The 72089-nt window shown below is 40.5% G+C and overlaps 3 protein-coding genes and 1 non-coding gene across 4 annotated transcripts in view; 1 reads left to right on the forward strand and 3 right to left on the reverse strand.

Annotated features, from left to right (window-relative positions):
• The first annotated feature begins 4530 nt into the window (after window positions 1–4530).
• Window positions 4531–42085, forward strand: LOC103204103 (transmembrane domain-containing protein TMIGD3). Its single transcript, XM_007949247.1, is given in 7 exon segments — window positions 4531–4880; window positions 29394–29422; window positions 29425–29499; window positions 36600–36947; window positions 39003–39069; window positions 39968–40068; window positions 42015–42085. Coding segments are annotated over 7 exon segments (1041 nt in total).
• A 10067-nt stretch (window positions 42086–52152) lies between these two features.
• CUNH1orf162 (chromosome unknown C1orf162 homolog) lies at window positions 52153–60493 on the reverse strand. The gene is made up of 6 exons (XM_042782080.1): window positions 60331–60493; window positions 54883–54930; window positions 54020–54089; window positions 53078–53178; window positions 52491–52540; window positions 52153–52290 (listed from the first exon to the last, which is right to left on the reverse strand). The coding sequence occupies exons 1-6, from the start codon at window positions 60491–60493 to the stop codon at window positions 52153–52155; spliced, it is 570 nt and encodes a 189-aa protein (XP_042638014.1).
• Window positions 60494–66005: 5512 nt separating this feature from the next.
• On the reverse strand, window positions 66006–66112 carry LOC122150900. Its single transcript, XR_006163897.1, has one exon. It is a non-coding gene; the product is annotated as a U6 spliceosomal RNA (small nuclear RNA).
• Window positions 66113–67044: 932 nt separating this feature from the next.
• The window catches only part of ATP5PB (ATP synthase peripheral stalk-membrane subunit b), a 13736-nt gene continuing 8691 nt past the window's right edge, over window positions 67045–72089 (reverse strand). Inside the window, exons 6-7 of the mRNA XM_007949259.2 lie at window positions 68874–69053; window positions 67045–67122 (exon numbers count right to left, since the gene is read on the reverse strand). Coding sequence (XP_007947450.1) covers window positions 67045–67122; window positions 68874–69053 — 258 coding nt within the window. The remainder of the gene's footprint in view (window positions 67123–68873; window positions 69054–72089) is intronic.

The raw sequence follows: 72089 nt of genomic DNA on the forward strand, positions 1-72089 counted from the left end.
AAGGGTTTCCCCTGTTCACAGAAAAGGAACCCCAGCAGAAGAGGATTCTGGAAATAGAATTCCTGAGTGGGGAGAGATGCTAAGTTGGTGGCTTTAAGTGTGTTCCCTTTCTAGTGGGCCACTCCCTCACAGATTATTCTATCCTTATCGCCACTGAAGAAGAGTTGATGCTTTTGAGTTGTGATGTTGGAGAAAAATTCTAAGAGTACCATGGACTGCTAAAAGGACTAACAAATCTGTCCTGGAATAAGTGCAGCTGGAATGCTCCTTGGAAGCTAGAATGGCCAGACTTTGTCTAACCTACTTTGGTCATGTTGTCAGAAGGAACCATTCCCTGGAGAAGGATATCATGCTTGGTAAAGTGGAGGGTCAACAAAGAAGGGGAAGACCCTCAGTGAGATGGAATGACACAGTGGCTGCAATGATGGGCTCAGGTATAGCAAGGATCGTGAGGCTGGCACAAGATCAGGCAGTGTTTTGTTCTGCTGTACATAGGGTCTCTATGAGTCAGAGATGACTTGACAGCACCTAACAACAACATCTCCACCCCACTGCTTTCTGACTTGCCCTTGTACACAAACCCCCTATCCTAGTTTTCCTAACTCAGCTAAGACAGGCTGCTTCCAAAAGAGCCTCCTTATGTAGTAGAGGAGAACCATAGGGACAAGAATTTGAAAACACAAACTAGTCAGGTTTCCAAATATAGTTGTCAAATCCATCTCTAACAAAGTCAATCTCTTCCTGTGGGCTAGACACACTTCTCAGGCACTTTTTATGGCCTCTGCCCCCTTTTCCTACCTTCACCTTGTGGCTCATAGCCTCCCATGGGTTGATATCTTTTTCTCGATAAGTACATCCACTCCTCACTTACACAACATGGTTAGGTTCCAAAGATCAAGTTAATCAACATGCAAAAATCTGCATGATGTGAAAATAGAGGATGATCACATCATTACATAACTGCCAAAGAACTGAGAATCATGGCCCAGCCAAGTTGACACCTAACCTTAATTATCACAGACAGCATTACTCTCATCTTGGAACTTGGTGTTTGTTATTATCAGATATACATCATTCCTGTGCAAAATATTCAGATAGTAGATTTTTTACTATTGTCATAAATATGAAAAGTAGGCATTATGAATTGAATAGGAGCTCTGGTAGCATAGTGCCTAAGGCACTTGACTGCTAACCAGAAGGCTGGCGGTTCAAACCCACCAGCCACTCCTTGGAAGGAAGGTTGGGCAATCTACTTCCGTAGTGATACTGCCTTGGAAACCCAAGGAGGGGTTGCTATGAGTCGGGGGTGACTCGACGGCACATAACAACAACAAACAACATGAATTGAATAGTGTCCCCCAAAATTATGTGTCAACTTGGCTGGGCCATGATTCTCAGTGATTCAACTGCAACATAATGATGTAATTTGGCAGTCATGTAATAATGTAATCATCCCCCATGGTATGATCTGATGTGATCAACCAGTCAATTATAAGAGGATTAGGGTGGGTTCGACATCCTTACTCAGGTTACAACCCTGATCCAATGTAAGGGGATTTTCCCTGGCATATGGCCTACATTACCTTCTATCTTACAAGAGGTAAAAGGAGAAAAAAGCAAACAGAGAAGGAGAGACCTATTATCACTAAAAAAGAAGAGCTGGGAGTTGAGTGCATCCATTAGACCTAGGGTTCCTGTGCTGAGAACCTCCTACATCCAGGGGAATACTGATGCCAAACCACATGCAGATCGCCCACTTGCAGAAGCTAAAAGAGACCTTCTTCCAGAGCTGACACAGAGAGAAAGCTTTACTCTAGAACCAGCACCTGAATTTGGACTGATAGACTCCTAACTGTGAGAAAATAAATTTCTGTTTGTTAAAGCTATCCACTTGTGGTATTTCTGTTACAATAGCACCAGATAACTAAGACAGTCAGATAACGAGATAACCAATAGATGAGGAGTAGGCGTGGCGCTGCTTGATGGCCTGACCAGCTTTCTCAAACAGACAGCAAACATCTGTGCTACGAGTCTGCCACCAGGCCACTCTCTCCACCTTAGGCCACCACAGGTTAGACTATGACGATGCAACCAGAATTGCCAGACCCTCCAGGAAACTGCACCTAAGCATCATAATCACACAAAATACACTCAATATGACTTGTCCCTACACAAGAGAACCCTCTTTCTAGCACATAAGTTTACTTGGTGCTACCGGGTGTCTGGAGGGGTGAGGGGAGAAGGTAAGTTTTTTCTAATGAGTCACTAAGATTATAAAGACTGCTTTATAGTGGAAAGCCTTTATTCAGTAGCATGCAGCCTCCTAGAAATCAGGCTCTGTAACTCCCTCCTCCAAAGCATAGATAAAGAAAGAAGTTGCAGTAGAAAAATATGTGAGAGCTGTATTGGAGGCTGTAAACCTTCTTAAGTTGCAGTAGTGCATGGATGTGGGCTGCAGCTACAATGCCTGAAAAACACAAGAGCAGTGGTCATGCGGTGGGAGAGAACTGGCCCTTAGAGTTGGCACAATAACTAAGGGAGAAGTGACAAATCCAATAGGGAGGAGAATGGGGTTTGGTCAGATTTGGATCAGCATGATATATAACGTAGGGATCAATGGATGATGTAGGAACAGAACAACTAAAGAAGAGGACCCAGACAGGACCCATGCCAAGGCATCTTTCTAGTACCCTACAGAGAAGGGGTTGTTAGCAAACACCAGAACAACACTGTTGTTATCCTTGAATCTTATTTTTGACTGTACATATGTTGGTGTGTAAGGAAAATATTATAAACCCTTTAATCTGCAATAAGCGCTGAGATCCCAACTATTCCTTCTTGCTGTCTCTCTAACACACCTGGTTAAAATAAACCTTTGGGTTGTTTTGGAAAAGGATAGCAATTATGGTGGCACAGCATGAAAAGTGTCAATGTCCCTGGGCTGTTAATGTGGAAGTTGTTATGCTGGTGAATGTCTTGGTGTGTATGTTTTCACCACAATAAAAATAATTAAACATTTGGGAAATGCCCCCCCCCCAAAAAAAAAACACTTGAACTGGATGGTCCCCAAGTAACAATTGCATTATAGTATCTGGTGCCCCAAAAGTGCTGACTGGGGAACGCTATTCTTCATGGACACGGGTCTGATTCCCAGACAGAGGCCTTAGTTCCTGTAGGTGAAGGAAGTATGCTATGTGATTCTGTGCACTCATTGTCTTTTCCCTCCTTTCTGCATGACTGGTCATCCTGTTGTATTGTTGCTTCTCAGATAGATTTGACATATACTGTTTGCTAGAGTGAGGGCCAGAAGAATGTACAAATTAGTCAAATTAGTGCTTCTTAGAAACAAGGTTGGCAAGACCTCAGCTCACTTACTTTGGACATGTCATCAAGAAAGACCAGTCACTAGAAAAAGACACCACGGTTGGTAGAACGTCAATGAAAACAAGGGAAACCCTCCATGAGATAGATTGGCAGAGTGGCTGAAACAACAGACCCAAATATAGCAATGATTATGAAAATGGTGCAGGATTGGACAATGTTTGATTTTGTCATAAAAGAAAAAAATACTGCCATGAGTTGGGGCTGACTCAATAACAACTAACAAGTGAGAGGGCATGTACGACTTTGTTGGGAGCGTGAGCTGAGAAGGGGAGAGAGGTCAGCAGATGTGATGCATGTGGAAAGTGATGAGGTTTTTCTCTTCTGAGCAGGGACTCCTCATTTGTCTTTTTAGCAGAGAATCTTTGGTGCATTAGCCAGGTATCAGCTGTCCTCAGCAGAGTCTACTCATGCCACCAAAGTCTCAGTACTTGTTAGTATGTTAAGAAGGAATAACTTCTGGCTAAGTTTAGGGGGCTGAAACCTAAATTCCTTTCTTGTTCCTCCTCTTCTCACATTTGCATTGCTCTCATGGGATACTTCTGCTAAATTAGCAAAAGGCCAGAATATTCTGTGGTCAGTACTTCCAGCTCCTCTCCCACCCACTGCTGTACTTTCATCTTGTCCCTGAATGAATGATCTCGTGATAAGCCTTCTCCACCACACCACTCACACCACCCCCTGCCCTGCTCTTTCCATCTTGTTGAGCTTTCCTGGCTTTGAACTTCCTCTTGGCCCATCTCACTTCCTAAAACACCCCTGAAGAGGATTGCTTATCTTGATGAAGCTTGAGAAGCCCTCAGAGGCAGGGGAAGGCAGACGTTTTGAGCGTGTCTGTCTGGGGAACTAAGAACAGCAGCACTTTCAGATTCAACCTACACAAAACTGTCCTGCAGGCTTCCGTAAGCCTGGGGATGTGTGGCACCCAGTGGCACTGGAAGTGATTACCCTGTGGTGGGCATTATCTAAGAAGAGGAGGATCTCCAAAAGAGCACCCTACCAGAGAAGACAAGAAATGCATGAGCTGTGAGTTTTAGATAATTGCTGCACTTGACCTGTGGGAAGATGTCTGGCATGAGATAGGCTCATTGAACTACACAGGTCCTGCTGGCATAACTGTCACCTGGAAGGCTTCTCTGGGAAAGCAAGATGCTTGTCAACACTATGGACCTGACGTTGTCCAACATTACCTACATCATCGTGGAGATTCTCATTGGGCTCTGCGCCATAGTAGGCAATGTGCTGGTCATCTGGGTGGTTAAGCTGAACCCCAGCCTGCAGACCACCACTTTCTATTTCATTGTTTCCTTAGCCCTGGCTGACATTGCTGTTGGGGTGCTGGTTATGCCTTTGGCCATTGTCATCAGCCTGGGCATCAGAATCCACTTCTATAGCTGCCTTTTCATGACCTGCCTGGTGATGATCTTCACCCACGCCTCCATCATGTCCTTGCTGGCCATTGCTGTGGATCGATATCTACGGGTCAAGCTCACTGTCAGGTAACCTGTTTGAAGAGGGGTGGAGTGTGGACAGTGAGAAAGGTTCCTGGGAAATGGGGCTAAAAAATTCAGATCTCATACTTTTTGAGTGAAAAAGAACCAAAATTGGCCCCTGAGCTCAAAAGGGGGCGATATTTCTGCCCCTCCCGGAAACTGGTCTGTGAGGAGTTCGTGAATGTGAGGCAAAGCTTTGAAACCAGCAACAGAGGAATGCTCTAATCCATCTCCATTCGTTAATGGGAGGTCTGCTTGATTCCCTAGTATATCTAAAGATGATGAAAGCTTGATGCATCTTTGATTAGTAAAATGCTTTTGAGTTTTAAAAAAATGACAGAAAAGAAGAAGCAAACAAGTAAGTGATAGATGGTTCTGTTATTTCATAAATGTAGGTGGTTATTTTGACTGTGTTTCCTACTCCGTGCCCACCCCCATCTTGAGGAGGGGATCCTTAGAATGAATATCCTAAGAATATCTAGGAATCCTTAAAAGAGAAAGAGAATGACGAAGGAGCTACAAACAAGCTTTAGATGTAAACAAGTCTGAGTAGAAATTCCGGAATTTTGAGATCTGGTAGGCAAGTTATTTCATTTTCTCTGTCTCAGTTTTCTCATTAAGATGTGAACTCTGACTTACCTGGCTTCAATTTTACCTCCAACGCTTCTAGTTTATACAAGTTACTTGACTTGTCCATGTTTTGTTTTTTTCAACTCTAAAAAGGAAATGATCATTGCATCTTCTTCATAGAGTTAAATGAGTTAACACATGGAAAGCTCTTAGAAAAATGCTTCACACATAATCTATGCTCAATAAATGATAGCTATAACTACTGTTATTTTCGTCATCACCATCGAAAATGTAAATTATCATAAAAATATCTCCAGTTTGTTGTGAGATTTCACTGAGATAAAATCTACAAAGTGCATAGTAGGAACTCAGGAATATTAGTTTCTTTCCTGAAGTCTGTGTAGTATATTGTCAGGAAGAAGGATTTAAGGAGAAATGGCGACTCTCATTGAGTGAGCCTTTCAAGGTCCTTGACACACTTCAAAACAACCTTAGCATCTCCACTGATTTATCTAACTCAAACACCAAGTGTATATGCCACTTGCAGCAGAAGCAGGCACAGGTAGAGGAGAGTATGGAAAAGCATCTTATACTTTAACAGCATCAGCACAACAGCCAGACAGAACAATGCACAGCACAGCAGGAAACCATGCTTTGGGAAGACCATTTTTCACCAGGGAGACAACCTAGGAGACTTAGATAAATCTAAGAAAACGTTTACCTCCTAGGATCTGAAGAATCTTGGGCTGGAAATGGAGCCATGAGTAGGGTGTGCAAGCACCTGCCTCAAGGTAACATATTCCTAATCCATTCTAGATAGAACTTCTTTAGAAAAGTCCCCAGAGAAATTGACTGGATTTTTTTTTTTTTTTCCTAATCAGTGCCTGTTCTTCTTGTCCTCATATCCATTGGGGGTTAGCTGTAGTTACCATAGGATATCAATGTGATTTTCTTTTAACAGAAGATTTGGTAATCAAGAGAATGCATGCTTTATCTCTTCATCTTGCTTTATGCTAGCTCCATCTCCCCTAACCCTTTAGCAATTCCCACCATGAACTCATTGGCTCTTTTCCCTTCAAACAGATACAGGAGGGTCACCACTCATAGAAGAATATGGTTGGCCCTGGGTCTTTGCTGGCTGGTGTCATTCCTGGTGGGATTGACACCCATGTTTGGCTGGAACGTGAAACTGATCTCAGGGCACAACAAAAATGTCTCCAACATTGCATGCCAATTCCGTTCCGTTATGAGGATGGACTACATGGTCTACTTCAGCTTTTTCACCTGGATTTTGATTCCCTTGGTTATCATGTGTGGCATCTACGTTGACATCTTCTATGTCATCCGGAACAAACTTAATCAGAACTTTTCTGGCTCCAAAGAGACAGGTGCATTTTATGGACGGGAGTTCAAAACAGCTAAATCCCTGTTTCTGGTTCTCTTCTTATTTGCTTTATCTTGGCTGCCATTATCCATCATTAACTGTATAATCTATTTTGATGGTGAGGTACCAGAAATTGTTCTGTACTTGGGTATCCTGCTGTCCCATGCTAACTCCATGATGAACCCTATCATCTATGCTTGTAAAATAAAGAAGTTCAAGGAGACCTACCTCTTGATCTTCAAAGCTTGTGTGATTTGCCAGTCCTCTAATTCCCTGGACACAAGAAGTGAGCAGATTTCCAATTTAGTTGCCCTCGGAAGATGACCGTCACATTCAGATTGATCTTCAGATTCAGAATCAGCAAGCACTTGAGTGCCTGTTCATCCAGGCCACAGGCTTTCACATCCCTTGATTCCTTCCACTGAGATGGGGAGCATTTGATTGGGTGCCTCCAATTGTATCTCCTCCACCCTCTTCGTTTAACGCAATTTTCCGGAGGCCTGACTTGAGGACAACGTACTATTGTTGCTACTGCTTCCTGTGTTCCTCCTTCCTGTGCAGAAGGCGAAGTCATGGAGTCTGATGGACATGTATGTGATGGTGACGCAGTTCTACTCCACTGCAGCATCTGAGAACCCTGCTCTCAGTAGATGTCCAGGAGATGTTGGGAGCTCAGTATAAGGAGGACTTAAATTGCTAAATCACCTGTGAATGTTGTGTGAATAAAACATTACAGCTAACTGTTGCATGTAGCTGTTTGCTGGGAGTCAGGATCACTTGGGGCTCTGAGACCCGGTTGGCTGCTCCTGGCACTCACCATGCTTACAACCTAAAGTCACCACAGGTGTGAATTCTGGGCTTCTTGTCCCTTTCCCCAGAACACCCTACCAACTTTATAAGCCATTCATCTATTGTTAGAGAAAGAATGATCCTGTCTCCAGAGCTGAGTCTTAATCATTTGTCCTGGTAATTCATTTTAATAGTAGCTGTGAAAATAGGAATAATGGGAGCAGGGCAAAAAGAGACAATGGGTTGCTATTATTTACTATGAACTTTCAATGCACTCAGTACTCTGCATGCATTATCTCTCTTTGTCCTGATCATCTGGGAATTAGGTGTCACTATTATTTTCTTCTTCATTTTGCCGGAGACAAAAGCGAGGCACAGAGAAGTGAAGTAAATTGTTCATAGTCACACAGTTAATAAGTAATAGAACTTGGATTTAAACACAGTCCTGCCTTATGTGAGAAACCTTGCTTCTCACCATCTGTTTTCAGATGTGAAGAAGGGCTTATAATTATTCCAAAGTCCAAACTATCAAGCTCACCTTACATACAATTAGCAGATACCAAAAAAACAAAAACAAAAACAAAACAAAAAAAAACCTCACTGCCATCGAGCGATTCCAACTCATAGCAACCCCCACTTGGTTTCCGAGGCAATAAATTTTGCAGCAATAGATTTCCCCATCTTCCTTCCATGGAGCAGCTGGTGGCTTTGAACCGCCAACTTTCTGGTTAGCAGTCAAATGCCTTAGCACTGCACCACCAGAGCTTGTTTGTACACTTGGAGGCGACTGATTTTTCACCTCAGCTGTTGTCACCTCAGCTACTGTCTAATCAGGATACCAGAGACAGCGTGCCAATCACATTGTTTGAGCATCAAGTGTGGTCCCAGAGATTCAAGCTGGCATCTCAGGTTTGGAGTACCCAAATTTGCAATTGTAGATTCTCACGCCCAGGTTAAACTATTAACTTGGCAAAAACAACAAGGCGGAGATTTTAAACAAACAATGCCAAAGAGGACAGTGTATCTGAAAATATTTTTCATTAGTTTTTAGCCATTCCTGAAAATTTGTCCTAACTCTGATAACTCAGACCAGAGCCTGATAACCATATTAATCGTTTTAAAATTTTATTGCAGCAAAAGGTCTTTTTTCCTCTTGGCAGCCCAGAAGGAATCAACATTATCTGGGAAGTTTAAAGACTTTGCATTTACTTTCCTCCTAATGCCAAGGAAAGTTTGTCTCCTCCCACCATTAGTAACAGTATTCTTAAGAACAGATGATTGGGACACAACTCCACCATCTCTTCTGGTACCTGGAAGTGGGAAGTGACCCTACTCCTGATAGCTTTTCCTTCAGTATTTTAGAGTAGTGTTATTGCATTTTTAAAAATGATTTTTAAAGTAATAAATTTTTATTTTATTAATATATCTTTGAGAGCTCTGGTGGCATAGTCCTAAGACATTTGACTGCTCAGGCTGGCAGTTAAACCCACCAGCAACTCCTCAGAAGGAAGGTTGGGCAATCTACTTCCGTGGTGGTATCGCTTTAGAAACCCAAGGAGAGGTCACTATGAGTCAGAGCTGACTCGATGGCAGTGGGTTTGTTTTCTTTTGGTTTAATATATCTTTGTTAAATAAAAATAACATTTCATTAAAGATTTATTCATATATTTAAAAATATAAGCCAATTATTACTTTTTTCCTTAATGTTACATCCTTGTTTGATTTAAGACATTTTCCCAGCAGTTTCTTTTTTGAGTGAAAATGCCCCTGCAGGAAGACACACTGAGTTTATTCTGGGGCTTTGAGTGACTCTGGCACAAAGCTTTCTTTGGCCCAGGAGAGACCTTGCTACAGTTGAAGAACCGAGGAGGAAGTGCCAATCAGCTCTCATTCTTAGAATAACCTTCCTGAGGTTCTTCATATACTAACTATCTGTAACCAGTTTGTCTTAGCAACAGTTAGACCCTGCCCTTTCTGGAAACTTGATTTAAAGTGACCACTTCCTTCTGAAGAAAATAGCAGTCTATTCTGAGGGAACACATGTAATTGGTGCCATTAGACAAGCTATAATATCTGAGTTTCAGAAAAAAACTTTTTCTTCCCCCTTCCCTTCTCTCTTTTTCTTTTTCCTCCCCCTTTTTTATTGCCACTGTTTAGCAAATTCCCTGGTGGTTTGCAAGATATTTTGGTTTTCATTTTCCTGTCTCCTGAGATAATGTGTTCCACCAGCCCAGAAGAACCCTAAAAGTGAAAATGTCTTTTGGGTTGCAATAAAAAAGATGAACTAAGAATCACTGGTGAAGAGTTTGGCTAGAAGTGGTGAGATCTACCCTGGTTTCAAGTTTAGAGATTAGTGTTACAGGAATCTCCCCAAGATCCTCTCTCTTAGCGGACACCTTTTCAGCTAAACAGTAAAGGGTAAGAGTTTGGCTTTTATTCCAAAGGAATAAGGTATGAGACTACCCAGACAAAATCCAGGTTTGCTTCCTCTTCCTCCACAAAATTAACTGGAGCAAAAGTAGTTATTGAATGACCATATATAAGTTTGGCAGATGATGTTTATACATATGTATTTGTGTGTGCTATAAGAATGTCCATATATATAATAGAGCTAACAGGGGCAAAGTTATGATAACTTCTTAAACCAAACTCACTGCCATTGAGTTGATCCCAACTCATAGTGATCCCTTCTTGGGTTTCTGAGACAGTATCTCTATGGAAGTAGATTGCCCAATCTTCCTTTCCAGGAGTGGCTGGTGGGTTTGAACCACCAGCCTTCTGGTCAGCAGTCAAATGCCTTAGGCACTATGCCACCAGAACTCCTAACGTCTTAGCCACAGTCAATCACCCTTAGAGAGCTAATTGTTGGGCCCATGGGCTTGGGACCATGGTCACAGGGAACATCAAGCTCAACTGGCATAACATACTACACAAAAAACATTGTTCTAATCCTAATTTGGTGAGTAGCAACTGGGGATCTTAAAAGCTTGTAAGCAGCTATCTAAGATGCAACAATTGATCTCTCTTCGTGCAGAGCAAGGAAGAATGAAGAAAACCAAAGACACATGGATACAATTAGTCCAAGGGACTAGTGTACCTTGTGAACCTCAGCCTACATGACCCTGAGACCAGAAGGACTAGATGGTGCCAGGCTACCACTGTCAACCACTTAGAAAGGGATCAGTGTAGGAGATGTTGAACAGAGTGGGAGAAAAATGTGGAACAAAACTAAAAATCATAAAAAAGACCAGGCTTACTGGTCTGATAGACACTGGTGAAACCCCTGAGACTATGGCCCCTAGTCACCCTTTGGGCCTAGAATTGAACTCACTCCAGCCAAACAAAAGACAGGTGTATAAGAGGAACATTTACATCAGGTAGGTACACTTCTTAGAACAACCAATCATGGGAGAACAGAAAGGCAGTATTTGCACAGGGAGACAGCCCAGAGAGCAGGAATACATAAAAAAGGACACAGGGAAAAAGTAACAACAAGGAAGAAGTGGGAAGAGAGCTGTTACATTGTGAGGAATTGGAGTCAATGTCATGAAACACAATGTTTATAAACTGCTGTATGGAAAATGAATTTGCTCTGTAAACTTTCACCCAAATCACAATAAAAAAGCTTTCTAAAGAAGTAGATATTGAATCTAAGTGCCCATCAATGGATAAACAAATGATGGTACAACACCTACTAAGCATTGTTAATAACAATGAATCCGTGAAACACCTCATAATACGGATGAATCTTGAGGATGTTATGCTGAGTGAAATAAGTCAATCACTTAAGAGATCATTACTACAAAAAGTCAAGAAAAGGTTTACGCACAGAAAGAAACATTCTCTGATGGTTACCAGGGTTGGAAAGGGGAAAGATGGAAAATCACTAACTAGAGAGTACACATGTGTTAACTTGAGTGAAGGGATAGGCACCACACAATAAGGGAGAAGTCAGCACAACAAGACTAAGGCAAAGGAAGACAATGGGAAATACTCAAGAAAAAAGGCCACAATGGTAAATGCTATTACATCCACAATCCTGCAATAACAGTAGTAACAAACAATACTGTGAGAGTGGAAATACAAGCATATATGTAAACTGAACAGATAAGTTCAGCATATGGGAGTCAGTCACAAGCATATATAAGTTGAGCAGAGGATATGTCTACACATTTGTGAAATATGGATGAAAATACTTCAATCTCTTCTCCATTTATTGTGATGCTGGTCCCATCGTGAGGATTTCTGTTTTCTTTATATTGAGGTGTAATCCATACTGCAGACTGTAGTCTTCAATCTTCATCAGTAAGTGCTTCAAGTCACTTTCAGCAAGCAAAGTTGTCTCGTCTGCATATCACAGGTTGTTAATGACTCTTCCTCCAATCCTGATGCCACGTTCTTGTTCATATAGTCCAGCTTCTCAGATTATTCACTCAGCATACAGATTGAATGACTATGGTGAAAGGACACAACCCTGATGCACTCCCTTCCTGATTTTAAACCATGCAGCATTTCCTTGTTCTGTTCGAATGACAGCTTCCAGGTCTATGCACAGGTTCCTCATGAGTACAATTACGTGTTCTGGAATTCCCATTCTTCTTAATGTTATCCATAATTTGTTATGATCCACACAATTGAATGCTTTTACATAGTCAATAAAACACAAGTAAACATCTTTCTGGCATTCTTTGCTTTCAGCCAAGACCCATCTGACATCAGTTATGATATCCCTTGCTCCACGTTCCCTTCTGAATCCAGCTTGCCTTTCTGGAATTTCTCTGTCAATATACTGCTGCAGCCATTTTTGAATTATCTTCAGTAAGATTTTACTTAAGTGTGATATTAATGATATTGTTTGATAATTTCCACATCACCTTTCTTTGGGATGGGTATAAATATGGATCTCTTCCAGTCAGTTGGCCAGGTAGTTGTCTTGTAAATCTCTTGGTATAGCCAAGTCAGTGCCTCCAGCACAGCATCCATTTGTTGAAACATCTCAATGGGTATTCTGTCAATTCCTGGAGACTTGTTCTTTGCCAATTCCTTCAGTGCAGCTTCTTTCTTCAATACTTCAATTCCTACAATTCTTGATCATATGCCACCTCCTGAAATGGATGAACATCGACCACTTCTTTTTGGTACAATGACTCTGTGTATTCCTTCTACCTTCTATTGATGTTTGCTGCATCATTCAATATTTTGCCCATAGAATCTTCCAATATTGCAACTCGATGCTTAACTTTTTCTTCAGTTCTTTCAGCATAAGAATTGCTGAGTGTGTTCTTCTCTTTTGGTTTTCTAACTCCTGGTCTTTGCACATTTCTTTATAATAATTGGCATTTTCTTCTCAAGTTGCTCTTTGAAATCTTCTGTTCAGCTCTTTTATCTTGTCATTTCTTCAATTTGCTTTAGCTACTCTCCAAGGGCAAGTTTCAGAGTCTCTTCTGACAACCATTTTGGTCTTTTCTTCCTTTCTTGTCTTTTTAATGACCCCTTGCTTTCTTCATGGATGCTGTTCTTGATGTCATCCCACAATTCTGGTTTTTGGTCACTGTGTTCAATGGATCAAATCTATTCTTTAGATGGTCTCTAAATTCAGGAGGGATATATTCAAGATCATATTTTGGCTGTCATGGACTTCTTTAATTGTCTTCAAGTTCAATTTGAACTTTCACATGAGCAATTGATTGTTCCACAATCAGCTCCTGGCCTTGTTTTGGTTGAAGATATTGAGCTTCTCAATCGCCTCTTGCCACAGATGTAGTCAATATGATTCCTGTGTACTCCGTCTGGCGAAGTCCACGTGTATAGCCATCGTTTGTGTTGTTGAAAAAAGATATTTGCAATGAATAAGTCGTTGGTCTAGCAAAATTCTATCATGTGATCTCCAGTGTTACTTCTATCACCAAGGCCATATTTTCCAACTACCAGTGATTCTTCTTTGTTTTGCATTCCAATCACCAGTGGTAATCAACACATCTTGATTTCATGTTTGGTCAATTTCAGACTGCAGAAGTTGGTAAAAATCTTCAATTTCCTTGTCTTTGGCTTTGGTGGTTGGTGTGTATATTTGAATAACAGAGTATTAACTGGTTTTCGTTGAAGGTGTATGGATTTTATCCTATCACTGACAGCATTGTACTTCAGGTTAGATCTTGAAACTTTCTTTGTGATGATAAATGCCGTGCCATTCCTGTTCAATTTGTCATTTCCAGCATAGTAGATCGTATGGTTGTCTGATTCAAAACGGCCCAAACCAGCCCATTTCAGCCCACTAATGCCTAGGACGTTGATCTTTATGCATTCCATTTTATTTTTGGCAACTTCCAATTTTCTTAGATTCATACTTTGTACATTCCATGTTCTGATTATTAATGGATGTTTGCAGCTGTTTCTTCTCATGATGAGTCGTGCTACATCAGTAAATGGAAGTCCTGAAAGCTTTACTCCATCCACATCATTAAGGTCAGCTTTACCCTGAGTAGGCAACTCAGTAGTATTTGAGTGCCTTCTGACCTCAGGGGCTCATCTGCTGGCTCTATATCAGACAATATTTCAGAGCTATTCATAAAGTTTCCCAGTAATATATCAGACAGAGTTTCACTGCTATTCATAAGGTTTTCATTGACCAATTCTTTGGGAAGTGATGGCCTCTTCTTTCTTCTGAGTCTGTCTTAGTCTGAAAGCTCCGCTGAAAACTATCCACCATGTGTAACCCTGCTGGCATTTGTAACACCAGTGACATCGCCTCCAGCCTCATAGTAACAAGTAAGCCACCACAGGATGATAAACTGACAGACAAGTTCATCTCCCTTACCTATTCCAAACCACTCTGCTCACTTCCTGGCCTTTCTTAAAGCTGCTCCAAAAGCCCCCAGTGTCTGGCTCCCCCTCTGCACCACCCCTCAAAGCTGCTTCCAAAAGCCTCTGGGTGTGTCTCCCCCTCGGGGCTGGCCCTTAAAGCCACTTCCAAAAGCCCCTGGTGCCATAAATTCTTAGCCATTTCCTAACACCTTGAGGGATGAAATCACTGGGCTTGAGAGCTTAGGACCACAGTCTGGGGGGTGGGACATCTAGGTCAATTGGGATAACACAGTCTGGTGGTGTAGTGCGTAAGGCATTTGACTGCTAACCAGAACACTGGAAGTTCAAACCCACTAGCCACTCCACAGAAAGAAGACTGGTCAATTTACTTCTGGAAAGGTTTACAGAAAACTACCACTGCCAACCACTTGGACAGGGATCAAAATTGGAGATCCTGGATAGAGTGGGGTAAAAATGTGGAGCAAAACTTAAAATTGTAAAAAAGACCAAACTTATTGGTCTGACAGAGACTGGTGGAATTCCTGACACTATGGTCATTAGATATCCTTGAAATTTGAAACTGAACACATTCTTGGAGATTACCTTTTGACCAAACAACAGATAGATCTATAAAGTGAACAATAATACCCATGAGAAATGTGCCTCTCAGAACAATCAACCATATGAGACCAAAGGCACAGCATTTGCCCAAAAACAAAGCTCAGTAGGCAGGAAGGGGCATGAAAGATGGGCAAATGGAAACTGGGGCACTCGGAGATGAAGTGGGAAGAGTGCTGTGACATTGACGGAATTCCAACTTAGGTCATGAAGCAAAATGTATATAAATTGGTGAATGGGAAATTAATTTGCTCTGTAAATTTTCACCCAAACCACAATAAAATGTTAAAAAAAATTTAGTTGTTCTTTTTTTTAAAAAAAGTAGATGCTGAGTAATTGTGTTTATTTACCTTATTCTTTTTTTTCCCCATCAAGTCAACTGAATGTTCATTTTCTGCAGGAACTCTGTCCTTACATACCATAGTTACATATGATGACAATAAGAGGAATTAAGCAGCATGTTGTACCAGTTACTCAAAAGATGGTGGTGTATGTGAAGTCTTTTTGTAAACTCCAACATACTCTATAATTTTACAGTATTATTACTGTTGAGGAAGCAGCATAGTGTGATAAAGTGGCATTGCTAGCTATGTGAAGTTGGGCAAGTTACTTAAATTATTCTCCTTTGCAAAATGAGACTGCTAATACCTGTGTCAAAGTTGTTTCTGTTTGCTTTTTACTTTTTATTGTGGAAAATTTCAAATAAAACGTGGACAGACTAGAATAATGATCCCTCATATATCTTCCACAATCAACACCAATGGAAGCAGCAGTCAATATCTCAGACAACGTATTGCACTGCTGCAAAAGACCTCTTTAAAGTGCTGAAGGGCAAAGATGTCTCTTTGAAGATTAAGATGCACCTAACCCAAGCTATGGTGCTTTCACTCCCCTCATATATGTGAGATCTAGACAATGAACAAGGAAAACTGAAGAAGAGTTGATGCTTTGAGTTGTGTTGGAGAAGAAAACTAAAAGTACTATGGGCTGCCAAAAGAACTAACAAATTTGTCCTGGAAGAAGTGTAGCTGGAATGCTCCTTGGAAGCGAGAATGGCCAAATTTTGTCTGCCCTACATTGGTCATGTCAGAAGGAACCATTCTCTGGAGAAGGATATCATGCTTGGTAAAGTGGAGGGTCAACGAAAAAGAGGAAGGCCTTTAACAAGATGGATTGACACAGTGGCTACAATGATGGGTTCAGGTATAGCAAGAATTGGGAAGCTGGCACAGGACCAGGCAGTATTTTGTTCTGTTTTACATAGGGTCATTGTGAGTTGGATGGGAACTCTGGTAGCATAGTGCCTAAGGCACTTGACTGCTAGCCAAAAGGCTGGCGGTTCAAACCCACCAGCCACTCCTCGGAAGGAAGATGGGGCAATCTACTTCTGTAGTGATACTGCCTAGGAAACCCAAGGAGGGGTCACTATGAGTCAGGTGTGACTCGACAGCATATAACAACAGCAACATGAGTTGGAGCCAACTTGATGGCACCTAACAACAACGACAACATATCTTTCATCCTGTGCTGATAATTATCAACTTCTGGCCAATCTCGTTTCCTTTAAACCTCACCCACTTGCCCTACCCTGATTATTTTGAAATTCTGCACATCAAATTATTTCATTTGTGAACATTTCAGTATATATTTCTACAAATTTTTTAAATCACATTTTAAAAATTATTATTATTATCCATTTAAACTCTTAAGTAGACACTTAAATAGAGGGAAAATTAATTGTACTCTCAGGAGAAAGGAAGATAACTAATAACACCAAGTAATACTTGGAGTGCTGATAGGCACAGTCATTTATTCTCTGTAATTCTGGGCCTTTTGTTTGCTTTAGAACACCACTTTTCCATGTCTTGGGTTCTTTTACTTAAATCTACCTGTGCATAATCCATTTCTGTTTCTGATGGTATTTACTTTGGTTTCACGGTGCTGTGCCCAAGGAATTCTAAGAGTGTTTTGAATGTTTAATTCTCAGAGATGAGTGGTTTTTTTTTTTTTTTCAATAACTGTGATATTTTTACTGAGTTTCCAAGGCTGTAAATCTTTTTTTTTTTTTTTAGCACTAACTTTTTTTCTTTTTAAATTGTGCTTTGGGTGCAAATTTACATAGCAAACTTGTTTTACATTCAATAGTTCGTGAACATCTGGTTTCATGGCCCCCGTTACCATCCCCAACCAGAGGAAACTCTCCTCTCCTCTCTTCCCTGTGACCACCCCTTCCCTGTGCCCCTCTCATCCATCTATTCCTGTCTGTCCAGGCTTCCCTGTGTGTGAATGCTACCCCTCTGGTATCCCATGGCTGCTTGATCCAAGGGGTACATCTCCCTAGAGCAGGTGGGTGCATCACCCTGGGATAGTGTTCTGCATGTAGGTCTTCCTACTGTTGGGCTGAGAGTGATCCATGTAACCGAGTCCACTTCTAGGCTTGAAGGGTAACCCAGGGCCACAGTCTTAAGGGTTCCACCAGTCTCTATCTGAACAGTAATTCTGGTCATTTTTGTGTTTTTGTTCCACATTTCTCTTCCCACTGTATCCAGGATCTCCAGGTTTGATCCCTTTCCCAGCAGTTGGCATTGGTAGCTGGGCACCATCTAGTTTTTCTGGTCTTGGGCTATGAGACTGAGGTCCTCGTGGCATCCTATCTTTGGGCTAATTGTTTCCAGATGACTCTGATTTTTTTTCACTCTTCTTTCCTCCAGCCAAGGGGAGACCAATAATTGCATCTTAGATGGCTGCTTGAAAGCTTTTAAAACCCCAGTCACTACTCACCAAAGTAGGTTTTAGAGCAAAATGTTTATGAACTATGTGTGCCAATTGAGCATGATATCCCCCTAGACTAGGGTCCCAAGCCCCTGGGCCTGGTGATTCTCTCTCACAAGATATTTGGTTATCTCTGCAAAGTTCCTTCCATCCTGTCTTCTGTTGCTTCTGTAATGTATGTGGCTAATTTTGTAACACAAGTACATGTGTAAGATTATCTTCACCCAAATCTATCCTTGGTATAGGGTGTATTCCTGTTTGCCAACTGTCACCTGCACTTCTCACCTGTCTATGCATTAATCAATCCACAGCCTGGTATTGGTGCTAGTGATACTGCAGTGTTGTGCCTGTCATAGTGTTTGGCTCTGTTATCTATATCTTTTATGCACATTTTGGTGTCTTTCCTTTCCCCATTGTCACCATGCTGGTCACAGACTCTTTCCATACTGTTCCTCCGCTCACTCAAATCAACATGTGACCCCCACATAGTCTGAGATTTTCCTTCCCCCTCCCTCCCATCCCCAGTAACCAACGAAGTGAGTTTCCTTCCCTGAATAAACATTCCTTGACTTTTTACAATAGTGGACTCATACAATATTTGTCCTTCTGTGATTGACTTATTTCACTCAGCGTAATGTCCTTTAATTCATCCACGTTGTGAGATGATTCTTGTATTCTTCATTGTTTTTTAATGTAGCATAGTATTCCACTCTGTGCATGTACCATAGTTTGGTTATCTATTCATCTGTTGATGGGCATTAAGGTTGTTTCCACCTCTTTGCTATAGTGAATTGTGCTGCATTGAACATGGGCTGCATATTTCTGTTTGCATTCTGTCTCTCACCTCTTTATATTCCTAGTGATGGAAGTGCTGGATCAAATGGTATTTCTATTTTCAGTTTTTTAAGGAAATGCCATACTGTTTTCCACAATGGTTGCACCATTTTGCAATCCCACCAGCAGTGAATGAGAGTTCCAATCTCTCCGCAGCTTTTCCAGCATTTATTTTCTGTCTTGTTGAACTTTGCTATTATTGCTGGGGTGAGATGGTATCTCATTGTTGTCTTGATTTGCATCTCTCTAATGTCTAATGATCATGAGCATTTTCTCATGTGTTTGTTGGCCACCTGTATATCCTCTTTAGTGAAGTGTCTGTTCATGTCCCTTACTCATTTTTTAGTTGGGTTGTTTGTCTTTTTGGTGTTGAGGTGTTGAAGTTTTCTACAAATTTTGGAGATGAGTTTCTTCTCAGATATGTCATAGCCAAATATTTTTTTCCCAATCTGTAGGCTCTCTTTTTACCTTTTTGGAGAAGTCTTTAGATGCACATAAGAATTTAATTTTTAAAAGGTCCCAATCATCTAGTTTCTCTTCTGCTGCCTGTGCATTTTGGGTTATGCTTGATAGTCTATTTACGGCATAAATTAGGACCCCTAGATTTGCCCCTATTTTTTCTTTGATGAGCTTTATAGTTTTGGGCTTTACATTTAACTCTTTGATCCAACTTGAGTTCATTTTTGTGTATGGCGTGAGATATGGGTCTTGTTTAATTTTTCTACAAATGGATATCCAATTTTACCAGCACCATTTGTTAAAGAGGCTATTTCTCTCCCTTTTAATGGGTTTTGGGCCTTTGTCAAAGATCAGCTATCCATAGATGGTTGGGCCTATTTCTGAGTTTTCGATTCTGTTCCATTGGTCGGTCTATTTATCATTACACCAATACCACGCTGTTTTGATTACTGGGGCTGTATAGTAGATTTTGAAGTCTGGGAGTGTGAGGTATCCTCCTTTATTCTTCTTCGTCAGCAGTACTTTGTTTTTCCAAGGCCTCTTTCCATTCCATGTAAAATTAGTGATTGGTTTTTCCATGTCCTTAAAAAATGTTGGTGGGATTTGGATCGGGACTGCATTGAATATGTAGATTGCCTTGGGTAGTACTGACATTTTCACAATATTCAGTCTTCCTATCCATGAATAAGGCACGTTCTTCCATTTAAGTAGATCCTTTGTAGTTTCTTGTAGTAGTGTTCTGTTGTTTTCTTTGTATAGGTCTTTTGTGTCCCTAGTAAGATTTATTTATTTCTAAGTATTTTATCTTTTTAGTAGCTATTGTAAATGGTATTGTTTTCCTTATTTCCTTTTCAGAGGACTTTTTGTTGACGTAGAGGAATCCAACTGATTTTTGTATGTTGACCTTGTATCTTGCCACTTTGCTAAACCTTTTTATTAGTTCTAGTAATTTTTTTGCTGAGTCTCTTAGGTTTTCTATGTATAGGATCATGTCATCTGTGAATAGAGATAGCTTTACTTCTTCTTTGCTAATTTGGATGACTTTTATTCTCTTTCTTGTCTTATTGCCCTGGCTAGGACTTCACATACAATGTTGAATAGAAGTGGTGGTAGAGGACATCCTTGTCTGGTTCCCGTTCGCAAGGGGAATGCTTTGAGTCTCCGTTAACAATAAGGTTGGCTGTTGGTTTTGAGTACATGCCCTTTATTATATTGAGCATTTTCCCTTCCATCCCTATTTAGCTGACAGTTTTAAGCAGAAAGGAAGGTTGGGCAATCTACTTCCGAAGTGATACCACCTCAGAAACCCAAGAAGGGGTCATTATGAGTTGGATCTGGCTCGACGGCAGTGTGTGTGTGTGTGTGTGTGTGTGTGTTTGAACAGGAATAGGGGTTGGATTTTGTCAAATGCCTTTTCTGCATTGATTGATATGATCGTACATTTGTTTTGTTTTGTTTTGTTTATGTGATGGATTACATTGATTGTTTTTCTGATGTTCAATCATCCTTGCATACCTGGTATGAATCCCACTTAGTCATGATGTATTATTATTATTTTTTTGATATGTTGTTGGATTCTTTTGGCTTGGATTTTGTTGAAGTTTTTGCATCTATATTCATGAGAGATATAGGTCTTAGTTTTCCTTTTTAGTGGTGTCTTTCCCTGGTTTTGGTATCAGTGCTATGGTTGCTTCGTAGAATGAATTTGGTTTACTCCATCTTTTTCTATGTTCTGGAATAGTTTGAGTAGTATAAGCATCAACTCTTCCCTGAATGTTTGGTAGAATCCTCCAGTGAAGCCACCTGGGCCAGGACTTTTTTTGTGTGTGTGTGGGGGGGAGATTTTTTTATGACCTGTTCAATTTCTTCTTTTGTTATGGGTCTGTTCAAGTATTCTATCTTCAACTGGGATAGTTGAGTAGATCTTATGTTTCTAAAAATTTGTCCATCTCTTCTAAATTCTCAAATTGATTGGAGTACAGTTCTTCATGATATTCTGTTGTTATCTTTCTTATTTCACTTGGTTCTGTTGTGACGTCACTCTTTTCATTTATTATTTGTGTTATTTGTATCTCTCTTTCTTTTCCTTTGTTAAATTTTACCAGTGGTTTGTCAGTTTTCTTAATCTTTTCAAAGAACCAGCTTCTTTTTTTGTTGATTTGCTCTATTTTTTTTGTTTTGTTTTCTGCTTTGTTTATTTCTGCTTTAATCTTTATTATTTCCTTACTTCTAGGTAGTGTAGGTTTGTTTTGTTGCTCTTTCTCTAATTGTTGGAGTTGTTGAGTTAAAGTATTGATTTTGATTTTTTCCAATTTTTTTTGATGTGTGCATTTATTGCTATCAATTGACCTCTGAGTACTGCTTTTGTTGTGTCCCATAGGTTTTGGTAAGATGTATCTTCATTTTCATTTGTTTTCAGGAATTTTTTTTTAATTTCACCTTTTATTTCTTCTGTTACCCAGTAGTTTTTGAGCAGTGTATTATTCAGTTTCCACATACTTGATTTTTTTTTTTCACCTTGGTCTTCCTATTATTGATTTCTAATTTTATAGCATTGTGATCTGAGAAGATGCTTTGTAGTATTTCAATGTTTTTGGATTTATTGAGGCTTGTTTTGTGTCCTAACATATAGTCTATTCTGGAGAATGATCCATGTGCACTGGAGAAGAATGCATATTGTGTTTTTGTTGGGTGGAGTACTCGGTATATGTCTATGAAGTCAAGTTGGTTGATTATGGTGTTGAATTCATCTGTACCTTCATTGAGCTTTTTTTTTCCCCAGTTGTTCTGTCCCTCCTTGAAAGTGGTGTGTTAAAATCTCCTACTACTGTTGTAGAGTTGTCTGTTTTTCCTTTCAATTCAGTTAATATTTACTTTATGTATTTTGGAGCTTTTTCATTGGGTGCATAGATATTTATTATGGTAATGTCCTCTTGGTCAATTGAAACTTTTAGCATCATATAGTGTCCTTTTTTGTCCCTTATACTGTTTTTTACCTTGAAGTCTATTTTACCGAAAATTAATATTGCCATTCCTTCTATTTTTTGCTTGCCATTAGCTTGATATATTTTTTCCACCCTTTAATTTTTAATTTATTTTTATCTTTGTGTCTAAGGTGGGTCTCTTGTAGGGAGCATATAGATGGGTCTTCTTTTCTTATCCAATCTGCCACTCTCTTTCTCTTGACTGGTGCATTTAATCCATTCACATTGAATAGTGTGATTAGTGATAAATATGAATTTATTGATGTCATTATGTCGTGTTTTTTGTTGTGTTGTAGGTGAATTCCTTGTTTCAACTATTTTTCTGTGTTGAATTAACTTTGTTATCAAGTGTTTTTTTCTCTTTCCCTCATTATTGTTGGTTTTGTGCTTACTAAGCCCTTATGTTTTCCTTTTCTCTGAGTTTTCTTAGGAGAATTGTTAATTATCTTTGTGGTTACCCTGAAGTAAATTCTCATTTCCCAAAGTTTGGGACAGTTTGTTCTATAAAGACGTAGTCCTCCTGTCTTCCTCTCCATTTGGAACTTTTGTAATAAAAACTTTTATTTTCTCTATCTGCTTTGTTGCTGGTGCCATCAGCAGACTGACTCCTTTATTTCTCTATGTACATTTCTTATGAGCTTATTTTGAGAGTATTTTTCTGGTTTGGTTTGTAGGTGGTGATGTCTAGTATCTTGATTGTAATTTGTTGTTCTCTGTTGTGGGTTCTCTATTGGAAGTACTCCCTTTAGCATTTTTTGTAGGACTGGTCTGCTTTTCACAAACTCCCTTACTTTCTGTTTGTGTAAGAATGCCTTGATTTCACCCTCATATTTGAGGGACAATTTGGCTGGATATATGATTTTTGGGAGCTCTGGTAGTGTAGTGCCTAAGGCACTTGACTGCTAACCAGAAAGCTGGTGGTTCAAACCCACCAGCCACTCCTCAGAAGGAAGATGGGGCAATCTACTTCCATAGTGATACTGCCTCGGAAACCCAAGGAGGGATCACTATAAGTTGGATCCGACTCGACAGCACATAACAATAACAACATATGATTTTTGGTTGGAATTTATTTTCCTTCAAGTTTATATCTATATCTATATCTATCTATCTATATCTATCTATCTATCTATCTATCTATCTATCTATCTATCTATCTATCTATCTGTCATCCCTCTGCCCTCTTGCCTACATGGTTTCTGCTGAGAAATCAGAACTTAATCTTATTTGGTTTTGGAAAATTTGATTATGGTATGTCTTGATGACTTTCTCTTGGGATCTATCCAGTATAGGGTTCATTGAGCTTCTTGGATGAATACATTTTCTTTCTTCATGATATGTGGAAGATTTTCTGTTAGCAAGTCTTCAACAATTTTCTCAGTGTTTTTTTTTTTTTTCCCTCCTCTTTTTCTAGTATTCCAATCAGGTATATGTTGTTTCTTTTCATATCATTTCATGTAACTCTTAGGTTCTCTTCATTTCTTTTAAATCTTTGTTCCGATTTTTCTTCATATAGGCTGGCATCAAAGGATTTGTCTTCTAGCTGGAAATGCAGTCTTCAGCTAGTTCTAGTCTACTCTTTTGTCCTTCCACCACGTTATCTATTTCCATAATTTTAGTGTTCATCTTCTGTATTTCTAATTGCTGTTTTTGTATGAGTTCTAATTGAGTGTTTATGTTGTTATTTGGTTCTTGAATGGTTTTCCTAAATTCTTCCAAGGTACTGTCTGTCTTCTTGCTGTTTCAGTGTATGGTTTCCTTGAGCTCTTGGAGGGTTATATATATATTTATACCTTCTGAATTCTTTCTCAGATAGTTCTATTGCTTGTTCTTCCTTTAGGACATGTACCTCTTTACTCTGGACTTTGGCTTTTATTATCTTGTCCTGTTTTTTTTTTTTTTCTTTTTTAATTTGAGGTTGTCTGTTGTTTCCAGACATTTTGAAGTTGTTGTCTTTAACTGTTAGTTATGTATTGATTTGTTTCACCCTGATTTTATGTTTTACTGTATCTGGGGATGTGTAGCTGGTGTACTTCTTAGGTTATTAATTTGACTGTGCTGGATCACTCTCTAGTTCTCTCTCTGTTGGTCCAATCACTAGTGGGGATGCAGGTGCAGGTCTCTGTTCATTGTGAATAGGCTTTGATGTTATGATGAACAGGTGTTGTCTACCATTTGTAGTAGTTACAGTTGCCTAGTGGAAGTTAAATATGTTTCTCCTATTGCACAAGTCAGGGAGAAAGGGAAAAGAGAAAGGAAAAACACAAACAAAAGAAAAAACCAGAAAGGAACCCTGGGATAGAAAGGCCAAAAGGAGTTTTCTGCTTGGGATGAGGGAATTCAGTCAGCAATGTGGGCACAGGCAGGGCATCTCAGGTTGTTTTGGGGGCCTCTGCTGAGTGTGGTGCCCAGGTGTTTCAAATCCAGAAGTATTCCTAAAAGGAAGAGTGTTTCCTCTCTCTGGGTGGAGCAACAAGCCACAAAAACCCAATGTACAGATTCAATCTGCACCACAGGGGTTTCCAGGAGATGGGCCCAAACCCACTGCCTTGCACCCACTCTAGGGCTCTGCTAACTGGTAGGGCACTTCTCCACCCTTTCTCCCATTCTGCTCCAGACTCCATAGCAGCCCAAGACAAGGGGAGGGTAGTGTCCTGATCCATTTACCTATAAGATCTTTGCTCCCCTGCAAAGTCCCAGCTTACCTTGTAAAACTCCCAGTGAGACTATTTTGAGTCCCCAGTACCTGTGGGTTCGATGGTGTTTTCTTTTATTTTTTTTACCTTTTCCTTCCTCCTTGTCCTCTACCCTGCCTCCTGCTCTAGGTCTTTTTTCCCCATCTCTGCCAGCTGGGTGGGCCTGCCTTTTTTTCCCTGTCATTTAGCCTGCTCTCTTTCTTTGCCTTCACTGGATCTGATACTATATTTTCTCCTTAGCTATTCATAACTTTAGTATCTTTATTTGTACGTGCTTTACCTAGTTGTTCTGGGTTTCAGATGGACGAGGGAGTGATTGTGGATATTAGCTGCAGGATGCCATCTTCCGATCAGCACTCCCATATCTGTAAATCTTTATGGAAGCACATGGCCCCATCTTTCTTCCACAGAGCAGCTGGTGGGTTTGAACCTTTTGGTTAGCTGACAAATGCTTTAAACACTACACCACCAGAACTCCTAATTATCTGTTGGTATGAAACAAATTGCCCACAAACTTAGAGGCTTAAAACAATAATCATTCATTATCTCTTGTGGGTCTTCTAGATCAGGATTTCAAGAGCATCTTGATTGGGTGGTTCTCACTTTGAGTCTCTTTTGAGGTAGCTGGTTCTGCAGTCATCTGAAGGCTTGTTTGGGGCTGAATGGCCCATTCTCAAGATGGTACTCTCATATATCTGACAAGTTGATGCTGGCAAACTCCTTCCTTTCCACAGTAAGCTTCTCCATTGACTTGCTTGAGAATCCTCACAACATGGGGGTTGACCTCCTCAGGAGGGAGCAATTGCAAAATACTAAGAACTCTGGTAGCATAGTGCCTAAGGCACTTGATTGCTAACCAGAGGGCTGGCGGTTCAAACCCACCAGACACTCCTTGGAAGGAAGGTGGGGAAGTCTACTTTCGTAGTGATACTGCCTCAGAAACCCAAGGAGGAGTTGCTATGAGTTGGGTCTGACTCGACGGGACATAACAACAACAACAACAAAGTGAAGTGAAGGCAAACAATGATATACAGGCAGATAGATGGGTGGATAGGCCATGTAGGGGGGAGTGTGCCCAAGACCATGTATAGGGTTGGCAGACAATGTTTCTATAAGTGTATTTGTATATTCTGTAAGAATTCCCTGGTATATAGTAGAGCTGACAAGGGACAAGGTTGTAGTCACTTCTTGGCCACAGCTGGCTACCCAGAGGGAGTGAGTAGTTGCACCTGTGGGCTCAGGACCATAGTCACAGGGGGCATCAAGCTCAATTGGCATAACATACTACACAAAAATATTGTTTCATATCCATGGGAGGTACAGACAACAAATATGAACCCTTTTGCACATATAGTACTGTGTTGTCAGTGAAGGCAAACATGGGTATATGGATGGATAGATGGGTGGACAGGCTGAAAGATTAGATATGTCTATGAAATGGGGAGGGTATCCAAGAACATATATAGGGTTGGCAGACAATGGTCCTATAAGTTTATGTGAATGATCAGAATTCCCAGGTGTATAGCAGAGCTGACAAGGGGCAAGGTTGTGGTCGCTGCTTGATCACAGCCAGCTACCCAGAGAGACCAAGTAGTTGAACCTGTGGGCTTGGGACCATAGTTGCAGGGGACATCAATTGGCATAACATACTATACAAAACATTGTTCCACCTCCTACTTTGGCGAGTAGTGACTGGGATCTTAAAAGCTAGCAAGCTGCCATCTAGATGCAACGATGGGTTTCTCCTTGTCCAGAGCAAAGAAGAATGAAGAAAACCAAAATTCATGGAAACAATTAGTCCTAGTGACTGGTACACCATTCGATCTGCAGTGTATACAATTATGAGACCAGAAGAAGTAGGCCTGGCTACCACTGTCATCCACTTGGAAGGAAACCCTTGATAGAGAGGGAGAACAATGTGGAACAAAACTCACAATCATTTGGAGAAAAAAAAAAGTGGGAACCAGGTTTGCTGGTCTGGTAGAGCCTGGTGGAACCACTGAGACTATGGCCCCTAGCTGCCCTTCAGGTCTGGAATTGAAGCCACACCTGTGGTTTCCAGCCAAACAGAATGCAGGCATATGAGTTGAACATTTACCTCAGGTAGATACACTCCTTGGAGAGAACAGTCATAGGAGAAAGAAGGGCTGCTTATGCACAGGGAGACAGCTCAGGGGTCAGGAGTGTATGGAGGGATGGACACTGGGAAGAGGTAACTATGGGGAGGAAGTGGGAGGGGAGCTGTTGCATTGTGTTAAACTGTGGTCAATGACATGAGATAAAGTATATGTGAACTGCTGTATGGAAAGTGATTTTGCTCGGTAAATCTTCACCCAAATCACAATAAAAATAAATTATATATATATACTGTTCCACATCCTACTTTGGTGAGTAGTGACTGGGATCTTAAAAGCTTGCAAGCAGCCCTCTAGATGCAACAATGGGTCTCTCCTTGTCCAGAGCAAAGAAGAGTGAAGAAAACCAAAGACCCATGGAAACAATTAGTCCAAGTGACTGGTACACCATGCGATCCTCAGCCTATACAACTATGAAACCAGAAGAACTAGATGGTGCCTGGTTACTACAGTCAACCACTCAGAAGGGGAATCTCTGTAGGAGATCCTGGATAGAGTGGGAAAACAATATGAAACAAAACTCAAAATCATAAAAAAAGGACCAAGTTTGGTGGTCTGATAGAGCCTGGTAAAACCACTGAGACTATGGTCTCTAGTTGCCCTTTAGGTCTGGAACTGAACCCACTGCTGTGGCTTCCAGCCAAACAAAAGACAAACATATGAGCTGAACATTTACACTAGGTAGATACACTCCTTAGAGACATCAATCATGGGAGACGGGAAGGGCTGTGTATGCACAGGGAGACAGCTTGGGGTGCAGGAGTGCATGGAGGGAAGGACACAGGGAAGAGTTAACTATGGGGAGGAAGTGGGTAGGGAGCTGTTGCATTGTGGTAAATTGTAGTCAATGTCATGAGACAAAGTGTATGTGAACTCCTGTATGGAAAGTGAATTTGCTCTGTAAACTTTTACCCAAATCACAATAAAAATTAAAAAAAAATAAGTACTAAAGTGAAAACTGCAGATCTTTTATGACCTAGCCACAGAAGTCATACCCACCACTTCTTCTATATGATATTGGCCACATAGGCTAGCCCTGGTTCAGTTTGGAAAGGGACTATTCAAATGCATGACTATCAGGATCCACCTTTGAAGTTTGCTGCCATAATACCACCATCACACCTAAAACTAAAACTTCACAATAATTTTCTAATATTTTTAATATTGTTGGTTTCCAAATTTTCCCAATTATTTCTTGAATCAGGATCCAAATAAGTTCCACATATTGCAGTTTTCAATATCTTTCTTAAGTTCCCAAATCTATAGGTTCCTCTTTCTTTTCTTCTTCTTCTTTTTTTTTTTTCTTTCTTGCAATTTATTTCTTTGACTCTTTGAGTTTTTGGTGAGGATTAAATGAGGTAACATTGGTAAAAAACCTACCACAAGGTAGGCTTGCCCTTAGGCCTACTGCTCGCTTATATGCTGACTTTGTGTGACTTAGAGGAAGGCATTCCTCTCTCAAGTGAGGCCATTATTGCACCACCTGGACAATCATCCAGTCCTGGCTCCTGGTGGAAAGTACTAGCTCTGAGGTGTGAGAGTTAGTTCCATTATTCAAACTTTGAAAATCAGTAGTCAGAGCATGTGGGTTCCATTAAGTATCAGGAGAAGCTGTTGCTGCTGCTTGGACCCGTCTCCCTGATTCGGCCTAGCTCTGACCAGGAAAGCTTTCAAGAGGTCTAGAGACCATAGACTTAGCTGCTGACACCCATACCTGCCCTTTCATGTGCTCCAGATGAAAGATACATATGCTACCAATGGTGTGCACACTCTACTCCTTAACGCCCACTCCCCACATGAGGCTTCACTTAGGCATCAGATTAGTTAGGAACTTCCTTACTGAATTTCCTATCAGGAAAATGGGAATTAGGTCTGCACAATGGTAGATGGAGAAGAGGAGCGGCCACTGTTAATACCTGAGCCACTGGGGGGACAGAGTATAGATACACACACGCAAATGTGCATGTGATGGTGTGCATACATGTACTCTTCTGAGTGTGTAAAAGGCCTTACTGGTGTGGATTTATATAGGAGGAAGACCTTCACTGCTGTTTTGAGCTTGATCAGGAAGTCCAGGAGTTTCTCGGTTTTCCCATGTTTTTATATGTTGTTGTTGTTATGTGCCGTCAAGTCGGATCCGACTCATAGCGACCTCTCCTTGGGTTTTTGAGGCAGTATCACTATGGAAGTAGATTGCTTAATCTACCTTCAGAGGAGTGACTGGTAGGTTTGAACCGCCAGCCTTCTGGTTAGCAGTCAAGAGCCTTAGGCACTATGCTACCAGACTCCCATGATTTTATATAAGTATATTTAAGTCCACAGATGGCAGGAAAGGTACCCTTGTGCAGTATACAACCTGGATAACTATATGTGGGACTCTTGCCTGCATTCACTGGTTGTTCCATCTTTCAGCTGATCTCTCCAAATAGAATAAAACCACCTTAAGCTCAAACATATCTATTTCCCTCAAACAGATTCAGGATTCCTGAGATCTCTGAATACATTGAACATTCCTGCTGAAGGTTTGCTTCTTTCAAGTCATGATGCTCTTCCTTCTACTCTCCTTGGCTCTCTTTTCAGGTAAGAGTTAGGGTAGGATCATATCTAGCCCTCCAGTCTGTGGTCTATTTTGTTGTTATTGTTGTTAATCACCGTCAAGTGGATTCTGACTCATGACAACCCCATGTGTGCAGAGCAGAATTGTGCTTCATAGAATGCTTTTTTTTTTTCTTGTATTTTTTTCCTTTATTATTGTGATTTGGGTGAAAGTTTACAGAGCAAATTCATTTTCCATACAGCAGTTCTTACACACTATGTTTCATGGCATTGGTTACAATCGCCATAATGTAACAGCTCTCTTCCCACTTCCTCCTGTCATTACATTTTGCTTGTGTCCTTCTCTCCCACTCATTCCTGCCCTCTGAGATATCTCCCTGTACAAATACTGTCCTTCTGATTTTCCATAGTTTATTGTTCTAAAGAGTGTACCTACCTGGTGTAAATATTCATCTTACGTGCCTGTCTATTGTTTAGCTGGAAGCCACAGGAATGAGTTCAATTCCAGGCCCAAAGGTGATTAGGAACCGTAGTGTCTATCAGACCAGTAAGCCTGGTATTTTTTATGATTTTGAGTTTTGTTCCACATTTTTCTCCTACTCTACCCAGGATCTCCAATTTTGATCCCTTTCTGAGTGGTTGGGAGAGTTAGATGGGCACCATCTAGTTCTTTTGGTCTCAGGGTCACATAGCCTGAGATAAGATAGAAAAACTTGCAACAAGACTACTACTACTGCAATAACTAGAAAAAAAACTGGACAAATTAAAAAATCATAGCTGTCTCCCTATGCATAAGGAGCCCTTCTTTCTCCCATGATTGTTCTCTCCAAGGAGTATATCTACCTGAGGTAAATGTTCAACTCATATGCCTATCTTTTGTTTGGCTGGAAACCACGGTGTGGGTTCAATTCCAGACCTGAAGGGCAGCTAGGGGCCATAGTCTCAGTGGTTCCACCAGGCTCTATCGGACCAGCAAACCTGGTCCCCCCCCTTCTTTTTTTTTTTCTCCAAGTGATTTTGAGTTTTGTTCCACATTGTTCTCCCTCTCTATCAAGGATCTCCTACATCCCTTCCAAGTAGATGGCAGTGGTAGCCAGGCACCATCTAGTTCTTCTGGTCTCATAGTCATATAGGCTGCAGATCAGATGGTGTAGCAGTCACTAGGAGTAACTGTTTCCATGAATTTTGGTTTTCTTCATTCTTCTTTGCTCTGGATGAGGAGAGACCTATCATTGCATCTAGATGGAAGCTTGCTAGCTTTTAAGATCCCAGTTGCTACTCGCCAAAGTAGGAGGTGGAACAATGTTTTGTGTAGTATGTGATGCCGATTGAGCTTAATGTTCCCTGCAACTATGGTCCCAAGCCCACAGGTTCAACTACTCAGTCCCTCTGGGTAGCTGGCTATGACCAAACAGTGACCACAACCTTGCCCCTTGTCAGTTCTACTATACACCTGGGAATTCTGATCATTCACATAACCTTATAGGACCATTGTCTGCCAACCCTATACATGTTCTTGGATACACTCCCCACTTCATAGACATACCTAGTAGTTCAGCCTGTCCACCCATCTATCCATGTTTGCCCTTACTGACAATGCTGTACTGTATGTGCAAAAGGGTTCATCTTTGTTTTCTGTACCTCCCATGTACCTCTCTATGTCTTTCCCATCCTCAATGCCGCCATAGTGGTCACTCACATTTGGTACATTGCCCTTCTCTTCACCCAAATCAATACTTATCTCTATCTATCTAACAGTATTCCCTCCCCTCCCCTCCCAACCCTGGTAACCAACAAAGAAAATTTTCTTCTATAGATAAACCTTTCCTTAACTTTTACAATAGCGGACTAATACAATATTTGTCCTTTTGTGATTGATTTATTTCACTCAGCCTAATGTCCTCCAAGTTCATCCACATTATGCAGTGTTTAGAAGATTCTACATTATTCTTTTATGATGCATAGTATTTCATTGTGTGTATGTACCATAGTTTGGTTATCCTTGAATGGATATATTCTTGTCTTTCATCATATTGGGGAAATTCTCTTCCAACAAATCTCCAACAATTTTCTCTGTGCTTTTATTTGTCTTTTCCTATTCTGGAATTCCTACTACATGCAGGTTAGTCCTCTTGATGGTATCCCACATGAATCTTAGACTTTCTTCATTTTGTTTTGATCTTTTTTCTGATTGATCCCTTATCAAGGAAGTATTAAGGTATTTGTCTTTGATCTCACTAATTCTGATTTCCATTGATTCAATTGTACTTCTTTGTCCATTCTATGTGTTATCTATTTCTGAAATTTTAGTATTTATCTTCTGGATTTATATCTGTAGATTTTGTATCATTTCTAATTTTTTGTTTATTTTGTCATTTTGTTCTTGTATTGTATTCTAAAATTGTTTCAGGGTTTTGTCTGTTTTCCTTAATTTTGTCAGTGTTTTTCTTGATCTGTCTCTCAATCTATTGAAGGTACCTAAATATAATTCTTTTGAATTTCTTATCAGGGAGTGTCAATGCTGTTTCTTCTTTAAGAATGTTTTCTGGGTCTGTATCCTGGTTCCTGTTTCTACTATTTTATATTGCTTCTTTGTGTGGACTGTGATAGTCTGTTGTGTCCGAGACATTGTGATGTCATTGCATTATATTTAATTGGTGATTGTATGTTATGTGATTCACCCAAGATTTTTTATTTGTTTTGTTTTGATATATCTGAGTAAGCAGGGTACTGTGCTCCTCTATTCACTAGTTGGCAGCACTTATTCACCCACCACTTGTCTCTTGGTGCGTGTGATAGAGAATGAGAGTGAGCGTACTGATCTCTGTTAGCTGTTTGTGAAGAGCAGTTAAGGGTGAGTCAGGCTTTTATCGACTATTGTCTGTCATTGGCCAGTTGGAGCAGGAACAAGTGGTGGCCCTCATTCAGTAGGTGGGACAGTAGGAGGTGCAGGTATGGTTGGGTTGTGTGGGCATGGTTAGTGTCTCCTACTCAGTTAGAAAAAAACAGTAATCTAAAAAACCACCAAAAAAGTGAAAACAACATTACAAAAAAACACAAACTGCATAAACACACAGAAACAATCACTAAAAATTAAAAAACAAAACAAAACAAAACAAAAAAAAACAGTAGGACAGGCAATAAATGAGAATATTTTAAGAAATATTTTAAAAAGACAAAAGAAATCTAAATAGAAAAAGAGAAAAAAACACAGTACCTGAAGATGGAGGAATAAGAGAAAAGAGCTAGAGTAAAAGCATAATAAAGGAAAAAATGAAAAAAAAAAGAAAAAAGAAAAATAAGAGGTTGGAAGAACCAAAAGAGAGAAAAAGATGGGAACCAGGAAAAGGATGAGGAAAAAAAAAAAAAAAACCCTAGAACCCAGAAAGGGAAAAAAGAAAGAATAAATTAAAGAGGAAGAAAAAAAGAATAATTTGAAAACAGAGAAACAAAAACAAAATCTGGTGGGGGTGGGGGGGTGGCAGCAAGGCAGCACCCAGGCTCAGAGCACACAGACTGGGATGGAATTCCTGCCAGTCTAGAAGGTGTCTGGAGGTGGGGGATGGCTACACCTCCATTCACCAAGAGGGTGTGGAGTGTAAGAGTAACAAGGGGAATACTGGACCTTTCCAGTTGTCAGCCCATGCTGTCCTTGGCAAGCAGCGCCTATTAGGTCACTGGGATCCTAATGCTGCTGCTTTAAATATCCAAAATGGCCATACCACTTGTAAATGTTCAAAATGGCTGCACCCTCCAAGCAGTGGAAAGTCCATAGCTCAGTTTGTCTCCTTCTTCGCTGTTTCTCTTTTTAGTAGTCAGCCACCAGTGCAGTTGTCCATGCAGCCCTTGGCGAACAGGGCTGATTTTTACGTTACTGGCCCAGGTCATAACACCACTTGTAAATATTCAAACTGGCCATGCCATGAGGGTAGCTGACAGTCCACAGCTCCATTTATCTCCTTATTCACTGTTTTCATTCAGGTTTTATTGTTGTTGTTGTTGTTGTTAAGTGCCGTCGAGTCGGCCCCGACTCATAGCGACCCCTCCTTGGGTTTCCGAGGCAGTATCACTACGGAAGTAGGATTGCCCAACCTTCCTTCTGAGGAGTGGCTGGTGGGTTTGAACCGCCAGCCTTCTGGTTAGCAGTCAAGTGCCTTAGGCACTATGCTACCAGAGCTCCCTCAGGTTTTATTAGTGGTTGGTATTTAACCCACTTTTGTATCCTTCCTTTTCAAAACTCAGGGATCCAGGATTATCTTCTGTCTGTGTCAACTGGTTTCTCTTTTCTTTGTTGAAGAAGGTCTGTGTGGCTTGTCTGTCTATTCTGCCATCTTCCCATCAAAAAATTTTGTGAAGATATGCAAGTACAGGATTTTCCCCTTTCTGCCCATACCCGGCTCTGCCGCCTCCAGCTCTGTGACCTTTGAAAGTTACTGCTCTCCTCTCTGCATCAGTGCTCCTGCCTGTAAACTGAGGATCTAAACACAATCTTCCTTGTGAGGTTGTTATGAGAATAAAATGACTTCAGGGATGAGAGCGCACTTGGTAGCATGGTTCCAGCCACTGTGATCCATAGTTTAGGCAGCATTTGAAGGGTCCCCAGGACACATTTGGAAGAGTGAGAGGTGCATGGGCTCTGCTGCCCTCATTTCCTCTCCTGTGTCAGACATTTGCCCAGCCATGGTCAAGCTGGACACAGTGTGCATGACTTCCTTATTATACAATATCCTGGGATGGTAGAAGTGCCTCACATTGGCCTGGTACAGAGGAAATATGATGTTCTTAGCCCTTAAAGACAGAAGCAAAGTCCCTTGATTTTCAGCCCTATGCATCCTGCAGAAGGAAATGACCCCTAAACCTTCTCACTTTCTTTTTGAGGTGCTGTGGTGGGGTACAAGATAGGGGCAGAGGATCTACTTAAAATTAAGCCTCAGGCTCTTCAACCCTTCTTGCTAAACAATGGTTTGGAATTGTTAGGTGCAGTCCAGTCAGCTTTGACTCATAGCAACCCTATATATAACAGAACAAAACACCGTGGGGTCCTGCACCAGCCTTACAATCCTTGCTATACCTGAGCCTATCACCGTAGCCATTGTGTCAATCCATCTCACTGAGGACCTTCCCCTTCTTCATTGATCTTCCACTTTACCAACCATGATATCCTTCTCCAGGGAATGGTCCATTCTGACAACATGACCAAAGTACGTGACATGAAGTGTGGCCATTCTCGCTTCCAAGGAGCATTCCAGCTGCACTTCTTCCAGGACAGATCTGTTAGTCCTTCTGGCAGTCCTTGGCACTTCCAGTATTTTTTGCCAACACCGTAGCTCAAAAGCATCAATTCTTCTTCAGTCTTCCTTATTCATTGTCCATCTTTCATATGCATATGAGGCTATTGAAAATACTATAGCTTGGGTTAGGTGCCCCTTAGTCTTCAAAGAGACATCTTTGCTCTTCAGCACTTTAAAGAAGTTTTTTTTGCAGATTTTCCCAGTGCAATATGCCATCTGATTTCTTGACTGCTGCTTCCATTGGTGTTGATATTGGAAATAAGTAATATGAAATATTTGACAACTTCAACCTTTTTTCCATTAATCATGATGCTGTTTATTGGTGCAGTTGTGAGGATTTTTGTTTTCTTTATGTTGAAGAACATCAATGTGTCGTCTGCATATTGCAGATTGTTAATGAGTCTTCCTCCAATCCTGATGCCACATTCTTCTTCATATAGTCCACCTTCTCATATTATTTACTTAGCATACAGATTGAATAAGTATGGTGAAAGGATATTACCCTGATGCACTTCCTTCCTGATTTTAAACCATGCAGTATCCCCTTGTTCTGTTTGAAAAACAGCCTCCTGATCTATGTACAGGTTTTTCATGAGCACAATTAAGTGTTTGGAGTTCCCATTCTTCACAATATTATCCATAATTTGTTATGATCCACACAGCTGAATGCTTTTGTGTAGTCAAAAAAGCACAAGTAAACATCTATTTGGTATTCTTTGCTTTCAGCCAAGATCCACCTGACATCAGTAATGATATCCCTCGTTCCACATTCTCTCCCAAATCCAGCTTGCATTTCTGGTAGTTCTCTGTCAATATACTGCTGCAACAATTTTCGAATTATCTTCAGCAAGATTTTTCTTGAATGTGATATCAATGATATAATTTGATAATTTCCACATTCTGTGGGATCACCTTTCTTTGGAATGGGTACAAATATGGTTCTCTTCCAGTCAGTTGGCCAGGTAGCTGTCTTCCAAATCTCTTGGCATCGACGAGTAAGTGCCTCCAGCACAGCATGCATTTCTTGAAAAATCTCAATGGGTATTCCACCAATTCCTGGGGCCTTGTTTTTCACCAATTCCTTCAGTGCAGGAATTGAGTTGAATTCAACAATTGAGTTGAATTCAACTCCTTCCTTCAATACTTCAATTCCTACAATTCTTGATCATATGCCACCTCCTGAAATAGATGAATATTAACCAATTCTTTTTTGTACAGTGAATCTGTGTATTCCTTCTATTTTCTCTTGATATTTCCTGCATAATTCAAATTTTGCCCATAAAATCTTTCAATATTACAACTCAAGGTTTGAAATTTTTTCTTCAGTTCTTTCAGCTTGAGCAATGCCAAGTGTGTTCTTCTCTTTTGATTTTTTAACTCCTGGTCTTTGCACATTTCTTTATAATAACTGACTTTGTGAGACACCTTCTAAATTCTTGAAGGGGAGAAGGGTAGAAGTCAATATTTAACCCACCCTTAGTCTAGGGAAGGAGTCCCTGGGTGGTGCGAGCAGATAATATGCTTGGTGCTAACTGAAAAGTTGGAGGTTCGAGTTCACCCAACGGTGTCTCAGAAGAAAGTCCTGGTGATGTACTTCTAAAAAATCAGGCTTTGAAAATTCTATGGAGCACAGTCCTACTCTGATACACATAGGATCACCATGAGTCAGAGTCAACACCACAGCAACTGTGTTTTTGGTTTGTTTCTTGGTTTAGGGATAGGGAAATGGGTAAAAATTGCTTCCCAGTGTTTTTATTTATTACCCTCCAGGAGCTGCAATGTGCTTGAAAGGATGTTATGTGTTCGTGTACATGTGTGTATGTATTTTGACAGATGCCATGGTCATGGATGAAAAGGTCAAGGAAAGCTTTGTGCTAGACACAGCTTCTGCCACCTGCAACTATGATGCTCACTATAAGGACTACCCCAAATACTGGTGCCGAGGCTATTTCCGGGACTACTGCAACATCATTGCCTTCACACCTAATAGCAATGGCCGTGTGGCCCTGAGGGACACGGGAAGCCAACTTATTATCACTGTGTCCTGCCTGACCAAGGAGGACACGGGCTGGTATTGGTGCGGCATCCAGAGGGACTTTGCCAGGGATGACATGGATTTTACAGAACTGGTTGTGACTGACAACAGAGGCGCCCTCACCAATGATTTTTGGTCTGATAAAGGTAAGGAGACCTTCAGGTGTCTAGTTGAGGGCAACCCATAGTGGTGGGTGTTTGTTAGTGGGGTAGATACTCACTGAAGCCAATGAATACCAACTCTGACCTCAAGGTTCCTTGGGGGAAACCAAGCTCTATCCCTACCTCCAAGGCAGCATGGTTGTTGATGGTGCTAGGGATTAACTTGGAGTTTGAGGATGAGAAAGTATAGGGGCCCATGGGAAGCTCTTGGAACTCCCTCCCATCTCAGTAGTCTCATTCCTGGAATTAGGATGATGTTCATGGGATCAAATAGGTGTGTAGTTTTTGATGGAAAAAATGAGCTGATGATCAGAGAAGGCTTTGTATTTGCTCTTAAATCTCTGTGCTCCATGGTTTAGTATCAGCTTTGAAGATCTAAATCTTAAAGATTAGTTTCTTGAGAACTAATTATGGTCCAAAAGGTGAACTAGGCACCAGAAAGAACACCCTAAAAAATTGTCCATTTACCATGGGGTACCAGAGGGGCAACATTCACACGGAGGTAATGCAGGACAAACAGGAGTGCATAACTATGAGGGGCATAGGGGGAGAGTTACTGGGCAGGCAGGGGAGGAGACTGGGTTAGGGTTGGGGATGGTAAATGGGGAGTGAAACTAAATGTACACGTAATGTTGAATGTAAAACAAACTCTTAAAATAAATAATAAACAAATATTGTCCATTTAAATAATTTAATAATTGACAGTGAGAAATACCATTGTCTAACTGATCCACACCCTCTTTTATTTTTAAGAAATGCAGTTTACAATAGGAGGTCTTGAAGGGTATGGATGGACCTGGAACCTATAGGGAGAAGTCTGTCCAAGCCAATCAGTCACAATTCTTGGCCAAGCTAAGACATAGGGTCTCCAGATACTCACTACATTTCTTTTTTTGATGGCTGAAATACTTCTTTTTATACCAGAAACTCTCTGCCTCTCAGACTGAAAGTTTTGGAAGGCACTAGCCTCTCTCTCTTTTTCTCCTATAGATTCTTATTGTTTCCCTTTCTAGAAAGGATGTCTTTTCTGTCATAGTCCAGATGAAAATGCCAATAGGGCAGACTTGGGAACACAAAGCAGGATTTCAGGGAGTTGATGGGAAGCCATTCTCTGTTAGAAAGAGAGCTTTTCTCACACTGGACCAACTGGTAACTCATTCATTCAGCAAGCATCTTTATTGGATGGGGAACATCCTTCACACCTAGTGTTTTTTACCTTGGTCTGGTTCCACATTTCCTTAATTTCATAGCTCATCCTGAGTTTTAGGTGCCCAATAAGAGAAGGCTCACCTAGATGCCTTCTTTAGGCTAAATGAAGCACAGACCTCTTCTGGGTCTTATCAGAGAAGCACTGTGGGTGGCCACGGTGGGACTTCTCTCACTGGGTTTGGATGGCTGTCAGAAGGATGTTGTGACAATTACATCACTTACTGATTGTTCCTGAAGGACAGGGACTGGTCTTCTGATACCACTAGTGTCCTTGCCCATGGTCCCCAGCCTGGGACTCTCCAACCACAGATTTTTTCTAGTTCATACAGTGCCTTTGTGCAAATGTGGGGAATGCGCTTCTTCCTCCAGGTGCACAGAGTCCAATCCCAGGGTGCATGGCTTGGCAAATAGAGCGTGGAATGGATTGCCACTGCTACTAGTCCCCTACAGGAGTCCCTGGGTGTTGCAAACAGTTAATGCCCTTGCTGCCAACTGAAAGGATGGAGGATTGAGTCAACCCAGAGACACCTCAGAAGAAAGCCTTGGCATCAACTTCTGAAAAATCAGCCCTTGAAAACTCTATGGAGCACAGTTCTACTCTGACACACATGGACTTGGAGTCAGAATCAACTTGACAACAACTGGTTATTTGTGCCCTATGCAGGGCACAATCATACACCTGGACTTGATACCTCTGCTCTGCCTGGAAGTCAAGCAGGGCACTCACTCTCTAGGGATTGAGAGAATGTCAGGCAGAGATACAGCTGGGAGGCAAAAGAAGGGTCTAGGTGTGGGCTTTGCTTGACTCTCAACAAATCCTTTCTGATTCAGGCCTTCCAGGCAACAAGAATAGAAGCTGCAGGGCTTCCAAAGTTATCCAGAAGGCAGATAACTCCAGGTGAGCTCTAACTTTAGGAGATAAATGGCACAGATGGTGGTGAGGGTAGGAGTGGGAGACAACAACATGAATAATAATTGATTTACAATCTATTACTTTTCAGCTATATATTGTTTCTTGACCTGAATTATATATCCTCAATGTGGTTATTTGGTTTCTCTTAAACAAGTATGGGGAGCTCTGGTAACGTAGTGCCTAAGGTACTTGATTGCTAACCAGAAGACTGACAGTTCAAACCCACCAGCCACTCCTCAGAAGGAAGACGGCTACTCTGAGACCCAAGGAGGGGTCGCTGTGGGTCACAATCAACTCCACAGCAGTAAATTTGGTTTTTGTTTTGGAAACAAGTATGATTTGAAACTCTTGCATGCAAGCAGCAAAAATGCCCTCTAGCTAGTTTAATTAAAAAGGGCAAATCATCTTGAGGAGAAAGCAGTGTCTCATGAAATGCATGGGCAAGAATGTGACCATCCTCAGAAATGGTCAGAAGTGTCATCAGGATTTTATTTCCATCTCTAATTTGCTATTACATGTGTTTGTTTCATTTGCTCTTTAAACTGCCCTTTTTTGCTTTTTGCCATGGGAGAAGATATCCATTCATAGTTTATGAGTTTATTTCTCCCACATTCAATAGACTCACCAGTCTGAGACGGGATTCTCCTACTCCCTGACGCAAATTAATTCCTAAGGAAGGGGCTTGTTGGCCCAGCTTGATCAGGGGGTTCTCTCCAGGTCCAATCAAGTGTGGTCCATGGCATAGGGTCACTGAATAAGAATATAGCTGTCAAGAGCTACTGTAACTGGGTGGCAAGAACAGATTCCAGACCGGGGGTCCTGAGCAGAGAACCAGAGGTGTTTTTCTCTAAGAGACATGAAATCTGTCTGTGATTCCTTCCAGGATGTCCATTCTCATCATCTGCATACTGATCACGGGCTTAGGGATCATCTCTATAATCAGCCATTTGTACAAAAGAAGGAGAAGTCAAAGGAATAGGAGGGGTAAGTAGTAGTTTTGGGGCAGGAATTAGTGAAAACTAAAGGGGTCAAGGAGTAGCTTTCAAAAAAGTGAACATGAGCCCCTTCTTCTTCCACTGACTAGACACATGGAGACCAATGTAGTCAGTCCAAGGGCTGGGGAATACATCTGCTTTATGGTGACAAAGCCATCCTTAGTGATGACGGAAGGGCTTTGTAGTTTCCTTCAGTGGAGGTGTGTGTAGATCAGGGAAGAAGGAGGCCCTGAGATAGCCACACCCAATACCTGGAGAGCTGCATGCCTCCCCAGCACAGAGACTTTGGGAGGCAGCCTTACTCTTTGACCGAAAGAAACTTTCATCTGAAAGGGTTAGGAGCCTAGGTCCCTGTAGAAAGGTCTCCTAAGTCCAGTCAGAAGTGGAAGAGGCCAGGCCCAAGGACCTCACCTCTAGTCTTGAGACAAGGGATAGACACTTCATCTTTGTGTCTCCTTTTGCCCTTGGGTGATTACAGGTAAAAGCCTAACTAGAAGCTCGAAAAACAACCAATCTTCTTTTGCAATTCCCACACCCTTGGTAAGTTTCCTCTTTGGTGATTATTTTTTTTTCCCCCTGAGCCCTGTGGCCCACAGCCCCATTCCTAAGTAGAAAATAGGCAGTATTTTCAGAGTAACTATCCACACAGTTGTCTCCTTCTCCCTTTGGGGCAGCAGCAGGGTCACAGGGGCTGGTCTCTTTGTCCATCAGATCATCTAGGCCACCATGTGGTGATTCTGCTAACTACTGAAGGACAGAGAGCAGAAGCCAGACACAGGCCATTATTGAGCCTGTAGGGTTTTTTTTTTTTTTTCCTTTTTGTTTTTCCTTCTTATTATTTTTGCTGTTTTGAAAAATATGCTCACAAACCACAAAACACCTTGGGGCAGTGAGAGACTGGAGGCACAATTACAAATCAGACTCCAACCTCCTCTGGAGATGGAAATGGAGAAAAACCATATTTCAGAGAAAGCACAAAACCACCACCACCAGTAAGTAAGGTGCAAAGGCTTATATAGTCAGAAGAATTTGAAATCTAAATCCTGGACTGTGAGGTCTGGTACTTTTCCATGTGATATTGTTTGCCCCATTGGCCAGAGCAGGAGCCCTAAGAAATCATTGGCTCCCATAGAATTCCTTGCTTTTTGCCCTTTAGGTCCTTTGGAACTGTGGACACAGTAAGCTTTTTCTCAGTTTGCCCAAAACCACTCCCTGTGGGACACAATTATAGTCTAGATTTTTGAAAACACCTTTGTCATTTCTTTAAGACATGACCAGGGACAAGTTTCTACTTCTCTGGGCTTGTTTTCTTCTCTTCAAAATGAGGACCTCATTTTCACACTCCCCAGGAATTTTCATTCATTTATTCAATCGACAAATAATGGCTGTGCTAGACGTTGCAGATACAAAGATGAGAAAAGAAACAGTATCTGCCTTCCCGGAGCTTATCATGTAGTACGGGAGAAAGACAAACTATCATACAAATGTAAAACTGTCAGCTGAATAAGTACTCCAAAAGAGAGACACATAGTGCTATGAACGTTGAGGCAATGGAACCCAACCATATTCCTTCTTAGCAAGGAGTTATACAACTGTTTTAGCCATGGGCTGATTCCTTGCTCTCAGGCAACCAAAACGTGGCAGCCTGAATCAATAATTCGGTCCCTTCCAACTTTGACATTCCTGGGTTCTGAATGAGTAGTCGTGTTCATAGCACAAAAGGTTGGGAGAGGTGAATGCAAGCCCAGGGCGCTAAACTTTCCTATTAAGCTTTGCAATAATGACACCTGATTTCAGCCCTGAAAATAAACTTGGGTATTTAGTCCCCACAAAGCCCTCATGACAGAGTTTGCAACTTTTGCTGTAGAAACACTAAGCAAAGGTAGACAGACACTCGATCTCACCTCAATCGTCCTTTTCTATTCCTCAACAAAGTAGACGACTCTTTGAAGCTCTTCTCGTGTGTCCTGACTCCAGAGGAAATGGCTCACACTGAACAGATGTGACTGAAGGTTCTTTTTATTTAGTTCATAAATAAAATGATGCTACAAAAGAATTGCCATAACAACTGGTGCACATCTTAGGACTGATTCTAATCTCGCAGGTTTCTGAAGGTTCTCTGCAACCTTGCTGGCGGTGATTTGCAGTTAATAAGAACCATGTTAGCCAGAGCAGCTATGATGGCTACAATCAGATAGGATCCCAAGATCTTAGTTCTCATGCATTTAATTAGCTAAAAGCAAGGAAGAGATGCTGAATCTGGGTCAGGGGACCACAGATCACTTGCATTTATTTGCTAGGCAATAAATTCCTGGCCATTGTTGAATGAACTCCAAGGTATGATGAACTTCTCCTAGGATAGCTCATGGGAAAAGTATTTCTGGAAAAGATTCTTTAAAAGTATAGTATTCCAACCCAGTTATAAATTGATATCAAGTGCTGTCCTACCCAAAGAAATGAAGATAGGTTAAAACAGTGGTTCTCAGGCTGTCTTGGTGAAGAGACTATAGACCATTCATCATATCCTTTATGGGAAAATGCCACCAGACTGAATGGAGGCTGATTTGATCTATGAGGAACCAAGGAGTGAATGATAACTTGAGATATTTTTGCAAATCTGGAAACAGAAATCAAGATAGAGACATTCACAGACTTTGGGTGCAAGCGAGAGTCTGTTATCATTACTGCCATTAATGACCGTAGCTCTTAGCCTCCACCTACATGTTTGCACCCTTTCTGCCCATGCAGTGTTTCTCCTGATATTTCTGGGAGTTCCCACTACTGTCTCTGCTGCCCTCATAAGAACATGATCTTCTAAGTGCCATGGTCTCTTCTAATGTGATGATGGCTAGCCTCAGCCCTCAGAATATTCAAGGAGCGCTGTGGTCTGAAGGAAGGCTTTGACAGGGAGATTGGCTGTGGACACACTCTGCACGGACTCCACATGCTTAGCTCTAGAATCTCATGAAGCCTTTCATGAACACAGTCCCTTCAGCTTCCACTATAACCCTTTCTCCATAGGTAGGGACTCTATGCTACTCAGCAGCCTGATAGGAAGGAATATGGATGGGGATAACATTCCATTCCTCCCATCCTCATGTTTCCATACTGCCCCCTTTCAGAGTAGCAGATCAAACAACATTAAAACTGCTCTCTTTCCCCTCAGCCACAAAACAACCCCCAACCCCTCCCTTGTAGCCATGTAATGAATGCATATAAGGGGTCACTAGCTGACCATTTCTGTAAATAGAAATCCAATTCAGTCTGTTAGGATATCCTACTACACAAGGCAAGATGGCAGACATCAATCTTACACAACAGAAGGAGACATCTATAGATGTCGTAGAAGATTTACACTCACCCTGAGGCAATTGTTTCTCCTGCAAATCCTCCAGGTTTGTTCTGATTCCATGATCCAGGGTTCAAGAACCCATTTTTATCCCCTTTACAAAGATCTTTTGAATCTGTGGTCAATTATTTAGTTACTTACATTGCTCCAGCTAGTGGCTAAGGCACTTGACTGCGAACCAGAAGGCTGGCGGTTCAAACCCACCAGCCACTCCTTGGAAGGAAGATGGGGTAATCTACTTCCGTAGTGATACTGCCTCAGAAACCCAAAGAGGGGTCACTATGAGTCAGGTCTGACTTGATGGTGGCACATAACAACAACAACAACAGGCTGGTTGCATATCAGTTCTCATGATAGGCAAGCTAAAAGCTAGACTTCACCTAGGGCTGTGTTGTTAAGAACAAGAAGGTTCAAGAACACAAAGGGAAGAGCAATTAAGTTGATATTTCATTTACAAATGGATGACTCTAGGACAATGCTTAATCCTACCCTTTCTATGTCAATAAAGCCTGGCTCTGGACTGGAAAGCTGACATGGCTTCTAACTTCAGGGTTGGTAGAATTGTTTGAAGTCAGCCCAGAGCTTGGGAACAGTGCAAACCCATAAAGACCTCCCTCTGTGCTTCCTATAGTCAACTAATGGGAGAAGACCATGATTCTCTGCTGTCCACATTTCCTTAAACTCTGCTTTCTCCTAGGCCTGTTTTGCCCACAGAAGGCATACTCCTTTATCAAACCCTGAGTCCACAGTCTTCTCCCTCAAAAGCAGCTGCCAGGAGCAGCTACTCTCTCTTCAGAATGATCATGCTCTCTTGATCTTGTCACCTGACTTTCCTGGTCTCCCTGCCACCACTTGTTATGTACCGCTAAGTCAATCCCAACTCACAGTGACCCTGTAGAACAGAGTAGAACTACCCCATAGGGTTTCCAAGGCTGTAAATTTCACAGAAGCAGATGGCCACATCTTTCCTTAATAGAGCAGCTAGTGGGTTCAAACCACAGACTTCATGGTTAGCAGTCAAACTTAACCAGTGCACCACAAAGGTTCACTCTTACTGTTACTTACCAGCAGATTATTTTCTGTTTTTGCCTCCATTTCCATATCTATAAGATGATAATTATAATCATTGTAACTCACCATGTTTTGTGAGGATTTACTGCAGTAACACATGCCAAGCACTTAGAATGTGCCTAGATTTTAATAAGCCTCAATACTTGCTATGTGAAACTTTGGTGTGGAACCAAGACACGAGGAATTTGAAGTCGGAGAACTCAACTTAAGTTTTGGTTCTAGCTAGCTGAGTGATGTTGGATAAATTATTTCATCTCCTTGAACTTCAGTTTCCTTGCCTTAATTTTTTTTGTAACTTTTTATTGTGATTTCTGTGAAAGTTTACAAAACAAATTGGTTTTCCATTCAACCATTTATTCACGTTTGGTTTTGTGGCAGTGACTGCAATCCCCACAGTGTAACTCTTCCTGGGTTTCTTCCTGGGTAACTCTTTCTGGGTTTCTCGTTTCCATTATTTGGCGGAAAGGTGTAGTTCAGTTCTATGCTTGAAGTGTGGCTAAAGGCCATAGTCTCAAGGGTTCCACCAGTCTCTATCATACTAGTAATCCTGGTCTTTTGTATGATTTTGAGTTTTGTTCCTTGTCTTAATTTTGTAAAATATTATTTACTGTATTTTTAAAAGAGATTTGCCAAAGCGGCTTCTCTCCTTATTCCTTTCCTATGGACGGAGCTCTGTTAGGATTGCACACTGCAATGGCTCCCTGTGAGAGGGAGTCATCTGTCAGATATGTGAGTCTGGGAGTAGGAACCAGATATACATAATCTGCCTCTTCCTCTTCCTGTTTTTCTCTGTTGGGTATGAACATTTTTCAACAAGCATGTGATCTCTTCTGTAACTTTGGGGGGCAGGCTGAGCCACTGTGGGTGGTCCTGGGGCTTTCCCTGGTCCAGCTCTGTCAACTATGGGATTCAATATTCCAAAGCCCACTCTCTGCAGCTGCACAAGCCATATTCTCCAGTGTCAACTATATTAATAATAAAGATGATATTTTGGTCTGATGAGCACTTTGTCTTCTTTCTCCATTGATTCAGAATTCAGATGGGGAACAGGAGCCCTGCTGAAGATCCCCACTATGGTAAATGAACAACTTCAAGAGATACAAAAAGATTTTTAAGGGAAGCACCCTTCCTTCCCATCCTTGTCCCTCAGTAACCAAGTTCTTCTTCCAGGGCAATCACCATGACCAGTTTACTTGTATTTTCTTCCAGAAATATAGTAACTATAGACAAGAATGTTTATATATACTCTACATGATTGGAGAAAATTCAAAATTCTTTTCATCAGCTTGCAAGTGCACTTTGCATTTAGCAATACACTTTGGAGGTTTTTCCTTATTAGAACCTACAGAGGACTGCCTCGTTCTTTCAACCACTTGCATTAGACTCCATTCACCAGTCCCTGCTCAATAAGCTTTTTTTTTTTTTTAATCTTTCACTGTTACAGAGAGTTGAACCTAGTGGGTAAGTACAAACTCTGGAACCAGCCTATCTGGGTTTGAGTTCCAGTGCCACTATTTACCAGCAATGTGAACTTGGGCAAGTTATTGAACCTGTCTGTGCCTCCATGCTCATACCTATAAAATGACAATAATAATAATTGTAACCTCATAGTGTTGTATGCTCTGGTGGCATAGTGCCTAAGGCATTTGACTGCCAACCAGAAGGCTGATGGTTCAAACCCACCAGTCATTCCTTGGAAGGAAGACTGGGCAATCTACTTCTGTAGAGATACTACCTCAGAAACCCAAGGAGGGGTCGCTATGAGTCAGAACTGACTTGACGGCAGTAAGTTTGGTTTTTTTGTTGAGTGTTGTGTGAGGATTTAATGCACTAATATGTACCAAGCACTTAGAATAATGCCTAGATTATAATATGCTCCAGTAAGTGCTATCTAATTTGATTAATGCTGCAATTAAAATTACTTAGGTGATTGTCCACATATTTAGGTAAAATAAATTCTTAAAAATAGAATTTAAAGTGTTGTTAGTGATTGCCAAATTGCTTTCCACATTGTTTGTAACAACTTACTCTCTCCAACAGTGTGTGTATGTCTTGGTTCCCCACAACCCACACAGTTTGTTAACAAACTCTTTGAATTTTTCTGATCTTATTGATAGTGATGAAAACATATTATCAAACCCACCAGCCACTCCTCGGAAGGAAGGTTGGGCAATACTACTTCCGTAGTGATACTGCCTCGGAAACCCAAGGAGGGGTCGCTATGAGTCGGGGGCGACTCGACGGCAAATAACAGCAACAACACAATTGTCATTCTAATTAATATTTCTCTTATTAAGAGCAAAGTTAGGTATCTTTTTATGTTTAAGAATCATTTGTATTTGTCAATTCCTTCAGTGCAGCTTTGACTTCTTCCTTCAATATCATTGGTTCTTGATCATATGCCACCTCCTGAAATGGATGAACATCAACCAATTGTTTTTGGTACAGTGACTCTGTGTACTCCTTCCATCTACTTTTGATGTTTCCTGCATCATTGAATATTTGCCCATAGAATCTTTCAATATTGCAACTCTAGGCTTAATTTTTTTCTTCAGTCCATTCAGCTTGAGAAACACAAGTATGTTCTTCCCTTTTGCTTTTCTAACTCCAGATCTTTGCACATTTCATTATAACAATTGGCTTTGTCTTCTCAAGCTGCTCTTTGAAATCTTCTGTTCAGCTCTTTTATCTTGTCATTTCTTCAATTCATTTTAGCTTCTCTCCATTCCAGAGTAAGTTTTGAAGTCTCTTACTTCACATCTCTTTGGACATCCATTTTGGTCTTTTCTTCCTTTCCTGTTTTTTTTTTTTTTTTTAATGACCTTTCGCTTTCTTCATGGATGATGTTTTTGATGTCATCCCACAATTCCTCTGGTTTTTGGTCATTGGTGTTCAGTGTATCAAATCTGTTCTTTAGATGGTCTCTAAATTCAGAAGAGATAAAATCAAGGTTATATTTTGGCTCTTGTGGACTTGTTTTGATTGTCTTCAGCTCCAACTTGAACTTGCATGTGAGCAACTTGTGATCTGTTCCCCAGTAGCTCCTGGCCTTGTTTTGGCTGAAGATATTGAGCTTCTCTGTCCCTTCTTTCCACAGATGTAGTCGATCTGATTCCTATATACTCCATCTGTCAAAGTCCATGTGTGTAGCCATCATTTATGTTGTTTGCAATGAATAGGTCATCAGTCTTGCAGAATTCTATCATGTGATCTCCAGGAACATTTCTATCACCAAGGCCATATTTTCCGACTACTGGTGATTCTTCTTTGTTTCCAACTTTTGCATTTCAATCACCAGTGATAATCAATACATCTTGATTGCATGTTTGATCAACTTCAGGCTGCAGAAGTTGGTAAAATATCTTCAATTTCCTCATCTTTGGCTTTGGTGGTTGGGGCATAAATGGGAATAATAGTAGTATTAACTAGTCTTCCTTATAGGTGTATGGATATTATCCTATCACTGACAACCTTGTACTTCAGGATGGATCTTGAAACATTCTTTGTGATGATGAGTGCCACACTATTTCTTTTCAATTTGTCACTCCCAGCATAGTGGATCTTATGGTTGTCTGATTCAAAATGGCCAAAACCAGTCTATATCAGCTTACTAATGCCTAGGATATTGATCTTTATATGTTCCATTTCATTTTTGACAACTTCCAATTTTCCTAGATTCATACTTTATACATTTTTTACTGCTTACCAGAAGGTTGGCGGTTCAAACCCACCATCCACTCCACAAAAGAAAGAGTGGGCAATCTATTTCCATAAAGATTTACCATGTTGGAAACCCAAGAGAGGGTTACTATGAGTTGGAATCCACTTGATGGCAGTGAGTTTGATTTGTTTTTTGTTTGCAGCTGTTTCTTCCCATTTTTAGTCCTGCCACATCAGCAAATGGAGGCCCCAAAAGCTTTACTCTATCTGCATCATGAAGGTCAGCTCTACTCTGAGGAGCCAGCTCTTCCCTAGTCATACTTTGAGTGTTTTCTGACCTGAGTGGCTCAGCGTCCAGCACTATATGAGACAATGTTTCAGGGCTATTCATAAGGTTTTCCAGTAATATATCAGGCAGTGTTTCACTGCTATTTTTAAGGTTTTCACAGACAATTCTTTGATAAGTGGATGGCCCCTTCCTTCTTCCAAGTCTGTCTTAGTCTGGAAGCTTTGCTGAAACCTGTCCACCATGGGTGACCATGCTGGTATTTGAAATACTGATGGCATAGCCTCCAGCCTCACAGCAACATGCAAGCCACCACAGTATGACAAACTGACAAATGAGTGGTGGTCCCCCCGACACACACTAGTTGCTGATGTTTCTTATTGATTTATGGGAAATTTTGCATATTAAGAAAGTTAATCCTTTTTCTACGAGAAGCTTTTCAAATGTATTTCAAGCTTATAATTTTTCTTCTGATTTTTTTTTAAATTGTGACTTGGGTGAAATTTTATAAAACAGATTAGTTTTATACTCAACAGTTCACATACACATTTTCTTTTGTGATGCTGGTTATATTCCCTGCAGTGTAACATCTTACCTCCCACTTCCTCCCTGTGATTACCCTTTCCCTGTGTCCTTCTTGCCTATGCATTCCTGCCTCCCTACTTTTCTCCCTGTGCAAATATTGCTCTTTTGATCTTCCACGGTTGATTGGTCTAAGGAGTGCATCTCCCTGGTGTAAGTGTTCAGCTCATAGCCCTGTCTATTATTTGGCTGAGAGTTAAGCCACTGAAGCGAGTTCAATTCCAGGCCCAGAAGGTGACTAGGGGCCATAGTCTTGGGGGTTTCACCAGTCTCTATCAGAGCAGTGAACCCAGTCTATTTTATGACTTTGAACTTTGTTCCACATTCTTCTCCCACTCTATACAGGATCTCCAATTTTGAGCTCTTTCTGAGTGATTGACATTGGTAGTCGAGTACCATCTAGTTCTTCTAGTCTCTGGGTCATATAGGTTGAGGTTCTCATGGTCCTTTAGTCCTTTGTACTAACTCCTTCCATGCATCTTTGATTTTCTTCACTCTTCTTTGTTCTGGATGAGGAGAGACCAATGGTTGCCACTGAGCTGGCCGCTCACAAACTTTTAAGACCCCTGTCGCTACTCACCAAAGTAAGATGTAGAACAATATTTTTGTATATGCTGTTGTGCCAATTGAGCTTGATGTCCTCCACGACCACGGCCCCAGCCTGCAGGACCAGTGACCTATTCTCTCAAGGTGCTTAGTTGTGGCTAACAAGCTATCCTAAATTTGCCTCCTATTATGTTTAAACTGCATATAAACATTTTTATAGCACATACAAATACATATGTAGGAGTATCTACTGCCACACCTATGTATGGTGGTGGGTTTATTTTAATTTATCTATCCAAACCCTTCTACCTATATATTCATCCGTATATTAGTGTTTGCTGTTACCGGTAATGCAGTATTGTGCCTGCAATAGTGTTTGCCTTTATTGTCTGTACCTCTTGTGCACCTCTCCATGTATTCCTTTTTCTTAGTGATATGGAGCTAATCACACTCTTTTGTTATATTGCTGTTCCTTTCATCCATATCAAACCTGTCTCTTAATTATCCTTCTATTTTTCCTCCCTTCCCTGTCCCTACCTTCCCTGGTAACAAACAAAGAAAATTCCTTTCCCTGTGTAAACCTTTCCTTGACTATTTACAATAATGGACTCAGACAATATTTGTCCTTCAGTGATTGACTTACTTCACTCAGCATAAGGACCTCGAAGTTCATTCATGTTGTGAGGTGATTCACTGAGTCTTCATTATTCTTTAATGTTGCATAGTGTTCCATTGTGTGCATATACCATAGTTTGGAAACAACCTAAGTGCCCCACCAACAGACGAATGGTTAACCAAACTATGTGTTTTGATTTTTTAACTCGTATTTTATAAGTCAAGTTAAACTCTTTTGGAGTCTGGGCTTTGGGTCATACATTCAAAGCCCTGATCAACTCTGAGATTATTATTATTTTTTAATTCTCCTGTTTTTAAAAAAGTACTTATATGCCACTTTTTACTTTGACATAAAGAAAATATGTATGGATTTTATTTTATATCCATCTACTGGTTACCAATTTTTCATAACACCAGTTATTGAGTAAACAATGTCCCCCCAAATGATAGGATATGATATGCTAACTTCAACACATTCTAAATTTCCTTATGAATTTTGGTCTATTTTAATGTCTTCTTTTTAAATTATAGTCCCTTGATTTATTTATTCATGCACTATTACCATATAGTTGTAATTTATCATACTTAATGAAACAGTACTTTTAGTTAGCTGTCAGGGTTAAGTTTCCCACATAACCTTTTTATTTTTTAAGAATTTTCCTTGTTTCCTATTTATATAAGAACTTCTGGGTAAGCTTATCTAGTTAAAAAATTTTCTTCCGCTATTTTGACGGCATTGTCTATTGGAATTTTTTGGGATTGATGCTTAAATGAATCTTTCCTTTTGCTCCCACATAATGTTGTTATGCATATCTCTTATGCTAAAGCAGGGAAGTGGAAATCTACATTTGAATACTGCTTTACACAGTACCAACCAGTTGCTATTGAGTCAACACAGATTCATGGCTGACCCCATGTGTGTCATTAGGATTGTTCCCCTCAGTGACTAGAACTGTACTCCATAGAGTTTCAATGGCTGATTTTTTGGGAAGTAGATAGCCAGGCCTTTCCTCTGAGGCCCCGTGGGTGGACTCAAACCTCCAACCTTTTGGTTAGCAGCTGAGCACATTAACCATTTGCATTACCAGGGAATAAAAAAACTTAAAAACTCAATGCCATTGAATTGATTGTGACTCATGGTGATGCCACCATTGGGTTTTCAAGGCTGTAAATTTTCATGGAAGCAGACTGCTTCATCTTTCTTCCATGGAGCAGCTGATGGGTTTGAACAACCAACCTTTTGGTTAGCAGTCAAATGTCTTAGCCACTACACCACTGGCTTATTCCTTACCCAGGAATAAGTACTTCATATTTACCTAGAACTCTGGGATGTATAGAGTGCTTATACATATGGTATCTCATTTAATCCTCACACTAACTCTTAGAGATAAATGTTATTAATTGTATTTTCAATATGAAGGAACTGAGGCTTAAAAAGATTAACAAACTTGACCAAATTATGCAGCTGGTTAGTGGCTGAGTTTGAAACTGTACCCCACCATCACCTGTCCATCTGTTAGTCTTTTCTGACCACTGGAGAAGGTAATGGATACAAACAAATGAAGAAGAAGCCAACACTGCAGAAGGTTCAATAAGATCTTTGAACTCATTGTTTGAGATCCGTGATAGACTGCTCACTTGGCTGGCTCCTCAAAGTTGATCAATGGTGCTGAGTGAATACTCTGTGCACTGAAAACCCCTGGAAGGATATAAGGGAGGCAGTCTTGGCCCTCAAGGGTTCAACAGGCTATATGTCCAAATATGAGAGCCAGTAATCTTTTCTCTGGTCTGGAAAAAGCCTGACCACTGGTCTTCCAAATTTCTGGGTAACATCGCCAGATCATACCCAAATAAATGCAGTTCCACTTAGGTTGTGGTCCAAAAATTTTTAATAAGGGAAATAATATACAGAGATGGCTCTGAGATGAGAGGAATAGAATGCCAGCTTCACTGGAAAGGCAGGGTTAGTTTTTCACTTTAACTTGAGAATAGACAATGGGGTCCAAGTCTGCAAAATGGTTTTCAGTCAAGTGATTGCTCGTTTCTGAGGTTTTGAAAGTCATCATGGCATAGGTAAGTGACTCCTCTGGGATGGCTGAAAGCTGCAAAGGAAGAAAAGGGAGGAAGAAGGAAGCAGCCAGAGGTTTGGAAAGCTATGGTCTAGAGGGGCAAAGGAAACCCAGAGTCATTTGCCCAGAGTCTGAAAAGCAGCACCACTATCAGAAGCAGTAACGCAGAGCAAAGAGGGAAATTCCAGTGGCAGCTGGCCTCCAGTGTCCTAGAAACAACATGGTCACCTTACCTTAGCTGGAGGATCTGAGTGAGGATCCAGGACCTGGGGACTGGAGTGACCTGCCACAGGGCCAGAAAGAAAAGGGACAAGTTTCATTAAGGGGACCTGGAGGGATCAGAAGCCTCTCCCCTAAGTCTTGGGCACAAGGGGCAGAGTGTGGAGAAGGTTTTGGAGGCCGGAAAGGTAGAGAGTGAGGTGAAGGAATTTGTGGTCATGGGCTGCTACCACCCCTGCCTCTTCTTCACTCATAACCAAAACCAGCTGCTGTCGCGTCGGTTCTGACTCACGGCAACCCTATGTGTGTCAGAGCAGAACTGTGCTCCGTAGGGTTTTCAATAGCTGATTTTTCAGAAGTAAATAACCAGGACTTTTTTTCTGAAGTACCTCTGGGTGGACTCAGACTTCCAAGTTTTCAGTCAGCAGCCAAGCACGTTAACTGTTTACACAACCCAGTAACTCCTACTCAGTCATAGTTAACTCTCTCTCTACATATATTTTTTAAATTTTATTTTTGCAGTGTTTCCTCCCCTAGTTAACTTTATGTTTAATGGTAGAGAAAAAAAGAAGGGTTGTTCCATCTTTTGGGGACCACTTACATTTTCTGTAGCTCTTTATGATGAGGAGGACAAGGGCCATTAGCAACAGTGTCAGTAGAACCCCAGCGAAAAAGGCCAAAATCAGATGAGGAAGCTCTTTGCTGTTTTGGCAAAGAAAGGGAGCAGATGAACCGCTGAGTTTTTGAAGGCCTTTCCTAAAGGCCAGAGTGTAACTGCTCCCACCTATGGACAAACCACTGAAATGGCTTTTACTCTGGTTGGTTGATTTGCACTCCTACCCACTAGTTTTCAACTTTTTGTTCTCAGATTTCCACATCTATTTGAGAATTCAATGAAAGCTGTGGACTCTCTTCTACCCCAAAATGATCTTAGGTCTACATACAATAGCACATTTAAGAGACTCATGGATCTCCTAAAGCTCTAACCAAACCTGTTGCTGCTGAGTGAATTCTGACTCATGGCAACCCCTGTGTATTACAGAGTAGAACTGCCCCAAGGGTTTTCTTGACTGTAATCTTTATGGAAGCAGACCACTTGGGCTTTCTTCCACGGACCCTCTGGGCAGGTTGGAACTGCTAATCTTTAGGTTACTAGTTGAGCACAAATAACTTGTCCAATGCTGTTGTTGTTGTTACGTGCTATTGAGTCAGACCTGACTCATAGCGACCCCTCCTTGGGTTTCTGAGGCTGTATCACTACGGAAGTAGATTGCCCAACTCTCCTTCCAAGGAGTGGCTGGTAGGTTTGAACCACCAGCCTTCTAGTTAGCAGTCAAGTGTCTTAGGCACTACGCTACCTCCTAAAGTTCAGGACAACCCAAGTTAAGAACCATAATCCTATGATCAAAAACCTATTTAGTTCTTTTTCTGTCCCTCGTCCATTCTCCATTACCCCCCACCCCAGTTTCCCAAGGAAAAACCCTCAACACAAAATCAAATGCCATGTTGTACAAGGTGAAATGGGTCGAGAATGGTCATTTACTTGGGGATGGCAGGGAGACAGGGCGCAGAGGGAGCCGCTGGAGCTGCTGTGAAGTGGGGCTGTTGCTCATCTGCAAGAGAACATGAAAGGCATTAGTGTGTCTGCTGCTTCTCATGGAATCCTTCCAGTTCACTGGTCCCCAGATGCCTTATCCTACACAAACAATCAGTGAAGGTTAAGGATGGGCTGCCACTCTAAATAAAGGAGAATATTGTTTCTTAGATCCTGGGTCCTTTAAAATAAAAACGTGAATGAGGATTTTTTTAAAAATCAGCTACACAAATGAAAGGAGTCTACTGTTTGCAGTCATATGTCCCTTTGATAAGCATAAACACTTCATGTCTCTCCCTTCTCAAAGATTTTGATGTGGATCCTTGGGAGATAGGCCTCCTCTGACCTAAGCAGAGAATCATGAGTTTGGATGTAGAGAACCAAAAGTGAAACCTAGAACTAGTGGTTCCCAAAGTCAATATGACCATGGAAATTGCTGTCTGTTTGCTTGTTTGTTGGCAGGGCAACTATTAAATTGCCTGACTAAAGGTAGCCATGGTTAATTTTCCAAATGCCTACACCATAACCAGAACAACAACAAGAGTAATGAATTCGATTTTCCTAAACTATCCATCTGGTATACTAACAAGAACTGAAGGCATCGTTTACTTAAGTTGGAGGTCCAAGTGGTTCTCTGTGACTCTTCTTTTCATTCCTCCTGGCATTAGATTCTGCATCATGGTGAAATCTGTTTCTCCAAGTCCAGAATTGCACTAGCCAGTGACGCATTACAACCCTTCCACACCATTTCATTATTCTAGTTCATTTCAAGTCAGTATTGAGGTGGATGATAGTTCCTCTCATGAACTCACCGATCTGGGATTTATGTTTGGAGGGATATCCTCCCATGCTGTCTTCCCCTGAGAATAAACAAGATATCTCTTAAAAAACCTGGAAAAGAGAGGCATGTGAGAGCGTGATACTGAGACTGTTATGTTAATATAAGAAGAGTAACAATAAGTGAGAGGCAAATTGTGGGTGTTCTAATGAGGCCAGTGGTCACAGACTTTACAAGGCCCAGAGTAAAGTCATTGTTACCGTGGCTCAGCAGAAGGTTCTCAGCTTTGCAGGTCCAAAAATACGATCTTGTCAGGACACCAAGAATTGATGGATTTCTCTAGAACTGATTCCCGCCAACTCAGGAAATTGATGTATAAACTGGAATGACATAAGAAACATATTGTAACTGGTGTACTCTAGCTATCAAAACATTCAAAAGAAAGCCAAATTATAACCATAATTGTGCTTTGTAAGCACTGAATTAAAGAAGTATGAAAAAAGGTGAATAGATGATTTTATTGTTAGTTGCTGTTGAGTTGATTTTGACTCATGGCCACCCCTTGTGTTAAAGAGAACTGCTGTATAGGGTTTTTCGGGCTGTAATCTTAAGGCCAAGCAGAACACCAGGCTTTTTTTCCCATGATAATTGGGTAGGTTTGAACCACCAACGCTTAGGTTAGCAGTCTGGGGCAAACCATTTGCACCATCTAGGGACCTTGAATAGATGACTTTGACAGAGTGTTACATACCTCACTCTTCCCTGGTGGTCCTAGGCAAAGTTTGACAGGCTTGCTCTTTTTTTTAAAAATTTTTATTGTGATTTGGGTGAAAGTTTACAGAGCAAATTCATTTTCCATACAGCAGTTCACATACACTTTGTCTTATGACATTGACCCCACAATGTTACAACTCTCTTTGCACTTCCTCCCCATAGTTACCTCTTCCCTGTGTTCTTCCCTCCCATGCATTCTCACACCCCTCCAGCTGTCTCCCTGAGCAAACACTGCCCTTCCACTCTCCCACAATATCTGCTTGATGTAAATGATGACAGGCTTGCTCTTGGAGGACCTTCTTCTAAGCTCTACCAGATGTCTCTTCTATGCATATATCGTCTTTTGAAGTAGCCAATATCTTTGTTTAGGCTATGATTTTGTTTATTTTGCTAAGCCTTCTATATTTTCTCCTTTTAATTTGTTTTGATACTAAAAAGCATAAAGAAGCAGAAAAGTATAATCATCCAAATTCCCACCATCCATTGTTAATATGTTGATATATTTCCTTTTAGTTGTATTTTCCATTCATTTTTTTTTAAAACCAAACATACCTGAAGTTATAGCCTCCTTTTTTTAAAAAACTTTTTACCATAAGCATTCTTCCATGCTTTGAAAGCTCTTTATAAACACTGTTAACGGTGATAGATCTTTCTGTTACATCTGCATACTGTAACTTGCTTAACGAATTTCCTGCTTATTGATAGAAATTATTCCCAATTTTAATTTAAATAAATAAAAATGAAGGGAACTTTTTTTTGCATAAAATTTTGCATGTATCCCTCATTACTTCTTAAGAGGTCACAATTTTACTCCACATTCAGGCAAACCCGTAACAAAAACGTTAACCGGTATTATTTCTGCTGTATTTTAAGGTGATTTATTTAGACAATTAATGCCATAAATTATTTACGTGTTTTAATCATTCAACTCTCAAAAGTTAATTTCCAAGTCCTTGGACAGGGGGTGGGTTGGAAGAAGGGCATCTCATTGTCACATACCGATTATATCAGCAGCAACAGCAACATTATCAAGAAATTGATACTTGACACAACATTTTTAGGTCACAGAAGTATGAGAAGTGCCAACAAGGAAGTTGAGTGAGAAGTTCGAGTTATGAGACTAGGAAGTGTGCAGACCACAAAAGAATCAACAGTGGTAACGATTTTTCCAGCACTTTTTTGTATCTTGTCTAATTTATAAGTCAATAGTGCTCTTTTCAGAGCACCATAAGTATTGACATAGTATCTTCAGAATGACCAAATATGTTTGTACTAACTCAAGTACTAACTTATACTAGACTCTACCACGGAATATGGGAGAAGGGAGGATCACAGGTTTCCATAAAATCCTTCCTTCCTATGAGTGGCTCTGAATTTACAATCATAACAAAGAAATTTTATCACAGTCACTATAAAATAAGTTAGGTCACCTCACCCAGAATGACAAAACCATCACACAATGTCACAGGGAAATAGCAACTTACAAAACCAGGCCAAGAAATGCAGAAAACACATTTCCTTTTGAAAACAACAATTCAAAACATTTGACAGAGACAAGTATTGATTTGGGTGAAGGAAGGGCAACATACCAAAAGTGAGTGGTCAAACCCAGTGGCATTGAGGAAGAGGAAGACATAGAGAGGTACACAGGAAGTACAGACAACAAAGATGAACCCTTTTGCATGTACTACTGCGTTGTCAGTGATGCCAAGCATTGATCTACGGGTGGATAGATGGGTGGACGGGCTGGGAAAAAAAAATTCTGACAGAGCATAAATTAAAATAGGAACTGTGCTATATATAGCTGTTTCCATGCTCTGTCCGACCCTGGAGATTTTCTGATTGCCATAAAATCTACCAACTAATTGCAGTCATTCAAATACAACCCATCTCCCACCAAATAGCTAAAAGGAAAAAAGATGAAGCCACTAACGATTGGATGCTTTTCTTGTGGAGAGTAAATATCTCATCTAGGCTAAAATGAAACCAAAAAATCCAAAGCCACTGCACTGAGTTGATTCCGACTCACAGGGACCCTTTAGGGTAGAGCAGAACTGCTTCATAGGGTTTCCGAGGCTGAAATCTTTACAGAAGCAGACTGCCTCTTTTTCCCACGGAACAGCTGGTGGGTTTAAACTGCCGACATTTTGTTTAGCAGGTAAATGCCTTAATCACTGTGCTACCAGAGCTCCTCCAGATTAAAAGCATATAGTAAATACATTTACCTTTTTAGAAAAAGTCCAGTCAGAAGATGAAATTGTCGAAGGCAGAACTTTTCACTTGCATTTATTACTACTCCTATTTTTCAGAAATGATGAAATAAAGATTACTGTCACTGCTTCCATCATCCAGCTGTGTGTCACAAAGATCTTGTCTAAGCTAAGGGTAGACTTCCTCTTTGAGGCCAACAGAATTCTATCTTTTTAAATCCCATGACCAGAGAGTTTCTTTTGCGTCATTTGACACGTGATTGCCAGGATATAAGGAGAGAAACCAAGTTTATTTCTAATTCAGTATTAATATTTGAGGGTTTTTTTTTTTTTTCTAATTAAGTAGTTATTTATTTACTTTAACCACCCAGACATTGTGGGGTCACAGCTGTATGACATGGTCATTGTCATCAATAGTTTACAATCTCATCTATTCTAACCAGGGAGATAAAAAAGGAGAAGCAAACAGTGCAAGAGTTAGCTAGTAGCTGTGCAGATCTGTGTGATAAGAGTGTTAAGTTCCCTGCAAGGCAAAGTGAATCATATATTTATAAATAAATATCTATTCATAAAATAATACTAGATATAATCATTAAATACATGTTATGAGCCAGACAGGGTGCTCAGTAATGTGGATATTTCAGACAGCAAGGCAGGAACATTTCTAATCTCATGGAGCTAAGTGGCTAATTGAGGAGAGAAATAATAAACAATAAACAATAGATTTATTATGAATTGTGTACAGGGTCCTAAAAAAACAGAGTTCTCTGTTTGAGAGTAAATAATGGGAGAATGAGTCCTTGAGTTCCATGGTCAGGTGTTTTTACCAGGGCTTAGGAAGAAGCCAAGAGCTATTTTCTAAAAGGAGAATCTGTGGAAGAGGTCTTGGCATTGCTCTAAAGTCTTTGGGGGTCTGTGCTGTGATTCTATCAAGGTTTACTAGAGGATCCTTACACCATCTCTATCGGTCCCAGACACTTTGCACACCATGGATTTGCTAGGGTATTAATTCCCTGGGCCTGCCCTATCAAATGGCCAGCAACTGGGTGGCTTAAAACAACAGAAATGGATTCTGTCATAATTATGCAGGTTTGAAGTTCAAAATCAGGGAGTTGGCAGGGTTGGTGCCTTCTGGAAGTTCCAAGAAAGAATCTGTCCAATGCCTCTCTCCTAGCTTCTGTTGGTTGCCAGCAATCCTAGGTGTTCCTTGGCTTGTGCAGCATCTATACATGGTCTTCTCATCAGTGTCTGTGTCTGTGCACAAACTTCTCTCTTCTTACAAGGATATTAAGGAGCTCTGGTGGTGCAGTGCCTTAGGCCTTTGACTGCTAACCAGAAGGTGGTGGTTCAAACCCATCAGCTGCCCCGTGGAAGGAAGATAAGGTAATCTACTTCCATAAAGATGTACCACCTTGGAAATCCAGTGGGGATTGCTATGAGTCACAATCAACTCGATGGCAGTGGTTGTTTTTTTTTTTTTTTTTTTAAATAAAGATATTAGACCTATTAGGTTTACGGCCTACCCTAATCAAGTATGACCTCATCTTATTTGAGGTTAAATAGGATCTTTTTTTGGTGCTATTTCCAAATAAGATCAAATTCACAGTTTCTGGGTAGATACACATTTTTGTGGGACACTATTCAATCCAGTGAGGAGCCCTGGTGGCACAATGGCTAAAGCACTCTGCTGCTAATGAAAAAGTCAGTGGTTCAAACCCACTAGCTGCTCCACAGGGGAAAAGATGTGGCAGTCTGCTACTGTAAAGATTACAGCCTTGGAAACCTTAGGAGGCAGTTCTGCTCTGTGCTATAGGGTTGCTATGCGCCGTAACTGATGACAATGGGTTTTGATTTGTTCCACCCAGTACAGCTGGCTAATAAGGTCCAAGTGTTGGAGCAGTTTGCACCATAATCTAAACTAGTTTTTGATCTTATTCTTTTTTTAGGATTCACCCAAAACTGGTAGCCTGATGGGTTGGTTATTCACAAAATGGGTCAGATCAGCACTCCAAATGTTGTACTCAAAATCTAAAGAGGCCCACTGGGCTGTTTTCTTAAGGCAGGTGATGCAAAGTGAAGCAACTTGCTTTCACATGCTCCAAATTACCAGAAATTTTCCTGAAGTGTCAGCCCTCTGAATTTTCATAGAGGTTATCTATCATCCACAGTCATGCCTAGATCTCACTACAGCATCTGAATAGTGTTTGTTACTTCTTTCTCATCATGTCCAGTCATTATATCTTTAAAATAGTAGACCTGCATGGTATCCTGGGCAATGGCAAGATGATAAAGTTTTCTAGAAACTAGATGGATGACAGAGAACCAGAGAGATGGTATAGATGGTATAGAACTATTCCTACATAAAATTCATCACTCCTGATTTCTGCGACACTGCTCTCCACAAAGTGATGCCCTGCACTTGACAGGTGAAAGCATGGTCTTTGCTTGTTTTCCTTTGGCAAAAGCATTTTCCAAAATAGCTGATACAAGACAGATACTTGTAGAATCCACCTGTAGAACAACAGCTGTAATAGGAGTAACCACCTGATCTGTGATGAATTTATGATCCATCGTCCTCCTCCACACCTCTTCTGCATGGTCTGGCCCCTCCTCATCGTCCCTTGCCGATGAGCTCTCGTTCATCTCATCTGCCTGAGACATCCTTCTCTACTCACTCTATACAGTGTTCCTAAGTTATTCCACCCACTCCCAGGCCCTAACTTATTATCTCTATGCTACTGATACTTTAATTTGTATTTCTAGTCATATCTTTGATCAGAGTTTAAGCTACTTTCCTGCATGTCACCATATGGAGATTTAATTGTAAACTCATATTCAATAATGAAACTGAATTCAGTACCTGCTTCCTTGAAATCTGCTTCTCTTTTATTCTCTATCTCAACAGCATCACCACAGAGCCAGCTGCCTGGGAGCCAATTTACACACTTCCCTCAATAGAATACCCAACTAGCTAAGAAGCAAGTTGGTCAATTCCAGTTCTAAAATGTACATGAAATGTGTCTACATCTTTTTTGTTATTATCACCATCCTTGCCAAAGTCACCATCAGCTTCCACCTAGACCCTAATTATCCTAACTGGCTCCCTACCCACTCTTACTGTCTTTTAGGGGTCAAAGAGTTATAAAAACAAATACAGAATTTATGGGACAAGATGCTCTATGATGCCTACAAAATCTAAAGCATTACTATCTAGCTCTTTAGAGAAAGTTTGCTGACCCGTTCTAACCCATTTATCCATACTTTTCTCTGCTTAAAATCTCCCTATTCTTTTAAAGAATATGAAATTCTTTAATAGAGCTAAAAAGAGAATAAGCCTGCATAATCTGGATCATCTACTTCTCCGGTGTTATCTCCTGCCACGCTCCCTTCTATGCTGCAGTCGTACTGCTGTTGTCAGGCACCATTGACTTGACTTTGACTCATAGTCACCCTATGTGACAGAGCAGATCTGGCTGTAATCTTATGGAAGTGGATCACCAGGTCTTTCTCCCACAGAGTCACTGAGTGAGTTCGAATGCCAACCTTTTGGTTAGTAGCCAAGTGCTTAATGTTGCGCTACTGGGGCTTCTTCCGGTCATACTAGACTTCTATTTTCCAAGGTGCCGTGCTCTTACCTCCTCAAGGTTCCCTCTGTCTGCTCATCTCCCTAACCTTCACTTTAATTTGTTCAAGGCTTTTCATGATCCCCTTTATTAGATTATGTTCACTTCTATGTGCTCCAGAAGGATTCCTGGTGATGCAATGGTTAAGCACTCAGCTGCTAACAGAAAGATTGGAGGGTTTGAACCCAACAGCCACTCTGTGGGAGAAAAGACCTGCCAATCTTCTCCTTTGAAGTTTACAGTCTTAGAAACCCCATGGGCAGTTCTAATCTGTCCTATAGGGTCACTATGAGTTGGAATCCACTCAGTGGCATGCAACAGCACCCCACAGTTTTAACGTTGGGATCACATACCGTTCAATGTCTAGATTGTAGTCTAGATCTAGACTGTAAATTCTGTGGGCAGATATCATTTTGTCTCTCTCATCCTAATTCCTAGGAGTGTCAAATATGTGGTGTGTGGTTAAGTTTGTGTGTCAACTTGGCTGGGCCTGGTTGAATGGCTGGGCAGCTGGTGGTAGTTATTCCCCATGATGAGACTGGTAATTAACTCCATGGTGGAATCTATTGGAGCAGCTGAATAGCTGCTTTAGGGATGTGGTCTGCTTCCTGTACATGAGAAACAGCTTTGGGAATTGTCTCTAGCTTATGGCATGCTTGAACCCTGCATGTAGTCATGTTGTTGTTCAGAAGTCTGCATGCTCTGGCAACCTTGGGACTATCAAAGGACTTGAATTAACAGCCTGCCACGTGGTTTGGTAACATCAGGACTGTGTTGTTTTATTTGTTGACCTTGGGCTTGTTAGCCTCAGTAGCCAGCAGCTGCCTGAGTGAAGAAAAACTTCTAGCTCCAGTGGGCTGGGAGCTGGAGGCAGAGCTGAAGCTCAAGGTTGAGGGGCTTTCACCTAGCCCCTAGAGTGTGGCACTTTGAACTCGGACTTCTAGCCTCCTGAACTGTAAGAGAATAAACCCGTTTGATAAGGCCATTCCATATGCGGTATATTTCTGTCAGAGTGGCACTAGGTAACCAGAACATGTGGTACACTTTGTTCTGCCTGTCCCCTGACTGAAAATCTTCATTCTTTCAAGGTCCATCCTTACCTTTCCAGTTTCAATGGAAGTTCTCTTGTTGAAGGCTAATTCCTCTATATGTTATCTGAGTATCATTCTCCCACATAAGGATTTTACTACATCAACTGTTATTTTTTCACCCCCTTCGTCCTTCTACTGGCTTTTTCTTTGCCACTGTTATTCATCAGAGTCTCTCCCATTTCAAAACAATAACATGCCTGCCTTTAGCTACCATCTCACATTGACTGGGGTGAATAGACTGGAAAGGATTTTTCCTTAAGGTCTATTTCCTTACCTGCTTTTCAATCCTTAGCCTACAGCAATGTGTCTTCTGTCCTTGTCATTGAACACAAACTACTCTAACAAAGACCTCCAAACTACTAACCGTAATGGACACTTTCAGTGCTTCTCTTAATCTTCCCAAAACATTTTGTTACTTTTGACTATTCCTACATAGAATTCATCCCTCCTGACTTCTGTAACACTGCTCTCCACAAACCCCTACTTGTCTGTCCATTTTCTGTATTGTGATGGCTTTGCATGTTGCTGTGATGCTGAAGGCTATGCCCTCAGTACTTCAAAAACCAGATCACCCATGGGACAGGTTTCATTGGCGCTCCCAGACTAAGACAGACCAGGAAGAGGGACCTGGTGATCTACTTCTGAAAAACTCGGCCCGTGAAAACCTTATCAATAGTAGTGAACACTGTGATACAGTACCAGAAAATGAGCCCCTTAAGTTGGAAGGTAGTCAAATACAACCGGGAATAGCTGCCTCTCAAAGTAGAATTAACCTTGATGATCAAGGATGGAATAAAGCTTTTGGGATCTTCATTTGCTAATGTAGCATGACTAAAATGGGAAAAAGCAACTTTAAATATCCATTAATAATTGGAGTATGAAATGTATGATGTACAAATCTAGGAAAATCGAAAGTTGTCAAAACGGAAATGAAATGCTTGAAGATCGATATTCTAGGAATTAGTTAGCAGGACTGGTTTTGGCCTTTTTTTGAATGGGACAATTATAGGTCTACTATGCTGGGAATGACTAATTGAAGAGGAACAGCATTGCATTCACTGTCAAAAAGAACATTTCAAATGATAGAATAGTATGTATGCACTTACAACTATTATTCAGATTTACATACCAACCACTAATGGTAATAGTTAATACAACTATTATTCAGATTTACATACCAACCACTAATGGTAAAGATGAAGAAATCGAAGGTTTTTTAAACCAACTTCTGTGGTTAAAAAAAAATGACTGATGATGCAATCAAGATGCATTGATAATTACTGGTGATTCGAATGCAAAAGTTGGAAACACAGGATTAGCATTTGGAAAATATGGCTTTGGTGGCAGAAAGAACTCTGGAGATCACATGATAGAGTTTTGCAAGACTAATTACTTAAATCAAAAAACCAAACCCACTGCCATCAATTCCAAGACAGAGCAGCACTGCCCCATAGGGCTGTAAATCTTTAGAAGCTTGTAAATCTTTGCAGATCTTTCTCATCTTTCTCTTCCAGAATAGCTGGTTATTTCCAACCATCAACATTTTTGTTAGCAGCCAAATTCCTTAACCACCACCGACTTATTCACTGGAAATACCTTTTCTCAACAGCATAAGTGGTGACTATACAAGCAGACCTTGCCAGATGGAATACACAAGAATCAAAATGACTACACCTATAGAAAGAGACAAAGAAGCAGTGCAATATCATCAGTCAGAACAGGGTCAGGGGATGACAGCAGCACAAACTGTCAATTTCTCATATGCAAGTTCAAGCTGAAACTGAAGAAAACAAAAACAAGTCTGTAAGACCCAAAGTATGATCCTGAGGCCATCTCACGAATAGATTTCCACACCAAACACTAATGACAGAGACCAGACAAGCTGTGGGATGATATCAAGGACAGCATATATGAAGAAAACATAAGTTCATTAAAAAGATAGGAAAGGAAAGGCCACAATGGATGTCAGAAGAGACTCCGAAACTTGCTCTTGAATGGGGAGTAGCTAAAGCAAATGGAAGAAATGATAAAGTAGAAGAGCTAAACAGATTTCAAAGGGCAGCTCGAGAAGACAAAGTAACAAAGTGAGCAAAGACCTGGAGCTAGAAAATCAAAAGGGAAGAACACATTAGCCTATCTCAAGCTGAAGGAACCGAAGAAAAAAATTCAAGCCTTGAATTGCAATACTGAAGGATTCTATGGGAAATATACTGAACAATGCAGGAAGCATCAAGGAAGATGGAAGGAATAGAGTCACTGTACCAAAAAACCATTTCAAAAGGTAACAAAGATTAAAAAAAAAACAATGGTATTGAAGGAAGAAGTCCAAGCTGCACTAAAGGCATTGATGAAAAACAAGGCTCCAGGAGTTGACAGAATACCCATTGAGATGTTTCAACAAATGGATGCAACACTGGAAATGCTCACCTATCTTATGCCAAGAAAAGTGGAAGACTGCTACCTAGCTAACCAACTGGAAGAGATCAATATTTGTGCCCACTCCAAAGAAAAGTGATCCAACAGAATGTGTAAATTATCAAACAACATCATTAACATCACATGTAAACTGTTGTTGAAGATAATTAAAAAATGATTACAAGTAGTACATTGACAGGAACTGCCAGAAATCAAGCCAGTTTCAGAAGAGGACATGGGACTAAGGGATATCATTGCTGTTGTCAGATGGATTTTGGCTAAAGCAGAGAAATCAAGCCATCTATTGAGTACAAAACCAAACCAAACTCACTGCCATCAAGTTGATTCTGACTCACAGCAATCCCCTTTGCGTTTCCTAGGTGGTAAATCTTTACGGAAGTAGCTTGCCCAGTCTTCCTTCCTCGGAGTGGCTGGTGGGTTTGAACCACCAAGCTTCTGGTTAGCAGTCAACTGTTTTATGTGGATCATACCAAATTATGGATAACATTGCTACAATACTTAATTGTGCTCATGCAAACCTGTACTATATACCAGGAGACAACTGTTCAAACAGAACAAAGGGATACTGCGTGGTTTAAAACCAGGAATGTGTCAGGGTTGCATTTTTTTCACCATACTTATTCAATCTGTATGCTGAGCAAATAATCCAAGAAGGTGGACTATATGAAGAACTCGGAACCAGGATTGGAGGAAGATTTATATAAACAACCTACTATATGCAGATGATACAATCTTCTTTGCTGAAAGCGAAGAGGACTTAAAGTACTTAGTGATGAAGATCAAAGACTACAGCCTTGATATGGATTACACCTCAACACAAAAGAAAAAAAAGTGCTCACAAGTGGAACAAAAGGTAACATCATGATAAATGGAAAAAATATTAAAGTTGTGAAGGATTTCATGTCCATGGAAAGAATAGACAAGAAATTCAATGATGTCTGCATTGGGCAAATACGCTCCAAGACCTCCTTATTTTTAAAATGTAATTTGGGTGAAAATGTACAGAGCAAATTCACTTTCCATAAAAATATCGAACACGTCACGAATTTGCGTGTCATCCTTGTACGGGAGCCATGCTAATCTTCTCTGTGTCATTCCAATTTTAGTATATGTACTGCCGAAGCGAGCACTATAAGACCTCTTTTAAAAAGTGTTAAAAAGCAAAGACGTCACTTTGAGGACTAGGGTGAGCCTGACCCAAGCCACAGTATTTTCAATCACTTCACATACATACAAAAGCATAAGGAATAAGACCGAAGAATTATGAATTATGCCTTTGAATTATAGTATTGGCCATACTTTATATATATATATACATACTAAATACCAAGTATAACTGAGACTGGCAGAATGAATCAATCTTGGTACAGCCAAGAAGGCCCCTTAGAAGGGAGGGAGGCAAGACTTTGTCTCATGACTGTGCATATATTACCAGGAAGGAGTAGTCCTGGAGAAGGACATCATACTTGGTAAAGCAGAAGGCCAGTGGAAAAAGAGGATAACCTTTAATTAGATGGTCTGACACAGTGGCTGCAACAGTGGGCTCAAACAAAGCAATGATTATAAGGATGGTGCAGGACTTGGAATTTTTTGTTCTGTTGTACATGGGGTCGCGGTAAGTCAGAACCAATCTGACAGCACTAACAATAGGAACAACAACAACAAACATAGCTGAAGCAATATTTCAGAAAATTATGTAATTTGAAAAACCTTGTTTCAGTTGTCACTTTATTGCAACATGGGAGAACTAATTACAAATGGAAACTGTAATTTGATAATCTTTAGTCAGGCACCAAACTTCATTAAAAACATACTGCTTATTCTAAATGATCACGAAACAACTCAAAATGTGGAGCATGAGTAAAGAGAAACCCCTTACTGGCCAATAATTGGTTTTTATTCTCTCAATATATCAAATTCAAACTTCATTTTTCCACCCCTAAACTTCGTTTTTTGGTTAAGGTGAACTGTAGACAGCAATATACAAAGAACCATTTATCACAATAGACTACTTTTCCATTTAGTTAAGTGTTTCTTGCTGTGTCAACTGGGAAAGATACATTTACATAACTGGCTGTGCTTGAGCCTTCTTTGCAAGCAGCTTTAGATCTTGAATGCACTTGGCAATTGTCTCCTTCTCCTATGACCAAGAAAACAGAAATCCAGTTAGACCTTACCAAAACATCAAAGGGTATAGTTGCCATAATTCTAATGGCCATCTCCTGTAAGACCAGAATCTCAACATAAATTCTTGATTTAATATGATAAAACACTAGGTTTAGAAGTAAAATGATTCAATATAGGAGAGATGCAATTGATTTTTAGCAAGTCAGAGGATGAATTAAAATGCTCTGGCTGACAGCTTTTAAAAGTGAAACCTGTGTATTTGAGTGTGACTATTTCTGGCACCATTTGTCACTGATGTTGGCTTGCACAACTAGTATCTACTTGAAGACGACCAACTGAACACTAGCAAAATAGAAATGTTAGCAAGAATGGAAGTTTTAGTCTCCTCTATACTTTTTGTGGAGCTCTGGTAGCATAGTGGCTAAGGCGCTTGACTGCTAACCAGAAGGCTGGCGGTTCAAACCCACCAGCCACTCCTCGGAAGGAAGGTTGGGCAATCCTACTTCCGTAGTGATACTGCCTCGGAAACCCAAGGAGGGGTCGCTATGAGTCAGGGCTGACTCGATGGCACATAACAACAACAACAACAAATACTTTTTGTAGGAGCTCTGGTGGTGTAGTGCCTAAGGCATTTGACTGCTAATCAGAAGGCTGGCGGTTCAAACCCACTAGCCGCTCCTCAGAAGGCAGATTGGACAATCTACTTCCATAGTGATACTGCCTCAGAAACTCAAGGAGGGGTCGCTGTGAGTTGCATCCAACTCGACGGCGTGAGTTTTTTTTTTAATAGTTTTTATATTTTCTAAGTTTTTAAATAAGCACATACATACTTTTTACGTAAGACACTATTTTTAAAAGTAAATAAAAACAATCCATCAGACTTTGATAGACTGGGTTTTTCCAGTCTTCTATGATTATGTAGAAAATAATCAGAAATGCCTAAGAGCTCTGGTGGCGTAGTGCCTAAGGCATTTGACCACTAACCCGAAGGCTGGTGCTTCAAACTCACCAGCCACTCCTCAGAAGGAAGACCGGGCAATCCACTTCCGTAGTGATAGTGCCTCGGAAACTCAAGGAGGGGCCGCTGAGTCAGATCTGACTTGACGGCTTTTGATTTTATTATAAATATGTGGGAAGGAAGAAATAAAACCATGTAATAAGTACAAAACCAAATCAAACTCACTGCCACCGAGTCGATTCTGACTCATAGCGACCTCCTTTGCTTTTCAGAGATGGCAACTCTTTACAGAAGTAGATTGCCCAGTCTTCCTTCCATGGAGTGGCTATTAAGTTTGAACTGGCAACCTTTTGGTTAGCAGTCAAATGCTGTAGGCACTATGCCACCAGGGCTCTTCATTACAGCAAGTACAAGTAGTATTTCTTTTCTGTTCAAGATGGATGAATTAAATGTCTGGGAAGAGGAAATGAAATGGAAATCATGGAATTAGGAAAAGGAAGGAGTTTAGAAATAGCTTTTTCCAGTCTCTATGTTTTTCAGAGAAATAAAATATGTTGGCTAACGTTATCCAAATACTGGAATTTGAACACAGTCTTCCCACTAACAATGTTCTCAATGAGCTTTCCAGTGTTTTTGACCTGAGAGGTAAAGAGGACCCCCTGTGTAACTAAACTCTGAGGAGAGGAAAGCTACCATGGTAGCTGTGCAGCATTTGCTAGGTTACTATGTTCTAGAAAAATGAACCAGGGTCACTCACTGTTTCTAGAGAAGTATCAGGGCAACTCTAGAAGCTAGATTTCATGTACCTGCTGTGTAGAGATGCTCTGCACCACGTTCTTCTCCACCCAGTTTATCATATGCTCTTGTTCCTTTCGACGCATCATATTCTGCACTGAGATGTGATAGTCCAGGCGATTCTTCACTTCCTTGTATACTCTGTGCAGCCGTTCCCGGTAAGTAACCTCCAAGGCCATAGCGATATTATTCTAGTCAAAATTAAGACAAGATGATGTATACTGTTTGCATTTTTTAGGGATCACTTCCATTCTGAGGATTCTGCCGATTATAATGTCCCACCTCTTATATTTTATGCAAAATTATTTTACTTACTATGAATAGATATCATATATGTGGTAAGAAGAATTCTAACAGCATATGATAAAACTCTATGTAAAAATAGGTAACAGTAAGCAGTAAAATTACCCCAGGTACAGGCTACATTATTATCATTTTGTCACATTTCTTGTCTTTCCTCCCAGAAATATTTAATAAACAAAATATAGGCATTTGTACACACATCTATCACTTTTATTTTTGATTATTACAGGCTGATCTGATCCATCTATATTTTTAAAGTTACATTGGGTTTCACTATATTGATGTTCCATAATTTAACCAAGCTCCAGATTAGGTGCTTCCCATTTTTAGCTACACAGAATGCTGCAATACATCATCGTATATATCATATATACATCATTGCACTCAGGTGTGAACACTTGCTGAGTGAAGTAACAGCTAACATTTGTTGAGTACCTACCATTTCTAAACACTCTGTATTATGTCAACTCAATGAAAGCTTACACCACTACCATAGAATAGTTACTATTACTTTACTTATTTCATAGTAGCGAGTTCTGGTGGCGCAGTGCCTAAGGCATTTGACTGCTAACCAGAAGGCTGGCGATTCATACCCACCACCCACTCCTTGGAACGAAGGTTGGGCAATCTACTTCTGTAGTGATACTGCCTCGGAAATCCAAGGAGAGGTTGCTATGAGTCCAATCTGACTCAAGGGGAATGACTTTAGTTTTGGTTATTTTATAAGGGAATTAAAGCAGAGAAGTTAAGGAATTTGCCTAAGGTTATAAGCTAATAAATTGTGAAGCTGGATCTGAATGCAGGTATTCCAGGCTATAGAGCCCTTGATCCTAAATAAAAAAAAGGGTACATACATTTCACACTGAGATAAGCATTGCCAAGTTCCAGAGACAACTTGTATAACTTATTCTCCCACTAGTAACACCAATGTCTGTTACTTTAAACCTTTGCCAATCTCATAAAAATGATCTTAATCAATTTTGCCATGATTACCTAAGGAGCAAATTTACATATTTTAAATTGTAGTTACTGTTTTCTCCAAGAACTATCCATATCCTTTGCCTATTCTTCTATTGGGATGTTAGTTGCAAGAGCATCACTCCAGCAATTTTTTTCACTCTTTGCTACATAGTTTTTTTTCTTTTGGTCTCTATTAACTTCTACCAAATGTTAACAAGCATTATATTTTCCATCTTTGAAACAATCTCTTGATTGCTACATTCTCCCCCTCCAACTGGCTAAAATTCCTTGACAGAACTGTCTATATTCTGATCCCAATTTCTTCTCTCTCATTTTCTTTTCAACCCACTCTAATCACCCCATTAATGTGGTCCTTACCAAGGTCATGAAGAATTTCCATGTTGCTAAACCCTACAGGAAATTCTTAGGCCCTTTATTACTCAACCATTAGCAGGGTAACCATAAATTGATATAGTCTTAGCTTTTGCCTGTTTTCCTGGCACTCCAGTCTCATGGTTTTATGTGTCACCAATAAGCTCATGATTCCAAATTACCACCTCCAACTTAGAACTCTCCCTTCAACTCCAATGTTATTGTCTGACAGCCTATTCAACATCTCTAGTTGGTTAACAAACAGCCATGTCAAACCAATGCAAACAAAACTGAAAAAATAATCTCAACAGAATGATCCCTCAAGAGAATATTTCACTCCTCTGCTCAAAATACTCCCAACGACTTTTCTCCTCAAACAATGCAAGTCAAAGTCCTTAAAAAAGCCAGTAAGACCCCACATGATTTACCTCTAAGCACCCCTCTACTGCTCTTCCTTTTATTATTTTCCTCACCAAGACCACTTTAGCTATGTTGCCTTCCTTACTTCTCCTCCCTGAATATAAGTAAGGCTTTCAGGTTTATAGCCCTTGTAATTATTCTCTTCTCTGTCTGAAACACTGAACTAAATCCATAGCCACTGAGTTGATTCCAACTCACAGTGACACTATGTTGTTGTTGTTGTTGTTATGTGCCATCAAGTAGGACCCGATAAGAGTAAAATTACCCCATAGGGTTTCTAAGGCTATAAATTTTTATGGAACATACCTCCTCATCCTTCTCTAATAGAGTGGCTGGTGGGTTTGAACTGCCAACCTTTTGGTTAGCAGCCAAAAGCCTCAACCCACGCACCACCAGAGCCCCTTCCTGGAACATTATTTCCCCAGAAATCCATATAGCTCATTATATCACCTATTTTCGGTCTATGCCCAAATATCACAAATATCCTAATTGTACTATAAAAATAGTAACTGCCTCCTCCTGTAATTTCTTTTTTTTTTTAACACTACTTTATTGTTCTACATAGTCCTTATTACCATCTGATATACACACATGCTCAATTGTTTTCTGTCTACTTATCTGGATAAGGCATCTGGCTGCTAACCAGCTCAGCAGTTCAAACCCACCAGCTGCTCCATGGAAAAAAGATGGGGCAATCTTACAGAAAAAGTAAAGATTTATAGCCTCAGAAACCCAATGAGGGTCACTATGAGTCGGAATCAACCCAATGGCAGTGAGTTTTGTTTTTTTTGAGTACCTAGAAATAGGCTCAATGTTGTAGGGACTTTGTTTTGTTTCTGCTATAGTCCTAGCACCCAGCATTGATCAGTTCTGACACACAGGAGGCAGCTCAATAAATATCTTGTTAAATAAATATTCCCTAATTAAACAAAAACTTAAATTACCATCATTTGATGTTTATAAAAAAGTTGTATCTTCTAATCTGGTTAAAAAAACAAAGACTAGAATGTGTATGTGTGTGTATTATGTACAAGGTAGTAACCTTCTCAAATTATAACCTGAATCGCTATTGTACTGAATGAAGTTTTCAAATAGTCTAAAAATTTTCAAACATTTATATAGTTAAGAATCTTCAACAATTCTGTTAAAAAATATATACATCGGTGGACAGT

This window comes from Orycteropus afer, unplaced genomic scaffold (genome assembly GCF_000298275.1).
Source record: "Orycteropus afer afer isolate SDZICR_OR568_19922 unplaced genomic scaffold, OryAfe1.0 scaffold00010, whole genome shotgun sequence".
Taxonomy (NCBI): domain Eukaryota; kingdom Metazoa; phylum Chordata; class Mammalia; order Tubulidentata; family Orycteropodidae; genus Orycteropus; species Orycteropus afer.

What these genes read in the sequence shown, in the direction of transcription:
- CUNH1orf162 (XM_042782080.1), bottom strand. Translation starts at nt 60,493, where the DNA reads ATGTCTCAGGCAGATGAGATGAACGAGAGCTCATCGGCAAGGGACGAT. An exon ending in TCTACAGGTGGATTCTACAA is followed by an intron (nt 54,931 to 60,330) that starts GTATCTGTCTTG and finishes GTTTATTCTCAG; the next exon opens with GGGAAGACAGCATGGGAGGA. An exon ending in TGTCTCCCTGCCATCCCCAA is followed by an intron (nt 53,179 to 54,019) that starts GTAAATGACCAT and finishes TTGCCAAAACAG; the next exon opens with CAAAGAGCTTCCTCATCTGA.